Source organism: Talpa occidentalis, unplaced genomic scaffold (assembly GCF_014898055.3).
Source record: "Talpa occidentalis isolate TD23 unplaced genomic scaffold, MPIMG_talOcc4v2.1 talOcc4.16, whole genome shotgun sequence".
NCBI lineage: Eukaryota > Metazoa > Chordata > Mammalia > Eulipotyphla > Talpidae > Talpa > Talpa occidentalis.
This window is the reverse complement of record NW_023601653.1, coordinates 64,145,391-64,217,479: the sequence shown is the minus strand read 5'-3', so window position 1 is coordinate 64,217,479 and position 72,089 is coordinate 64,145,391. Positions and strand designations below refer to the sequence as shown.

The following is a 72,089-nucleotide window of genomic DNA, read 5'->3' as shown; positions in this document are numbered from 1 at the left end:
CAAGTCTAGTTCCTGGACATTTAAATAAACTTCCTGGTTTATCTTAATTAAGTACTAAAAATGTCAACAAGCTGCATACATTTGAAAATTTTTTGAATTTATTTATTTATGTATTCAAGAGCTGGGGTATAGACCAGAAGTGTGGCAGGTGAGAAGGTTCACCAGAGACAAAGCAGAGGGGCAGAGGGTCGGGGGAGCAAAACATGCGCATTTTCTGAAATACACTGCTGAGAGGCACAGAGTCCAGATAGGAGAGGTCTGCTGCAACATGTGCATAGCTCACTGGCCTAGGATGGTACTCAGACCACAGTGGCTGGCCATAGCTTGACAGCTCTGAAACTTTAACTCCTGCACTACCAGGGAGGCCTCAGCATATATAAAATTTAGAAATAATTTTCAAAAAACAAAGGTCTAAAACAGTTTTTAGTGTTTTTGGTATTATTTATCTCTTATGTATTGTTTTCAAATATTTGGTCATTCACCATTTTATTGGTAAACGTTGCATGTAGAGAAATAATGAGCTTATAATTCTTCATTTTTTTTATTAAGGTAATGTTGGTTTACATCATTGTTTGTGTTTTGGGATACTTGGAACGCCCATCCCCCTCTGATTTCCTAGGTTCTATAATCACATTTCAAGGTAAGTTATAATTAAGTCTGGTCTATCCATTCCTCTGTTTTCATTTTCTCTATATTCTTCTCATAAATGACACCATCCATTATTTATCTTTCTCCTTCTGATTTATTTCATATATCATGATCTCTCCAGCTCCATCCATGTTGTCACAAATGGCATGAGTTCATACATTTTGATCACTGAGTAGTACTCTCTATGGAGATATACCACATCTTCATCCACTCATCCATTTTGGGGCATTTAGGTTACTTCCACATTTTGGTTACTTGAAATCATGCTGCTATGAACACAAGAGTGAAAGTTCACCTTCAAATTAGTATTTTGTATTCTTTTTTGTCTGTTACTAGTGCATCCTGTGACCTTGCTGAATTTGCCTACTTTCAGAGATTTGTGTTTTTCTTTCTTTTAGTCACCTAGCATTTTCATTATAATTTCTTTGCAAAAAGAAATATTACTTTAGATATTTTCTCTGCAAATAGAAACACTATCATTCCTTTATTTTCAAAGTATAAACACTTTAAATCCTTTTGCTGTCTTGTTCTGGCCAGGGTTTTCAGGCAGTATTTAAAGGAAGAGTGGGTGAAGCTGGCATCCTGTCTTCTTTCTGAACCTAGAGAAGAAGTTTTCATATTTGAATATTTTGTTTCTAATTGTTTCAGAAATCTCCTTTTCCTTGTATAAGTATATAGATCTCTTTGCTGGTTTCATTCGTCTTCACAGTATATGTAAAAAATTCATTTCTATGTGCTTTCAGTCATTGATTTCATCTCTCTTTGGAACGTATTCAGTAGTTATATATTCAGAGACAGCTATCTATTCCCTCATTCTTTTCTTTCTGTAACTCCAGCTATACTTATGTTAGATATTTGGTGCTCCAGGAAAGCTTTTGGATGGTCTCTTCCATTTTTTCACTTATTATCCTTCTGTCACCTCTAATTTAGGTAACTAACTTGACCTATCCTCATGAGTACCGGTTATTTATTTTTTAGTAGTGTCATTTACTGAAGAGTTCTTTGAAAGACTTCTCGTCTCTGATGTTTCTTTTCTTGTACTTCTGTTGTCAAGTGTAATCTTGCTACATAATGACACTGAAGCCAAAATCCATGCATCTGACCACTTTTGAGAAAAGAATCAGTTTATTACAAGATCACCTGGCAGGAGACTGGAAGCAGGACTCTCAGCCTCACAGAGGTGAGGTGTGGGCAGTATTCATGGGGCTAAGTAACAAAGAAAGTATAAAAACATGCAAGATTTAAGAGTCTGATCAATTGTTTTTTGCTGAATCATGGAATCTGGGTCTATTTCAACAAAACTAAGATCCTCCCACTATTGAACGCTATTTGTTTAACCAGAAGCCAAATTTTGGTTCCTTCTCCCAAGATTATTTTTCTATCCTGGCAATGAGAGGTCACATCTAGGACAACAAACACTCTTCTAGGCCTGTGCCCTGAAACACAACTGTCAAATTATGAAAACTGTATTTTTCCTAATTTAAAATGGGTAGGGGTATTGCTGTATGAATTATTTTTTGTCTAGTTTATTTTGCTAAATATTATGTGTGTGAGAGTAGTCTGCAAAGACATGAACAGACACATTAAATAAAAGGAATACTGTAAAGATAAATCTCACAAATACTAAAGAACCATCTATTGAAATAACGGAAGACACCTTTTTAATTGCTGAAGATTTTATTGCCCAGGGCAAACAGATTGGGAGCACACTGTGGTGGCAACAATGGGAGGAGAAGGAATTCTTGAGTGTTGCTTCTGAGATGAACAGTGTGTGTCATGGAAGGTAGTTATTCAATAGGTACCAAAATTTAAATATACATACATTGGACACAAATACAACACTGTTAGAAGATTTGCCTACAGTAATGTTCTGAAGCAAATGGTGCAGGGATAATTACTATTCATTGTACCATTTTCTATAATTATGGCATTCTAGAACAAACCTAAATATCTCATGAAATGAAGCTGGTTAAATAAATGTTGGTGCATCATTTAGTGCAGTGCTTGCAGTTTCTTATAAAACATGAAGCAGTTTCATATGCACTGATATGAAATAAATAACACGTTGTAATTTCCAATAAGAAAATAAAGATCAGGACCCTTTATGGTTTATGGTTAAGTAGCACTGACTTTAGTGGACAGTGCATATATAGGTATACTTTCCTAGAAAATATCTGGAATAATAGCTGGGAAAATAGTGTTTATATCTGAAAGCAGAATTAGGCAAGTAAGAAATAATTGGGTAATGACAATTTTTTCTCCACATCTTACCACTTTATTTTTGAACAATTGAATGCATTAATTTTTTGCTCATAAATTTAACAAATGATTAAGAAATATAAATAACCAGCTGTAATTCTTCAAACTACACTGCTTTTTTTCAAATTGATCAGTTTTTGAAAATTTTTAAGTACAAAATTAAGTTTGTCACTTATAATTTTACAATCAATAAACTTTTTTTTTTTATCATGTCCAGTGATGCTTCAGAGATCAAATCTTGACCAATCATGCATAGGTAAATGTCCAGGTTTTTAACCCAACAGCTAATAAGAATGAAAATTTCAAGTCTTGATTATAGTCATTCTTTCATTTATAACAGCAAAATAATGTCTTTTCACAAATGTAATATAACTGTCTAGTACAAACAGCATTAACAAGCTTTTTCCCCAGGTATCCACAATTTGCATCAGGAATAGATGAATTCAATTGTTCATATCTGCATCAGAGAACATAATTACTTTAGAAAATCCTTAGTAAGCATAACTTGAATATCAAAATATTAACAGGTATGGGATTAATAACTTCAAAGGACATCAAAAATTTATGCATATATCAATCTCTACAAAAACACAAAGTATAATTACATGTAAAAGTAATGGAAATATTACCAATGAATAAGTGGAAATAAAGAAGTACAAAGTCGGTGTAAGTGAGATGCACTTGGGAATGAGATGTGCACATTTGAAAAATTCCTCTGAAACTTCTGGGAAGTTGTAAAGACAACTAACTCATTATGTGACACATGGCAACTGATACAAAATTATTCCCAGGTCCCCATGGCTCAGAGCACCCTGCACAGGGCTTATGTCCCCAGGGCCAGCATGACTTTGCACATACAAGTTGCTCAGATGTGTGTAACATCTTAGTGCAATCATTCCCACTGAACCTAATGCCTCCACACCAAGGAGCATTAAAAGTCTGTATAATTGAGCAATGAGAATAGGCAACATGGATTATAAGGTTAGGAATAGGTCACAAAATACAGAAGAAAGTGTTACTTAATTTTAATTGTTCATCAGATGACAGGAAGCTGATAGTAAGTGCCCATTTCAAATGACAAATTATCAGTGAAATGACACCAGTGCTTAATTTATACTTAACGATTTCAGTAGCACTTCTGTTTAAGGTTTTCCATTATCTTACATGCTCTTTCATGGTTTTCCTCCATTTTCTTTATCCATTTTTACTCAGTAATGTCTCTGGATTTTCCACTTCTCCCCATTATTTTAATATTATTTAATCATTTTCATTTTAAACGCTCAGGCCTTAGATTTCAAGATGGTCATTTCCAGGCTCAGTAGTAGCAACACTGAGTAGTACACTGAGACTATATGAATTTGCATCCCACACAGACTTCTCATTAGAACTTCATAATTATATACCAAAATGTTCTGAGGCTATCACCATAGACCGCAAGTAGTTTAATAGATTTATCAAACTTATACATAAATCTCAACTTAAGATATCTCTATCAGAGTTAAAAATGAAACCATTCTTACAATTTAAGGACAAAAAAACCTGGAGCCGCCCTGATTTCTTCCCCATATATCTTTAAAATATATTCAAGATCTGGCCAATTTCACCAGCACCAAGTCTGCCAAGCTGCATCAAGTTCCACCTTCCCTCACCTGGATGACTCCAAATAGCCTCCCTGCATCCAAATTTCTATCCCCCCACAAGTCAAACTGAGAAGAATGTCCAGAGTGAGTCCTTAAAAGAGGAAGCTTGCTTTTCTTACTCCTTAGATCAGACCCTCCATTGTAAGAAATAAAATTGTTATAATAACCTCCAATGTCCTCCATGCTCTCACCATTATTGTCTCTGACCTACTTCTCTTGCCCTGGCTCACCTTGCTCCAGCATCCCAGCCCTTTTGCTATTTCCTGTACAACTACTCACAAGCCCCCTAAGGCTCTTACCATTGTTGTTTCTCCTGCTTGCTTGCTGTCCATCTATAGCCACTTGGCTTCCTCATACAAGTATTTGTCCAGAGACTATGTCTAAATCCCTGAACGCCTCATTGAAACATGAAATCTCTCTCTTGCTTCCACACACAAATTGGCTCTCTTGCTGCAGCAAGAAGTAGAGGGCACATCACTCCAGCATTCACCACCTTCTAACATGCTATGGAGTTACTGAAACATTTAGTTTGTCAACATTCCCCTCATCATCACCCCAACCCTGCATCAGGGTATAAAGGACACAAGAGCAGGACAATTGACACCTGCTTTTGCTGCCATAGCCATGAATTCTGTGCCTAGAATAGTGAACAACATATTGTGAGCCCTTAATGAGCTGTATTTGCAACAAGCCATGGTTCTCATACTTTCACGCAATTAAGTTTAGTTATATTGATTATTCTTTTTTCATTTCCTAAACTAACTTCCTGGACACTACCCAACAAATCTATGCTGATAACTAATGAGAGAAGGCTACTAGGAATTATGTGGACTCATGCAAACAATTGCATCAAAGATCTTAGTACCACAGCTGACATTCAAAATACTAAAGATTTATTTAGAAATGGAGTGTTTTTATAGTTTTTAAATAATATCATAAACAATATAAATTTCAATTTAAGTGAGGGCTGGGTTTAAACGCAGTTTTTCTTCATTTTATATTTTTACCTTTCCTCCAACCACACCTGTCAAAACAGCTAGTATCAGTGAATACATTAGACAGATACGCAAAAGCAAAATATTTACAATGTTAGGGAGGATAATGCATTAACAAAAAGGGAAGAAATATCACTCTTGGATCTAATTATTTGGGGCTCTGAGACTAACATGTAGTTGTTTAGTGAAACTGATTTCACAGAATTAAAGATTTCTTGAAGTCCCCAGGAATAGGTTCTTTACTCACTGTCTATGAATCATTTGCTGAGACAAAAAGAGATGGAGGAAATTATAAAGTGAAAACTTACATTCTCCCAGGACTTGTGCCATCCTGCCAATGCCAGAGACCATTAGTTTTGTTTTTGTGTAATCCAACCCAGTGATTGTTTTTTATTTTGGATTGAATTAATCTCTGTGAGAAAATTAGAATCATGAGTATTATTCACAGCATCAATCACAATACTTACAGAGGAAACCTGAAAAATATTGGGCACATTTATCTTCAAATATTTCTACAATAAATGGAGTAGGCATTAATATCTCTAATGTGTTGAGAAAAAAGGGGAAACCCTTGAATGAATGAGTCACCAACACTTTGTATGTGGATAAAATACATCAAAAAAGTAATAACCATGAATGGAAAACAAAATCTCCACTTAAGAGGACAGAAGGGGATGGAGGATCTAAGGAGCAGAGCATGTAGGGGCCTGATGGACTATAGGGCCTTGGTGAGGGAGTGCTGTGTAACATGAAGAGGTCTGAACCTGTACCTCTGAGTCACATTTATTCTTCTATTTCCTTGTAATTTTAATAAAAAAATAATACAATTTAAAAATAGATCCACCTGTTGTGCTCCCCACTCTGTCTCTGGTGAATCCTCTTACCCTCTGCATCTCTGGCCTGCACCCAGCTTTTGTATACATAATATGAAAACAAAAAATAAATCTTTAAAAAAAAAGTCAGTGAATACATAACAAAATTATAAAGAATAAAAGAATTGTTTCTACACTCAAAAAAAGTTAAGTAAATATGACTGCACTACGCTGCAACTTCTTATCAGAATGTACATAAAGGCAGCAAAAAGACACACTCCAGAAATAGAGCTCTCTGAAATATTTTAGTTTTCAGAACAAATAATATATTCCTATAAATCAATATGTAAACAACATAATCCAATAGGAATGAATGAAAAAAAATCAAGAAAGGAAAGAAGCAGCGTGGGAGAGGATGTGGAGAGAAGGGAACACTTAGACACTCCTGATGGGAATGTAAATTGCTGCAGTCATGATAGAAAGCAGCATGGAGATCCCTTAGAAACTGAAAATTTGAAATCCCATCTGATCCAGTCCCCATCTGCGTATTTACCTGTAAGGCACAAAAAAAGCTAATTTGAGGAGATGTATGCACCCCACGTTCATTGTAGCATTATTTACAATAGCCAAGAGTTAGAAACAAACTAAGTGCCCACCAACTGAATGGATGAAGAAGATGTTTTTTATATATTTATATATGTAATTTTATATATCATGTATATATATACACATGTACAATGGAACAGTATTTGGTTATATAAAAAACATATACACACAATGGAATAGTATTCTACTATATAAAAATAGTATTCAGTGTATATATATGTATACATACACACAGTATTCAGTGTATATATATTATATATATATCAGTATATATATATATATATTCAGTGTGTGTATATATATACTGAATACTATTTTTATATAATAGAAGTATATATATAATAGTATATATATAATAGTATATATATAATATATAATAGTATATATATTATATATAATATATAATAGTATATATATAATATTATATATAATATATATTATATATATAATAGAAGTGTATATATATATATATATATACACTTTTGCAGTAACATGAATGGAACTAAGAGTGCTATGCTAAGTGAAGTAAGCTAGTTGGTGAAAAAAAACACTGTGTGTTTTCAATCCTATGTGGTAAATAGAAAAAAACAAATATATGAGCTAAATAAGATAATATGTAAACTTATAGACTATAAACGAATTGGTAATTACCACAAGGGAAGGAGAAAAGGGGTGAGTTATTTGGGATAAAAGGTACAATGGAAGTGAAGTAGAGAATTGGAACTTAATGAAATAACACATATGTGGAATTTCAATTGTGTATAACTGAAACTTGTGTAAGACACATGGAAAAATGGTACACAGAGCCTTTTCTAAGAATGTATACTAACGGATTATTCATAATATGAAAACTATCCAAGTGCCCATTATCTAAACTGAACGAACAAATACAGCCTTGCAAGGAAAAACAGGGACTATAAAAAAAGATAATTTAAAGCAAAATAAAACTCAAGTCACTTAGGAACTGACTGAAAATAAGTGAGGTTTGCACTGATCCAGATACTTTAAGCTATGTCTGGATTTCTAAGATTACATTTTCCTGACTTGCTCATTTGTTATAATGGTAAAGAGTATTTTGGTATATTGTCATTTTATATTACATTTATAAACAAGAAAAGAGTGTTTTAAATTTCTTCAAAAGCAACTACTAGAAATAACAATGCAAGGACAAATATTATAGCTGAAATTCAGTGCCTAAATTGAATCATCACATATAAGTTTGTCTAGAGAGCCTATTACATTGATCTTCTACACCCAGACCTTGAAAGTGATGCCAAATAAGATCAACATTTTCTCTTCTAGAAAAGTTTCCTCAGTCATTTTTAACTATGAGTGAAACAAAATTAATATTCAAAGAACATTCCAACTATATTCACTTTCCTTATTTTTCATTCATTTTTCCTATGTCCTTGAAGGTGAGAGACTCATCTCACTTGAAGTGTGACATCTCCCAAATATCGATGGGGGAAGAATAGAATTGAGTTCAATGAAAAGTTATAGTTCTACTGCTCAGATCACTGAGGACAGTGTTCCTTTTGCCTTGCATTCTTGGACCTTATGGGCTAAACACTGAGTATTCTGGTGTACACAAAAATATGAAGAGTTAACACATATAATAAAAGTTTAAAATCAATCCAAAGTGTCCACAGTAAAGCTATTTCTTTTGGTTTAAAACAGTGACCCTTCTGGGTCTAGGTTATACCTGTGTCCCCTCCTCTGCAGGTAAGTATACACCAGTACAGGTGCTTCATCCAAATCAACCCCATACTATCAGAGGAAAGTCAAACAATTTTCCTAACTCCAGATACGCAATCTTCTCATAAAGCACTTACTCAGGTTGAATAAAAGAAACATACCTGCTCATCCTTGTCATCAATCTTAATGAGGTTAAAACCAAGTTGCTGGCACAACATCTTACTCTCATTCCAAGTTCTCTCTGTAGCTGAAAACAAGTAGCAGCTTTTTTCACAGCAGGACCATGTTCCATTTTGTAAGTCATAGCCTTTCCCTTGAAAACAAAAGTCACCATGACCACCAACCCCAAGAACATCTAGAGACCTGGACTTTCTATGTATTTTGTTGCTTACTTCTAACTAAGTAATACTATTTAGTCATTATTTAGATTATTTCCTTGTGTCCTAATCATCTCTGTTAGGAATAGCTCTTCTCCAAATTCTGTATGTAAGAATACTGTGGAGTTAGAGAATGTCTGACAGACCCAAGGCCATTGGTAAGATAGCACTGAGAAATCTTGACTTTTCCAGTACAAATAGACATCAGTGATATGGAGCAATGCTCCCTCAAGGAAAAAAAATCCATTAAAGTTAATATATGGAATGACGTAATATCTAGTGATCCATACTTGGGAATATTCATTCACAAACATAAACCACTGAACAATTACATTAACATGACACAGGTCTTACTTAGGGAAAGTCTAGCATTTGATTAACTATAAAAAGAAAATGATTTGATGGAAAAAGGTGAATAAAATGAAAACATTTGTTAAAGTCCAATATAAAGTTTCACAATAATATGTTGGAATGGGGCAGAAAGAGGTAATTGCATGAGAAACAAATATGGAAGAGTAAACCTAGGTATTCAGTACATACCTGTATGCATTGGTGAGTCTGAATGGTTATAAACTTCTAAGTAAGAACCATTTCCTTCTTGGTTATTCATATTGGCACACTTATGTAAGTTCTGAAAAACTTCAATCCATATTATAAAATGATGATTATGAATAGCCAACACAGAGAACATTACTATGATCACTGATTCTACATCTACATATCAAAGTAAGTGATGTTGATGTTGACTAAATGAAAAATCAGTAAGAAATGTGGTATTAAAACAATTTCAGGGCATCCCTGGTGGTGCAGGGGTTAAACACATAGTATTAACAAGCTATTCCCAGCCACTACAGTACCAGTTTGATCCCTGGCTAGGGAGCTAACCCACATGGCTCAGCAGACCTCTCCTGTCTCACCTGCTGCTCCCCTTAGCAGTGTATTTCAGTAGATCTGTCCATTCTGTTCCCTACCCTGTCTCTGGTGAATCCTTTCACACACACTTCCCTACCCCTCTGCACCTCTGATCTACACCCCAGTTCTTGTATGCATAAATAAACAAATCTCTAAAAAAAAAGGGAAAAAAATAATTTGAAGTGCTACATAAAAGTAGGGAAATTTTGGGCCTCCCCGGTGGCGCAATGGTTGAGCGCTGGGTTGCGAAGCTGCCCGCAGCCTCTGCAGCGCCGGTTCGATCCCCGGCTGCCGGGCGAGGGTCCCACATGGCGCGCAGACCTCTCCTGCCGCCCACTGCTCCCCTCAGCAGTGTACTTCGTCACTCCTCGTGTTCTACTCTCCGCTCTGGCTCTGGTGAATTCTCTCACCCTCCCGTGCCTCTGACTGTACCCAGTGCTTGTATAAATAAATAATCTTTAAAAAAAAAAAAAAGTAGGGAAATTTTAAATATAAAAACACTAACATTATTTTTATTTACTTTTTAATTGAGGTTATATTGATTTAGAAAGTTGTTTGTGTTTTAGAAGTATAGGATTATTTTTAAAGAGTATAAAACACAAACCAACATTCATAAACCAAAAAGTATAAAATAAAGAAAACATCAAATGGAATTAATGCAACCTACCCTCCAAACAAGGATTCCAAACTTGGTTAAACTTAGTTTTCAGTATTTCACTTATATTTAGCATTTGCATTCAGAGCTCAACAAGGTGATTAGCTCTATCTTTAGTATAAATTTTTAAAGGATTCAGTGAATATATAGGGGGTAGAGCTCATAAAGCTAATAACTCTACTGTGTAGGAATAAAAAGCTTAAAATTCCCAAAAGATATAAGAACCAGAAGTATATACTTAAAGTGTACAAATATATTTTTTAAACCAGTGGAGATTTGTTACACATCTGATTATTTCACATCCAGTTCTGCCACACCCATCATCATTTCACAAAATTCAATGTCTTCTTGAAAAAAATTCTAGCATTTTTGCACAGTATCTCAATGGTCTCAATTATAATATAAAACTACTGTTCCAATTTAACAATCTATTCCAATGTTCATATTCTGCACCAGAATCAAGCCCTTGAGTCCCAACTACTACCATTTTTTGATTAGTCAATTTTTGTCTCTTTTCCTTTTTCCCTCTCCAAGGCCACATAGTAGAGAATTCATTTTGATAGAATCTCAACCATCATAATATAATCTTTATTCACATCTGAAAATAGCCCCATCCAAACACTATAAATAACAAAACCACAGTTTCAGATTAATGCTAATCAACATTGATGATTTTCATGACCATTTTACCACAAATGTTACACAGTATCTTCATGAGTCACAACTTTCACCAAAAGCAAGTCATATCAAATACATAATCTTTTTCAAAATTATTGTTGTAATTTCTTGACTTCCCTATCAAAGATGGCCTTATCCCCCACTTCCCATAGAAATAATCACCATCAAGCATAGGAAACCTTCACTTCTTGCTTCTCCTTATATACCCATGTCATCCACCCACGTCAGAAAAATAATTTGCTTCCCACTGAACAAGTTGAGATGCTCACCCCTAGCCTGGATCTCACCTCTATCACATCGTTAGTATCATTATCTCCTGCTCAGCTATGTCTCCCTTGAACCCTCAGCATTTTCCCTCTAGTGATTCTCTTTTCTTGCATTTGATCATCTCAAGTCACCTTTTCCACAAAAATCCCCATTCTTGCTTTTTTATGTGTTTTATAAAGAGATGTTTCTCTTTTAAGTTTTAGACCTTGGTGGCCAGGAAATGATTATAATTTATTTAAATTTACTTGTACATCATTTCAAAAACAGTTTTCTATGTTCAGTATCCTTGCTTCCTAATTGTCAATAAATTTTAACCAATGCAACCAGGCACTTGCTATACCAACCATCTCATTGAATCTATTTTAGAATATATAATTAGTGTTAGCTCCCTTGATACATTTAATAGACATTCTTTTGGTTATAGTATCACTTGATCTTCCTGTACAATTTAGAAACCTTTACTACTTTGTCTACTCTCATGATGCCATACTATTTGGGTTATCTTCTATTTGTCTAACAGAAACATTATTTATTTTTACACTTTGGTTATACTACTTACATTTTAGAGTTACATACTATTCACAAATTTACACTATAGATTTACAGGTGTTGGTTTATCCTATGGAGCGTCCTCCTGATTCTCTTAGAATATAACCTAGTTGCCCTGGTTTCACTGGGCTCACTAAGATCCAACTTCTGCTTTTACACTGTGTTTTAAAAAAAAAAAGTGCATTAATTGATGAATCCAAATTCATAACTCTTATCTAAGCATCTTTCTTGATTCCCAGACTTTTAGTAATAATGTATATATATGCTGATGATTGTGGCTACTTCCAAAGCTCACTCTGGAGACACAGAATGACATAATCTCTGCTCATTTTCACTAATAGGCAAAAAATACCTCAATCTGTAAAATGAACAACACACAAACTGAAGGAAAGCATAGTCTAATGTTTTTCTTGTGTTCTCTATAGCATTCAGTTGACTATAGTCACCAATGTATATAAGCCTGATAACAAATGGTATCACTGATTTCCTTCTCTTCATCCCCCAACCAAAATCATATCCTAGCAATTCTGCATCTTAAATATTTATTGTTTATGTTCCCTACACTTCCCTACTGCCTCGATGACACTAATTCAGAGAGTCATTGTTACTAACACTAACACTGATTCCTTAAATAATTCCCTAAATATTTACCCTCCAATTATACACACACACACATACACATAAACCACACCATACATATATATATATATATATATATATATATATATATCAGCAAACATTTTGTGCATTGGGGATTTTATACCATTTTTACAGCAATAAAACTAAATGCAAAATAATGAAATCATCATCATCATTCAATTACTAACACCATCATGAATACTAATATTTTATAGAACTTTATAAATATTCACCAGACATGTAAATACTTGCAGTAGCTTATTTTTCATCCTGACTCATTGTTCCTATAAGAAAGGTGTATACCTGATACTTACACAAGTATCCTAAGCCTGAGGATGCCAACAGGAGAAAAAAACACATGATTCCCAAAATTACTGCAATGGTATGCCACGGACATTCTGTACAGAATCAAAATGCAAAGTATATGGTAAGAATTGACCATTGCAAAGCCCTCAGACTTAGAACAAAATAGAAATTTATTCTAGGATCTAAAATTAATATCACTATTTCCTGCAATGATAAATATCATTTAATATTACTTTTAAATAGACCCCTCATATAAAAAAGACTTGGCATATAGTATAGAATATATAGAGGTACAATTATCATGATCATTTTTTAGCTTGACATGTTTATTCCGAAATCAAGAAAACAGAAAAGAAAAACCTCTGTCTCTCCTTTTGCCAGCTGGATGTCTTTGGTCCTTCTGTTTCTTTGACTTGGGAAATTTGAGTTCCATATATATCACTTTCTCTTCACTCATTTCTGAGAGTCACAGCAAAAGACAGAGCAAGAATTTTTGAAATATTTCATAAAACACATTATAATTAGAAATGGAGATACTCATCATGAAGTAAAAGATCTAAATGAATGATAAGCATGATCATCTAAAATACCACATTGTGAAGTAAATTTGTTTAAAGGTAAAATATTTTCCTACTTAACTGGTTATTGTTTAGTTTGTAATTGAATATCTATATGCCTACATGGTAAGAAAACAAATTTCTAATAAAAAAATCCATCTTTACAGAAAAAATATTTATATTGATAAATATTCAAATTTTCCTGCTACACATAACTTTACAGTGAGGGAATTTAAATTTGAGATAATCCATTGCTTACCAAAGGGAAGCACCAATAGAAGAAAAAGAAATACAGAATTACATTGTCTAAAAAATTAATATTCCCCCAAATTTCGGAGGATTAAAACTATTACATTTTGCATAGAATTTTTTTGACTACTCACATTCTGATCCATTTATCTCTTCACCTGTAGAATAAAGCTAATTTCTGGTATAAATTAACACAGATCCCAAGGTCAGCTCTCTCTAGCAAAATTCCAAAACGTTCCCAACTTTCTGCCCAACTTCCCTAGAGCACATTCTACTTGGTCCCTTCCTGCCCAGCAGCTTGACAGCAGGGGCTGGGATCACATACCCACACTGGCTGATCATACCTGTGAGTTTGCTTTAGGGTTTCACAGCTGGAGGACGAGCTCCAGCAGGGACGCAGTGAGGACGTGCAGGCTCTGTTCACCTTGCACCTCTGCTCTAAGATAAGGAGGTGCTGCTTGATGTGTGACTGGCCTCAGAGAGACTGTATCAAAAGGAAGAGCCAATGACCACACCATTCAACATTCCCACGCAGAAAGTTTCCACTGCTGACTGTATCTGATTTACTCTACTCTGAGTCAGTAAGTGAACAGAGAACACAAATGCGAAATGATATGGACAATAAATCAATCCAAACCTGAGCTGTCACACCGTGAATAAATGGCCATCTAAGAAATTCACGAGATAAGAAATGATTGACAAAATATTGTTAAATATTTAAAAATAAATGTGATATCCATATTCTACCTGATGTGTCTTATTGTCTTATACTTTTATCTTTCACTAAAAATGAAAATAAATACACAATTTGTTTATATATATATATATATAATGGGAAAATGGATATATATTGCATACAATATATACATATATAATAGCACAGAATACATAAAGGTATCTAAATGTTGGCCTAAGGACACCCAGATTGTTTTATAGATCACAGTAAATACAAATACACACAATAGTGGGTTTATCTATCATATATATGCATATTTTACTGTGTTGGTTCTCTTTAAAGTGTCTGAAAAAACAGTCTTACTCATTAAATACTAAAAACTAGAGCAGAAAGAAAGACATAAATCTAAAATAATGAAAGTGTTTATATATATTTGGTTTAAAAGCATCAAAGTCAAAATCATTTGTTCTACTTTTGTAGTAAAACTGTCATGGTACGTTTTAAAATTGTATGTTTACTTCATCAGCTGTTCCATGCTCTATTTAAACCTACAAGTAGGCATGTATCAAACAGAAACAAAATCAGTTTTGAGATTGTCTGTCTTTTTCTCCTTGAGGTTTTTTGTTTGGTTTATTCTGTTTCTTTACTAGGATCTAAATGATTGCTTTCAGGGTGTAGTTGTCTGACAAAAATGAAGATAATGATGAACGTATGAAGAAATTCTCAAGACAACAGGTCTTTGTCATGAAGGCAATTTCAGGCTGTGGTCTCCCAGGCCTTAGGTGTGCTGACTCCGCCTGGCTGTGCTTCATCTATCTGTGCCTTGTATGTCAGGTTCCACAATTATTTCAATGAACAGAAATATATTTTATCAATTTTTTTTTCTTGCCACAAAATAGTGTATTTTATTAGCAATGTACAATTAAGCCAGTAAACTGACCTTGACCATGTGCTCTGGAGGGTGAGCAGAGTGACCTCTAAGCCCTCAGAGGGCTGGAGAGTGAAGGGTGGCTATAGTGATTTCTCCTCTTCCTCTGAAGATGCAGTGATTGAAGCCACTGACTGTGGAAGTCCTGACCTTGGTAGCAGGATGGAGAACAACCTCCTTGTGAGTGGAGCCAATTAGGGAGATGAGGCTTTAGGATCAGAATCTGTTAGTTGTTATTTATAAGCAGTTTTATAGATTAGGAACCAAATGGAAAATTGACTTTAAAATTGGCATACATTTATAGTAATTTGTTGCCTCTGCACTTTTTAAAATTTGTCCTGACTTATGTTTATCAATCTTTAATATTAACAAACCAACAAATACATATATACCCCCAATAATTGACAAACCACCAATAAAAAGTAATTATTAGCTATTCTAGCTCCTGGATGTTTTTGTTTTGTTTTTTTAAAGATTTATTTTATTTATATATACAAGAACTGAAATGTAGGCCAGAGGTGAGGGGTTTGGGGAGTAAAAGGATTCACCAGAGACAGAGTGGGGAACAGAACAGGCAGATCTACTGAAATATACTGCTAAGGGGAGCAGCAGGTGAGACAGGAGAGGTTGACTGCACCACATGGGTCAGTTCCCTGGCCAGGGATCAAACTCAGGCCCCAGTGACTGGCAATAGCTTGATAGCTAAGATTTTTTTTTTAAAGATTTATTTATTTATACAAGAACTGGGGTATAGGCCAGAGGTGCGGGAGGGTGAGAGAATTCACCAGAGACAGAATGGGGAGCAGAACAGGCAGATGGACCAAAGACACTGCTGAGAGGAGCAGCGGTAGAGGCAGGAGAGGTCTGCCACAACATGTGGCCAGCCAGGAATCGAACCCACACTGCAGACAGCTTCACAGTGCTGCACTCAACCCGCTGCACCACCAGGGAGGCCCAATAGCTGAGACTTTAACCCCTGTGCCACCAGGCAGGCCCCATGGACATTTAAGTAAATTTCCAGGGCTTATAATTAAAATTATAATAGGTTCTAGAAAATCTAGCAAACTTATACTTTGAAATATTTTAATAACAGTATCTAAGCAGTGAAAAATATCTTTAGATTTTGGGTACAGTACCTCTCCTTTGAATATTTTATCTTAATTTTCTATTTTCTTTTAATTTTCTATTAATAAATGGGGCTATTACTAGTCAGCTGATTTAAAAAAATTTCCTTCAAACTCTTTCCTGTCCTTTAGACACACACATCTTTGCACCTAAAATATCATAGGGCTTTTTATAATGTTTACTACAGATCTTTTCTATTTCATTTCTATATATCCTTTCAGATTAATATACACTAAAATATCATTAATGTTACATTTGTATTACACATAACAGAACACAAAATATTTTGATTGAAAGAATGGTAAGTAGTGGGGCCTCCCTGGTGGTGGCACAAGGGGTTAAGCACCGTACTGTGAAGCAATCTGCAGCTTTTGCAGCATGAGTTTGATCCCCGGCCAGCCAGAGAGCAACCCACATGGCGCAGCAGACCTCTCCTGTCTCCCCCGCTGCTCCCCTCAGCAGTGTATTTCAGTCAGTCGGCCTGTTCTGCTCCCCACTCTGTCTCTGGTGAATCCTCTCACCCCCCGCATCTCTGGCCTGTGCCCCAGCTCTTGTATGCATAAATAAATAAATCTTTAAAAAAAAAAAAGAATGATAAGTAGTGACCAAGATTTAAACCCAAAATAATATAAATCAATAAATACGTGCAATGTGAGACAGGGAGGGTGGAGAAAGAGAAGTTCCGGAAAAAAGATAACAGAACACAGTAGAATGCTAGCAAGGCATAACTTAGCGTGAACTTTTTAATAAAATAAGATTGGTTGTTAATTTTTTATATTGTTTATTATGGATAATTTTCAACTATTTGGTTATTTTTAAATTGCTAAAAACTAAATGAATGAAGCAAAATCATGAGTCCACAGTAGTATGTTATAGTAGACTGTGAGTAACAGGAATAATAGATTTAATTGGGAAATAGGCATTTGTGTGAACAGGAATGAAAGTGATGAAAGGAAATAGTTTGCTTTCTTATTCTAGAATATTTCCATGTGTAATTTTATGTCATTATCTATCATATTCATACATTTACTGCTAAATTATTGTGAGCATTTCTGTGGCAGGTTTGCCTCTAGTAACAAAAGATTTAGGCCATGATTTGCCTTCTCCAGTCACTGAATCTTCTGTCATTTTTCTTAATTTAGCTTCTACAGCAAAGGAAAAGTCTTTACTCAGAAAAGCTGTACAGAAGCAGAGCTACAATAAAAAAACGGGGCATGTTTCCTAAGTTTCCATTTACTTTTTCCCCACATATGTCAAACAAATAATTATGAAATAAGACTCAATTCAGGGCCTCCCCAGTGGTGCAGCGGTTGAGCGCTGGGTTGTGAAGCTGCCCGCAACCTCTGCAGCGCCGGTTGGATCCCCGGCTGCTCCCCGGCCACCGGAGGAGGGTCCCGCATGGCTCTCAGACCTCTCCTGCCGCCCGCTGCTCCCCTCGGCAGTGTACTTCGGTCCTTCTGCCTGCTCTGCAACCTGCTCTGGCTCTGGTGAATTCTCTCACCCTCCCGTGTCTCTGACTGTACCCAGTGCTCGTATAAATAAATAAATAAATAAATAAATAAATAAATAAATAAATAAATAAATCTTTAAAAAAAAAAAAGACTCAATTCAGTGGTTAATGTTCTGAATAGGAAACTTTAGACTCTCCTCTGTTTTGTCATAACTTATACACACACATATACTTTTTTTTTTACTGAAGTAACAATATTGTATATGTTACATATTTTAAAACCATTTTGGTGGAAACAGTAATGGAAAAGGTAACTTTGTAATATTTTCAGCTATCCCAAAATGTAAAAGACTGAATTCAGTATAAGTTGAAGAAATAAGAAGGCCATGGCATCTTTGAAGAGCTCTGTGATAACAATTCTCTTTGGGTTCCTGACAAAGGCCACTTTCATACTTCTGTAACAGGGTGGTCCCCAGAAAAGGGGGAGGTTTCAGGTTCTCTGCCCCACCCAAATGGAGGGTGGAGCTGAGCAGGGAAAGGAAAAGCTGCAGAGGAGACTGAGGAAGGAAGCATGATGGAGAGCCAGAAGAAGACCTGGAGGAGGCACGTGGAGCTGAGAGACATGTGAATGTCTCTTTTCTTTTGGTCGTGGACTGGGTGACACAGATGTGGGTGAGACCCATGGAGAGGAGACAATGGCGGTTTTTATCTTGATGTTGATTTTGCTCTTTTCCTTCCAGGCTTGTCTGGTTGTTTCTGACCCTTTTCTGTGGGTCCCCACTGGAAGATGCTTTAGACTTGTGGCAGGCTTTGGGGCCTTGCTCTGGGCCAATCCCATTTGGATGGAGTTTTACCCACGATGGGACGGGTAACTTTGGGTGCTTGATTTAGAAACTAGATTCTTTGCCTTTCCTGTATTGTTTCCTAATTGTATTAAAGTTCCTTCCCATTAAAGTCTCATATGTTTTGGTTGATGCGGCGGATGGCAGAACCCATTTAGAGCAGGCAGGTTTGCAGGGTTTGGGCTGCCCCTCTCCCTGTCCTGTAACACTTCTATTAGCCAATTTTCTCCTCTATTTCCAAATGCTGAATATTTTTACATTTCAATCTGTGGTCAATGTCAACTTGATATTTGAGTAAATTTGGGAGTAAAATACAAAGCTTAGATTGTTTGATAGTGTGGCTATGTCCCAGGTATCTATCCAAAGAACAAAACAAGCACTAATTCAAATGATACATACATAGATCTAAGAATCATACTTTTCACCAGTTCCTTCAACATGTTAGTTGTAATTATTTGAACTTAACAGTTGGGTCATCCCTTAGTGTGTTCTGAGACAGTGTGTTGTGTTTTTTTCTTGATTGCTTGTGTATAGATCTTATTTTACTTAAGTGTATATCTTCTAGAAATAGAAAGACATAAATAGTATTTTATAAACAAACAAATAAAAATACATCTATGCTCTGCCAAACCTGGGTGCTACTCATGTGGTCCGGCCAGAAACTGAAACATGAACCCTACATTAATGGCACTATAATGTTCCTCAGGCCATGACGATGGGTTACCGAGTGCTTGAGGAAATATTTCCACTCCTTCCCAGGTGTTGTGGGGAGGCCGCAGGCCAGCAAGGCAGGGAGGCCTGGCCGGGGACGGGGACTGAGAGCCTGGCAGCAACCAACCCCCAGCCAGGGTCGAATCTCTGAGCTTTCTCTTCTTCAGTCTCTCTCTGGCGTTCTCTCACACCATCTTGTGATCTCAACTCTCCTGTAGTCACGCCGCTAATCCTCTCAGAGCTGGCTTCACTGCTGCTTTTATTGCACCTCCAGGCTTTGGTGTCCACAGTCATGCATGTGCCCCGCATCCACGCTCCCAAGCGCCTTTCTTCTGCACCAACAGGATCAAGGCGGCAGGTGATAGCCACAGAGGCTAGTGGTGCAAAAAGCCTGATTAATTCACTTACATGCACCAGCATACTGGTAACAGTGTCTGAGGACCACACTAGGGTACTTGTAATTGATAACACAGGAGAGAGTAACTGCTCCAGAATATTATCAATGAACTTGTGGTCCATAACCCTAGACTATCTAATGAGAGTGGGGAATGCAACTGTCCCCCCTCTTTCATGTCCCCAGATTCCTTTCCTTTTTATTTCATGTTCATTTATCACTGAGGAAGCAGTTTTTCTAGTACTGACTCTGCTGTCCTTTAACATGGTACTACTTGCTGATAAAACACAAGTCTGAGAGTCTGGCTTTATTTTTTTTAAAAAAGATTCATTTATATATGCATACAAGAACTGAGGTATAGGCTAGTGGTGTGGGGGTGAGAAGACACATCAGAGACAGAGTGGGAACAGAACAGACCAATCAACTGAAATACACTGCTGAGGGGAGCAGCGGGCTAGTCAGGAGAGGTCTGCTGCACCATGTGGGTAGCTCCCTGGCCAGAGATTGAATTATGCTGCAGTGGCTGCTGATAGCTTCATAGGTTGTGTCTTAACCCTTGTGCCACCAGGGAGGCCCCAGAGTCTGGCTTTCTGAGCATCAGCCATATGAACTGGTTTGTTTGGTAACAAACTATGGGCTTGACCAGAATACAGGGCTTGGAGATAGACCTTTGGGACTGGGAGAAGCTAATAACCAGTTCTAGCTGAAGTAGTTATTAGCTGTACTAGTGCTTTCCTTGGGAACCAGAGTCTGTGTCCTCTCTCCTCACAGATGAGGATCCCCAGCTACATTCACTCTCACTCTGCAAAGGAGCCAAAACATGCTGGCTGGAGCCTACAAATTAACAAAAAACATCCAGGTGTGTCATTTACTGCGAGGTAGCTGGAGTTGATTTGAGATTGAGTGTCCTCTCTTCTGCAGTGGTGGGTAGAAGTCAGAACCACCTGTTGTGGCTGCATATTAATCCCTCCAGAATGACTCTGGGAAAGGGGCCTTTGGAGATGATGCCCTGCTCCCCATGAAATGATTCTAAGGTTTTCTAATATGACCAGAATATTGACTGTTATTAACTAAAAGCTAACAAGACATTTAAATGAATTCATTGTGTAATAACCCCACGATCAGTATTTTGGACAATTAGAAAACAGTGTTCAGAATGATATTTTTATGGTTGACACAAAGGGTTTTATCCCTCTCTTTGCAAACCAGTATTAAAAGAACTTTCCCAGAATCTAGCTAGACAAGAAAGAAAAGACACTTAAACCTAAGCAGATTTTCTTGCCATTATTTGTTAAGGAATGTAAATACCTCCTCAGATATTAGATTTAGCTTTTCGAGGAGTTTTTGTTTCAAATGTTTTTACACTTAGGACCTAGAAAAAAAAGATTGAAAACTGAAAGATCTGTTGATGTTTTCTTTTGTCTGTCTTCCCCCTTTTGTTGTATCTATTCTGGGAGTAAACTATTTTGGATTTTCTAGTAAGCTGTAGACAGTGCTTATTGGTTGGAAAACTTAAATTGCCAACTGTGTTAGAGGAACATTAAAGAGCAAACTCTGAGCCTCTGAAATTCATTGACTGAATTCCACCCTCTCGTATTCTACAGACTCCACACTCAACTCCATGCAGAAGAGCTCAGGTGATGAGAATTACAACTCCCAGCATGCCATAGCCTGAATTCCTGAATGGAGGGCCAGTGGGGACTAGAGGGCAAGTTAAGCAGTCATGCTTAGCATTTAACTGAAAATACATGTGTGCTCTTACTCTTGCTTTTTTGCTTAAACTTGCATCTGGCATTGCTAGAAAGAGAAATTGCTGGAAGGAGAGGCACATGGAGGAGACAGTGAAGAAAAGACAAAGACACTGGAGTAGAGATATTAAAACTATTATCTCTTGGATATTCAGTCTTATTTTTTTTTTTTTTGAGATGTTAGTTTGAAATACAAACAGCAATGAAGATCAATATTACCTCAATTAAAGACTTAATCAGATCTTTTTTTAAAAATTTATTTATGCATACAAGATTGGGGTACAGGCCAGAGGTGCAGGGGCGGTGAGAGGATTCACCAACAAAAGAGTGGGAAGCACCAACAGGCAGATTGACTGAAATACACTGCTGAGGGGAGCAGCGGGTGAGACAGGAGAGGTCTGCTGTGCCATGGGGCAGCTCCCTGGCCAGCCAGGGATCAAACTTGTGCTGCAGAGCCTGCTGATAGCTCCATAGTGCTTTGCTTAACCCCTTGTGCCACCATGGAGGCCCTTAATTAGATCTCTAATTGTCAGTTGGGAATTATTCATAAAATATAAAGTATTATTATAAAGTATTATTTATAAAATATCTATATTTGTTAAGCCTGTGAGAAACTACCATGGAAATAAAAATTCTAAAATATGTATAGCCTTTGATTAATAAAAATACATACATGGGTGGTCTTGGAAGGTGTAATAACAGGAATGGCACAGTGCAGGTTCTCTATAATCCATGCAGATGGGGTAATGGAGGAGTGAGTCCTGGAGCCCTCGGTGGCTTTTCAGGCTTTTATTGGGATTTCACAGGTAGACGGAAGGCAGTGCTACTAGGGGGCCAGGAGGCTGGCAGGCCTCCCAGCCCCCAGCAAATCTTCACTCTTTCTGGACTCTCCGGCGTTCTCTGGTGGTCTCTGCTGCTCTGGTGGTTCTGCTTCTCTCGTTCTCATTCGTTCTGCTTCTGCTGGTGTATCCGTGACGCCGCCCTTATATGCCCAGTCTTACCCCAGGTGAATCCCATCTACATAGGCCCACACCCTACTCCAGGTGCCCGCCATCAGGCATGCATGCAGGACCGCAAGGATCCATCATCTATCCTGATGGCGGGAGGGCAGAAAAGCCTGATAACATTTTCACTTACCATACAGAAGGATTCCTAAGATACCGCATAAGATTATTCACCTTGTAGAAAGAAAAATATTAAGTAAATTGGCACATTTGGGTACATTGACACTTTATGGAAAGATTTGTCACATAAGGAAAAATGTTCAATGTTTTTGGCACATATGTGCAAACACACATACATAAAATATGTCATAAAATTTAAAGTCTAATGTTTTGGTGAAATATTGCTACTGACCAGTTCTTATATTTTAAAAATCTGTATGTCACAAAATTGAGAAAATTTCAATTATGGTTATTTTGAAGTCTTTTTACTTATAAAGTTATTCTGCTTTGTGTAAAGAGAAATTCACAGGAAAAGGACTAATAAGTGTTCTGGAAATACAGGTTTTTCATGGAACTGAGAAAATTACGGAAAATATTTTATTTTAAAATAAGATTTTAAATATTTAAAAAAAATATTGCTTACAGAAGATCAAGATTTGCTGCATGTGCTTATAAAAACATTAATATAATTTTAATGACTTTTGCAACAGGGTACAAAAGGTGAACACTTTAAAAAAAACAGGCATGATCAGTTTCATAAATAGATAATTGAACATTGAAATGACAAAACACATCCTTTTAGTTGGTGAAAATTTTATTGCCAAAATCAGGTTGGTAACACACTGTGAACATAAAATTGGGAGGAGCAGGGGGGCTCTTGAGCATTGCATCTGAGATGAAAAGTGTACAGCTTCATGAAGAGTAATTATTGAATAGATATCAAAATTTAAATATATATATTTGATAAAAATGTAACACCGCAAGAGCTTTACCTTTATTGAAATTCTCTATGATCAGGATAATATAATAATATTACTGTCTGCAGCATTTTCTCTACTTGCAATTGTCTGGGACAAATATAAATATCCTTTGGATTAAATTGGTTAAATAGATGTTGGCATGTCCATTTAGGGTAGGAAAATACTTGCAGTTTTTTATGAAAAATGAGGTAATTCCTTATGCACTGACATGGAACAAATCTTGATTTATCATTGTTCAGAGAAGTTTCGAGAGATCATAATCTTTATAAATCATGAGTAGGTGATAATGTGTGATTGCCCTAATTTTTTACATAATAGGCAATAAAAAATGAAAATATGAATACTGATTAGGGCAATTCTTCAATTATAAATGCTTTTCACAAATGTAATACAACACATTAGTACAAACACCGTTAATGATCAATGTCTTCTTGACGCGTCCACATGCTGCATCAGACGTAGAGGTGGTCTCTTGAAAATTTCTGCTTCAGAGAACATATTCACTTCAGAAAGTCATTATTTAGGCAAATTTTGAACATCATATATTTGAAGTGTATATAGGCAACTATTTTAATGTACATAAAAATCTTGTGACAGATATATTGTCCTAAAATGGCAAACTATAATTATATATAAAATAATAGCAATGTTAGCAATGGACAAGCATAGATAAAATAAATGTAGAAAAGTTGGTGTAGAGGGAGATGCACTCATGGATTTGGCATTCAGCTTTGGAAAATTCCTCTGAGAATTCTGAAACTTCTGAAGGTGTTTAATATAATAAATTCATTATGTGACACAAGGTAACAAGAGATAAAGGTATTTCCAGTTTCCTGTGACTCAGATGACTATGCACAGCGCATGTGTCCCCAGTGCTGCTCATGGGAGGGCATGTTCATCACTGAGCATAATGTCTCCACACCAAACACAGCGATAAAATTTTGTGAAATTGAGCCATGAGTATAGGGAACATGGACTTTAAAATTTAGAACTAGAGGGCCTCCCTGGTGGTGCAGCGGTTGAGCACTGGGTTGCGAAGCTGCCCACAACCTCTGCAGCACGGGTTTGATCCCCGGCTGCTCCCCAGCCACCGGAGGAGGGTCCCACATGGCACGCAGACCTCTCCTGCCGCCCGCTGCTCCCCTCAGCAGTGTACTTTGGTCCTTCTGCCTGCTCTGCTCCCCGCTCTTACTCTGGTAAATTCTCTCATCCTCCTGCGCTTCTGACTGTCCCCAGTGCTTGTATAAATAAATAAATTAATATTTAAAAAAAAATTTAGAACTAGAAAAAATATTACTTAATTTTGTCACCAAATGCTCTGAATCTGAGAGTACTTTTTTCAGATTACAAAAGTAACAGTGAAACAACAGCAACTTTAAAAATATCCTGCTTATTGTTTCACTGTTACTTTTGTAATCTGAAAAAAGTACTCTCAGATTCAGAGCATTTGGTGACAAAATTAAGTAATAATTTTTTTCTAGTTCTAAATTTTTTTTAAAAGATTAATTAACTTAAATAAGGGACCAGGAAAATGAGTAACTATAAGAAAGTGAAAATCAAAATCAACAAAAAACTATGAACCAGAGACACTCTATGGGGGGTGGGAGGTGGGGAGCGGAGGGATTGGGTCAAAGTAAGGGGGTTGCAATCGTATGGGGAATATAAAAATAAAATTTATTTAAAAAAAAATCCTGCTTATTATCTCAGTAAATGTTTAGGGTTTATCATTATCTTTCATTTTCTTCATGGTTTTTTTCTTGAACCCCCTTTGTCAGAAATGTTTCCTGGTTACCCTTCCCTTCCCATTATCTTAACATTATCTTATTCACTTGAGTTTGCAAGGGCTCAGGACTTAGATTTCTTCATGACCATTTCCAGCCTCATAGTAGTAACACTGTCTACACACTGAGATAAGACAGATTTGCGCCCCACACAGACTTCTCATTAGAATTTCATGATCATGTACCAAAATTCCCCAGGGAAATCCAAATTAATAGATAAATGTTTGCTAGATTTATTAATCTTATACTAAATTGAAATCAAGGTATTCTCCATAAGATTTAATGCAACATTCTTACAATTTCTGAACTAAAAACTGGAAACACCCCTGATCATCTTCCGTATACATTTGAAACATTTCAATATAGCATATTTCACCAGAACCAAGTCTGCCAATCTTCATCAAGATTCCTCTTCTCTCCCCTGATGACTACAACTAAGGATCCCTACATTCAAATTTATATTCCCCCCACAAAAACCCACCAAGTTTATCACACCTCCCCCATGTTCACCCCCACCCCTGCATCAGGATGAAGAGCCACAGAGTAGTATGTATGCTCAGTATGTGTACTCACTCTATAGTCCTGAACTATGTGGACACTCAGTATACTGTATTTCAGTAACCCTTGGCTCTCACATTGTCTCCAACTTGATTAGGTATACTATATACATACTTTTTTCTTAATTTTCTAAATAGCAAGAGCTAAAAATTTTTGCTGAAACTAATAAGAGACAACTAACCAAGAATATTGCAGACTTTGCAAAACAATGGCATCAGTGATGTTAATTACTACACTGGATATTCAAAATTACTAAAGGTTTATTTGGAAAAGAATTTTTTGGTTGTTTAATCACATCAAGTAAGCAACTACAAAATAAACTTATAGGGAGAGTTGGGTTTAGACTTTTCCTACTTGTTATATTTTTACCCTTTCTTCCAACCACTCCTGTCAAAACAACTAGAATGAATGAGTATTTTAAGAAAGATGCAAAAGCAAAATATTCACAATGTTGGGAAGTATCATCCATGAAACAACATGTGAAAAAGTAATGCTCTTTAGGTCTGATTATTTGAAGTTCTGAGGTTAGCATTTTGTTGCCAGTATTAAATTGAGATCACGTAGGATTAAAGATGTTCTTGGCATCCCCAAGTATTACCTGCTCTTGACCTATATGACTCATTTACTGATATTGAAAGGGAGGCGGAAAACAAAATAAAAACTTACAGTTTCCCAGAAGGACTTGAGCCATCCTGCCACAACCAGGATTTGTCAGGTTTTTTCTGTAAACCAACCCAGTGATCGTATTTTATTTTTGATTGAATGAATCTCTGTAGGGAAACCAGAATTACTACTGTTATTCATAATACCAATGATAACACATTACCTACAAAAGACACTCATAAAACATTGAGCCTATTTGCCTTCAAACACTCTTACAAAAATTGAAGCATTAATTTCTCTATTGTGCTGAGAAAAAATGAAATGAAAAATCCCTGAATAAATGAATAAGGAACTCTTTGTAAGTGGATAAAAGATATCAAAAAGGGATATAATGTATGTAAAATAAAATCCCCACATACAGTAAGATGTAAGAGAACAGCGGGGTGGAGAGCAAAGTGTGGAGGGCCCCAGTGGACCATGGTGGAGTATTCTTGATGACTTGGTGCCGGTGTGGCGTGGCATCACACACCTGAAGGGTGTTATTCTATGATCCTCTAAATCATTTACAAAGTTCTAAAAAAATGACCTCTTTAAAAATAATTTTTTAAAAATATATAATTTAAAAATAAATCCGTAAGTAAAATATAAAAGGAAAGGAGATAAATAATACAATGGTAGCCGAAAAAAAAGAGGTAAATATGACATCATCAAGCCTAGAAAATCTCTTCATCTGAAAACACTTTTAAGAACATGAGAGGACATCATTCAAATCTAGAGATATCTAGGTAATTTAGTTTTAAGTACAAATAAAATATTCCTATAAATCAATAAGAAAATATTATTCAGGCCTCCCCAGTGGTGCAGCGGTTGAACAATGGGTTGTGAAGCTGCCCGCAGCCTCTGCAGCGCCGGTTGATCCCTGGCCGCCAGGTGAGGGTCCCACATGGCGTGCAGACCTCTCCTGCCGCCCGCTGCTCCCCTCAGCAGTGTACTTCCTCAGTCTGCCTGCTCTGTTCCCCGCTCTGGCTCTGGTGAATTCTCTCACCCTCCTGCGCTTCTGACTATACCCAGTGCTTGTATAAATAAATAGATAAATCTCAAAAAAAAAAAAAAAGAAAGAAAAAGAAAATATTATTCAATAGAAACAAGTGGAAAATATTAAGACTGGAACGAAATCAGCCAAATAATACAGGTGTTTCCCATTGAAGGGAAGCCTAAACACTTGTCCTAATTCAAGACACACATCTCATTAAGCACTTACTCAGGTTGGATAAAGCAAATACCTGCTCCTCCTCATCATCAATCTTAATGAGATTAGAATGAAGTTTCTGGCATTTCTTCTTACTCTCTTTCCATGTTTTCTCTTTAGTTGAAAAATAGTAGCAGCTTCTTCCACAGCAGGACCATTGTCCTTCATGTATGTCACAGCCTTTCTCTTGAAAACAAAAGCCACCATGACCTTCAACCTCAAGGCCACATAGAGACTTGTACTTTCTATGTATTTCATTACTTACTTCAGGAAATAACAGAGAACAGACGCTCTTCCCTGTGCACCAAATATTTACGTGTTAGGAATCGTTCCTCTCCAAAATGTGTAGATAAAAATACTGTGGTGTCAGAGACTGTCTCTGACAGACCCAAAGCCATTATTAAAATAACAGAGAGTGGGCCTCCCTGATGGCACAGGCAGTTGGCGCCACACTGTGAAGTTGTCCGCAGCCTCTGCAGCGTTGGTTTGATCCCGGCTGGCAGTGAGGGTCCCACGTGGCAAGGCAGACCTCTTCTGTCTCGCCTGCTGCTCCCCTCAGCAGTGTATTTCATCAGTCTGCCAGTTCTGTTCCCCACTCTGTCTCTGGTGAATCCTCTCACCCTCCCGCGCATCTGGCCTGTACCCCAGTTCTTGTATAAAAATAAATAAAATCTTAAAAAAATAAATAAAAGTTAAAAATAAAATAACACTGAGGAATCTTAACTTCTCAGATAAAAATAAACTTCAGCAATTTGGAATAGCTTTCCCCAAAAGAAAAAAATCCATCAAATTGAATATATGAGAATGGTTTTAATTGCAAGGAACATATATTGAGAAAAATGTATCTTCAAGTATAAACCACTAAAATAATCAAATCAACCTAAGAGTATAATAGATAGCTTTTACTTTGGTAATTCAAGGCTTCAATTGGCTATAAAAAATGGATTTGATAAGAAAGATGAGCAAAAGTAAAGGTCCTGATGAAGTCCAGCAAAATGAGAAAGGAAGAATTAATTCCATGAAAAAAAATCTGTAAGGTGTCCACTTAAGTATTCAGTACATACCTCTAGTAGGTGGTAAAACTGAGGGAGCTTGAGTTTCTGGTGAGAAAGTACTTTTTTCACTTGTATCTTTCTTATCTTGTATTTCATAGCAAGAAGAAAACTGAAAAACTTCCATTCATATTATAAAATTAAAGATCATAATAGTTTTAATACATCACTTTATTATGATTTCTTACTCTAATTTTAAATAGCACAGTAAATAATGTTGACTAAATACAATTGAGAAAATGTAGGTTAAAAGACTTTGAAGTGTCAAAATGAAAAAGTATATTTAAATATGATGACTTTGTATTATTTTTAAAATATGTAAAACAGTAACCAACATTTATAAAGCACAAATTATATAACCTGTGTGCATGAAAGTAACAAGGCACATCACTATCATAGTTTAAAAGCTATATATGATAATACATATTTTGTGGGGGCTTTTGTATGTTTAAGAATATTTTTATTTTGCCTTCATTTTTAATAAGCAAATGAAGACTCCTAGGAGCATTTTATAGGATACTATACATTTTGTAGGATACTATACATTTTATAGTATCCTATAAAATGCTCTTTGTAGATAGATCAAGCACTTCCAAAATATAAATTCCTATATACAATGAGCACTTTATCTAAAAAGAATATTAAGTAAATTAAGTATGTGTACAGATTTAGGACAAGCTGACATTATATAACCAGCCAAGCACGCAAAACACAATGTAGTGTAAAATGGAGAAAGTGGGTTTGCAAATAAACTTCAAAAACTAAACTAACATTTTATTATCAAATGCAGAAAATATATAATTTGCTAGAATAAATAAGGTTCACTTCACATGAAAAACACACCTCAGAACATGTATAAATGATGGGTGACTCTCACTGAGATTAGTTAACCACAGCAAACACTGACTGAACAGAAGTGCATGTGGTGAAACACTAGGTTGTATGTTTTATCACTCACTTTTGTGACTCTGTGGTAGATAACACGCATGTACCAAATTTGACATTCATTTTCAATTGCTGTTGGCATCATGGGTTTTGAGAAATCTATACAGTATGAAAAAGGTAAAAATACTCAAGAATGAAAAATATTTTAGGAAAAAATGTTTTCATGCATATGTATAATCTCACGGTGTAAATTTCAAGGCAAGATTTTTGTTTCCCATAAAATAGATCATTGTTCTATGAATGGTTTTCCCTGTCTTAATGCATTCCTTTGTCTCCTCCTGCATTGCATCATCTTACTCTAGTCTTCATTTGTTGGTACAAATGATATGCCAGTTAAAATGAAAATCATCTTACATGTAGAAAATGTCTGGATTTTTAAAACCAAAAACTAATAAAATCCTTTCTAAATGAAAAAGAAACTATAACCAGGAAAAAATAAAATATGAACTCATGTGTATGCTCTCTACTATCAAAGTAATGTTTGTGAATGTAGTTTTCAATGTTTTACTTAATATTTGCATTCAGAGCTAAATGTTGCTATGTCTCTGCATTCAGTAAATGATTATCTTGGGCTCAGTGAATTCACACAGGGAGAGTGCAGAGAACTACTTTTGATGTGAAAGAGTTTAAATTTATGAGGCAAATAGCAACTTCTAAAAATTCACCAAAATGTAGACATATGAAGTATGACTCTCTAAGTGTGCGAATATTAAAAAACATACAACTGCCTTCTAATAGTTTCCTATGAGTGCAGGGAATTTAAAAATGCCTAACACAGTCTAAAATATTTTTATAAAGTTGCATACCTAGGTGAACCTACTTCTAGCCACTTCCATTTCAGCAGATACAGTTGTTCATCTAACACTTAAGTTTGTCCTTTTTTCATATTGTTTTCCTACTCAATGAGTTTTTCCTAACCAGAGCCTTCTGAATAACCCCTCCTGACCTTACATCAGGTCAATTCTTACCTCCTTCAGGAATGACTTCAGGATAGTATATTCCCTTCATCTGATATCTCCATGCCATCATCACAACTGCAATAATATTTTATTTTAACCTCTTAAAAAAAATTTTAATGAGCTCATTAAGAAACCTGTTACACTGAGTTATTAAGAACTGACTTTTTTCTTTCTTGATCTTTGGTGCAATGCAAAATTTCTGACGCATGGGAGACACTCAAAATTTTTCATTCCAAGATTTAAACTAATATCTCAAGAAAAAGGTATTGAAAGCATGTGTTGACACAAAAGATTTTTAAATCATAGACTATACATCCAAATGATGAATTAATTTGTTCATATATAAGAAAGAGCAAATATGTCCTTTGTGATTTAGCATGATTGTAGTATATGTGATAAGGTAGACAATATTCAAGTAAAAATTCTTCCAATTATCTGATCATATGAAAAAAGTTATCCAATATAAAAATGAATTTGAATATATATGTAAACCACAACTGTACATATTAGCATTATTTCTGTGCTGTTATGGCTGTTACACTATTTTTTGTGGCATTAAAACCAATCACAAAATAACAAAATCATCATAATCTTCAGTATTACCATGAATACAACCCGACTACTAACATTTTTATAGAATTTGTAGTTTACAAAGATCCAGAAGGGGATCAGCTTAAGTATCTCATTTTTCATCCTGGCTCATTTTTCTCATAAGAAATATGTATCTGATACTCACACAAATATCCTAAGCCCATGGCTTTTAGCAGGACTAAAAAGCATAAAATTCCCAGGTTTACTGCAATAACATATCTTGGAAACACTGCATGAAGTCAAAAACAAAGTATATAGTAAGATTTAGCATACCAAAGCCCTCAGTATTAGAACAAAATGGAAATTATTTCTAAAATCTAAAATTGACTTATATTCTGCTTAGGAAAACAATCTCCTGGTCATTTTTCTCATAAAATACTACAACGAAAATCTACCCTTTAATTTATAAAGAACCAAGTACAAATATAAATGTAGATAGGCACACTTACCAAGGATTTTTTTCTTACTTGACATAACTGAGTTTGCAGAATTCAGGAAAAAAACTTTACCTCCACTTTTGTGAGTTGAGTGTCTTTCATCCTTTTGTTTCTTTGAAGTGCGTGATTTCAGCTCCTTGTGTATCATCCTGTCCTCACTCATTTGAAAGCTGAAGGCAAAAATAGTGCAAGAATTGCTGTTTCATAGGCATAATTAATAACACTGAAAAATGGAAGCCTTCCTCATGACATAATAGAGTGAGAGAACAGAATGATGCCCCTGGAGTCATAAATCCTCTCTTGGAGTGTGAGGAAAAGCAAAAATCACTGGATTCAATAAAGGTGGCTCAAGCGTAACATTAAATAAGTGAAGTTCAACTTGCAATTCTAGTAACTATGCTACACAGAGATGATTATCTTTTCAACTATAGATGAAAAAACAGCCTCAAGAATATAAATACTGTTCTCAAAGTCAGACAGCTAGTAAATAATAGTCTTTATTAGAGGATGTATAAGCAGATAATTAATGCCAATCAATTATATGCATAGTATATTTATTCATTTATATTTATCCAAAAATATGTGCCTTTACCAATAATAAGCTTAAACAACACCTCAAAAAAAAGTACAGTTACCGCTCACCTCTAAAAATATAATCAATAGTAATTAAGGAAAACAGTTTTCCAAAATAATGTTCTTGGCATCTTTGTAGGAAGAAACAATTTTTCTACCCAAAAATATTTGAATATTTGGTCTTTAAAATATCTTAATATTTCACTTATTAATTATGAATTTAAGAAAAGATTTAAACAATCATAAACTAACTATAAAATATGTAAATATATTCCCATTTTTAAACAAATATTCTCTCGAGCATGACAAATCATAAAGTAAATCTAGCAAGAAAGCCAAACATTTTCTTAGTTAACTGATTTTTGCTTACTTATTTTTAAATAAATATCTGTACAAACAACTTGAGTTAAAAAATGGATTCATTTTGATAGAAAAATAATTAGTAAAAAAAAATTTAAACCTTTCTTTCTCCACTTTGAGATTATAGATAAGTTTTATTTATCATTCATTGTTAACCAGTTACATAGCAACAATAGAGGGCAGAAAAAAAAAAGTGTAAATTAATATTGTCTAAAAAAATTAAATATTCCCCAAAACCTAAAGATTAAAAACATCATATTTGACACAGTAAATATTTTCACCCACTCTCATTCTGATCCACTCTTCTCTTCACATATAGAGTAAACATTCAACATATATTAACATGGATGTCAAGGTCAGTTCTTTTGCACAATAATCCAAATCCATTCCAGCTCTCCACACAGCTTCCCTAGAGCATATTCTGCTTGGTCCCTCCCTGCCCAGCAGCCTGACAGCAGGGCTGGGGTCACACACCCTCACGGGCCAATCATACCTGTGTGTTTGCCTTGGGGTTTCATCAGCTAGAAGACCAGCTTGGCCAGGAACACAGCGAGGATGTGCAGGCTCTGCTGGCCTTGCTCCACTGCTCTGAGGTGAGGAGGCCCTTGATGTGTGACTGGGTTAATGACTATGTTAATTACTCTACCCCCACCTCCAGGTCTTGGCATTGTGTGAGCCAGGTTTCTTGTCTTGTGGCGCCTCCTTTCCAGTTTTTCTATGCTTATCCTCCATCATATATATAAATTCAAGTAATGAAAGGGAACTGCTAAGAAAAAGAAATCTTTCCCTGTTAAAGAGTCATAGACCTGGAAATGTAAAGTAAATAAGTTTGCTTCCTTAATAAGCATATCTAAACAAGGTCTGGCAGCCTGCTAGGCTGACTGATCTCCCAGGCCATCCTGGAAGATCTGTATCCTTCCCCTTTTCCTGTGTCAAGAATTTGTATGCTAACTAACCAACTTTATCAATGTAAAGTGGTTGTGTATAAAAGAAAGTCTTTGTCTCTAGACCAAGGCTCAGACCATATGGGACTGCCCCTGTCTGAGACCTCATGCATGAGTAATAAAGCTTTCCTGACCTCACCATTCCTAAAGTACCGCTTGTTCTTCCCCTGCCTGGGTAAAAGGCTAGAATTTACTTCTGCAACAGTAAAAGCCCAATTATCTCATATTTGTGGTAAAAAAGATAAATGTCAAAATATATATAGACTAGATTTTAAACAAACACATTAACTGATGTTGTTTTTGGAGTCAGTGGGTTTGGAGAGTGGGTCCTTGGGTTCATTCTAGGAAAGGTTTCACCAGAGCTCCCCTTTCAGCAGCACACAGCTAGTTTCCTATGCGACTTTCTCCATGACACAATATCCAGAGGGGCAAGTTTATTATAAAAGGGAGAGAAGAATAAAGGACACTTGCATAAGCCAAGGGGACTGAAAGGACTGCCCTGAAAGAGGCAGGTTTGCTAAGAGAGAGACCTGCATGATCCTGGGGAGGCAGCCTGGAGGAGAGCTGCCTCTGCTGAGGTCAGCACAGGTCAATGGCAGGCAGGAAGCTGCTGCCCTGCAGAGGGAGAGAGTGGGTGAAAAGAAGCACCTGCATAGGCACAGGTGTGCAAAAGGACTACTGCCCCGTGCCAGTGCAGAGACTGTACTAATACAGTCTTCCTCTCTTTGGGAGGGACTCACTCCTTCATGGAGTGATGGGTTTGTTGTTGATTTTTAGTAACTACATAGAATTTGAGAGGGGCCAGATTTCTACAATGGCCCTTGATCTCCATATATTTACCTTCAGGTCTGAGCTCCTGACACTCCCTACAGCAGTCAGATACCTTGTGGTCTTGTGCTTTGTGATCTAGGCACTGACTTCTAAGGATCTTAGTTCCTATAGCTGGGTTAATGGCTATGGTAATTCCTCTACCCCCACCTCCAGTTCTTGGTATTGTGTGAGTCAGGTTTCTGGTCTTATGGCTCCTCCTTTCCAGTTTTTCTGTCCTTATCCTCCATCATTAACAATATCCAAATTGCTTGATAGATTAAAATACATATATATACAGTATTGTATACAGACATAAAATATATATATACAATATAGTAATACAAATTGCAATAAATATAAATATGTACAATTACAAGAAGAGGTTTCTAGTTTGGTCTGCACTCTCTTTAAATTGTCTGAAAAAACACTTTCTCCTTAATAAAATTAAGACATAAAGAGAATTCAGCACTTATGAAGCATCAAAGTCAACTTATCTTTTCTACTTGTTAGAAGTAATTATCAAAGCAATTTTTAAAAATTATTGGTTTAGGGCCCCCACAGTGGCGCAGTGGTTGAGTGCTGGGTTGCCAAGCTGCCCGCAGCCTCTGCAGTGCCGGTTACATTCCCGGCCAATGGAGGAGGGTCCCACATGGAGGGTCCCACATGGCCTGCAGACCTCTGCTGGCGCCTGCTGCTCCCCTCAGCAGTGTACTTCGTCCTTCTGCCTGCTCTGCTCCCTGCTCTGGCTCTGGTGAATTCTCTCACCCTCCCGTGCTTCTAACTGTACCCAGTGCTTGTATAAATAAATAAATAAATCTTTAAAAAAAAAAATTATTGGTTTAACTCATTGAGAGCTCTATGCCTGTTTAACCCCATAAATAGATGTTACCAAGAGGAGGGGAAAATTGTTTGTTTTTTATATATCAGTCACATTGATCTGTCCTCCTAACAGCCTCCAGTGGTTTGATGTTTTAAAATTCTTCTCATAAATGTGTAGTGATAACAATTGAAATTCACCTCTATGGCAGTTATGATAGAGGACAAGAATAGAAAAACTGAAAAGGAGGTGTGCACAAGACCAGAAACCTGGCTCTCAAAATCCCAAGAGATGGAGGTGGGGGTGGGAGAATAGCATAACCATTGACCCAGCTATAGAAATCAAGACCCTTAGGTGTCAAAGCCTAAATCACAAAGCATAAAAACCAAGCAGGTATCAGACTGCTGTAGGGAGTGTCTATGTTATAGGACAGGGAGAGGGGCAGCCCAAAACCCCACAAACCTGCCTATTCTAAATGGGTTCTGCCATCCGCCGCATCAACACAAAACATAGGAGACTTTAATGGGAAGGAACTTTAATAAAACTAGGAAACAATACAGGTAAGGCAAAGAGTCTAGTTTCTAAATGAAGCACCTAAAGTTACCCATCCCCTCGTGGGTAAAAGTCCATCCATATAGGATTGGCCCAGAGCAAGGCCCCAAAGCCTGCCACAAGTCTAAAGCATCTTCCAGTGGGGACCCACAGAAAAGGGTCACAAACAACTGGACAAGCCCGGAAGGAAAAGAGCAAAATCAACATCAAGATAAAAGCTGCCATGGTCACCTCCCCACGGGTCTCACCCACATCTGTGTCACCCAGTCCACGACCAAAAGACAAGCGCAGTTTCTTCACGTGTCTCTAGGCTCCATGCACCTCCTCCAGGTCTCCTGGCTCCATCCTGCTTCCTTCCTCAGTCTCTTCTGCAGCTTCTTCTCTCCTGCTCAGCTCCACCCTTCCTTGGGTGGGGCAGGAAGCTGGAACCTCCCCCTTTCCTGGGGACCACCCTGTTACAATCCCCCCTTTTAATTTTTATTCCACCATATCTATGGTGGCAGAGATCTCATGGTGCAATCTTAGGAGACAGTCTTTTTTTCAGGGTTACAATGTGTGTAAGAGAAGCAACAATTAGTGAGCAGCATTGTCCATGAATGTCCAGTATGACAGTTTCATTATGTAAAAATAATCCATTATCCAAGCCAAAAGAAAAAAAATCTGGAGAACTGGCTAAAACAAGATAGCAAATATATCAAAATCACAGGGAAAAAATGTTAAAATGGTTCAACTGATGTAAAAAAAAATCACAAATTTTCTCAACCTTGATCCCAAACTTTTAACAGCAAAGCAAAAGTTTGCAAACTAAATCTACTTTTAAACCATTTTTCCTATTTTTGCATAAAATCACAGGGCAGAAAATAACTAACAGCAATTTTTAGCTGGCTTTGTTGAAATACTCCATACAGGATCAGAGCGAACCGGTGGCATCCAGTCGATGTATGCTTCAGGTATAAAGTTGGTCTCAGACTCCACCTGGGCTTTCCTCTTCTCGAGGGTACCAGGGCATTTTCGTTGGCCGGGTTGTCCAGTCCTGCCAATGGAGGCAAGCTTCCTCACCTTCTTTGGAGGTCTCTGGAACCCTACAAACAAGGCAAACAGGTTCTCCTCTTCTTGGTTCAGCTCTTTTTCAACTTTCTGGAAGAACTCCACACAAAGCCACACAATCAAACTCACGTCCAATTTTTTTGTTAAAACAGACAAAATCCCTATGGAAGTTATGCAAAAACAGACTCTGAAATAAGTAGCAAAAATTACTACCACTATTTGTATGCTGTGTTGGTATCAAGGGGAGAGAAAATGTGACAAGTTAGTTTTGCTGGAAAAAAAATTACAACCTTTCTGCAGATCCTGGTTACTCAAAACAAAACAAAACAAAACAAAAACTTCGTGGATTCAGGACAGAATGCATAAAAAAATTTCCAGTATTATGTCAAAGAAACCTTAGTAAATGTCAGGTGTATTTCCAGGTCTATTCAGTCCTTTGTAGGAAAGTTTTTTTACTCTCAACAGTTCCATCAATAGGAATCTGTTGAGACCTTTTCTCCCTATATTTCCAGAAACAATTTCTGTAGGTGTGAAACAATTGAATTATACAATATTACAAGGTGACAAACACCATTGACAATTTACATACATACCAGATACTGAGAGGTTTTTTTTCATACACATTTTAGAAAACTACTGTTAACATTTGTACATACCAAAGTTTTACCATTTTCCCAAGTGACAATGCTTCCCTTCCAGTGTTACTTCATTAGGTAAAAGCCAAATAGAACAAATTCATCTAATGCCTTCCCAGGAGGAAAAGGAGAAACTTCGTGGAGTGTCTCAGGAGCTCTACTGAGGTTCCACAAAATTTCCTTGCATCAGTCAAATGACAGGCTACCAAATTTGTACTTGAATTTAGATTTCTGGGAAGCTTTGCCATAAATATCAGAAAATTAACAGAAACAACAATATTCAATCTCTATGAAGGCACCGGCTTAGTTCTGTAGCACAATGTTGACAATCAAACCATAACTTTTTTTTTTTTTTCCTTTTCAACGTCTATGGGCACCATGTATATCAATTCGTCGGATCACTGGAGGTCAAGACAGTTAGACACAAGGACATACAGACATACAACGTATAGACAAAGACAGTTTTTTTTTTTTGTTATGCCACGTAGAATATGTTATGTAACTGCAGTTTTACTCCATAGGCTCAGAAAAAAAATGTCAAAGTCCAAAAAAAAATGTGGAGTGTTGCTGGCAGAAAAATTTCCAGTTGTCATCCTGCAAACCTAAGACTTTGGAAATAGGAAGGAAAAGTTTTATTAATCACAAGAGTTACATGACCTTGTTTATCACATTAGGGTTTTAAGTGTTGAAGACTTTTTGTTAGAAGTCAATCCTGGGGTATTCTGTACAGCAGCTGAAAGAGCAAAAGTAAACCTTTAAGCAAAAGGAGTCATCTCTTGTTAGCCACCAAGCAGGCACTCCTTGGGTTTCCTGGAATAGAACCTGAAAAAGCAAAATCAAATTATCAGTAATTAACTTTCAATTAAAAGGAGTCATCTCCTTACTTCTGTTAGCCACTCTGGGACAGAAGCTGAAAGAGCAGATTAAACATCTAAGCACAGATTACACCTTCCCCACACTAGGGAGGGACAACAACAACACAGGTATGAAAACCTGGTACAGTTACATGATGCACCCTAAAGAGTGCTTTCCATAACAGACCTTCCTCAGTAGGAAGCAGAAACTTAGAATCTTGTCTTACACCAGCAATTGAACAAATCCAGTATTCAAAATGGCAAACATGCCCAAAACAAATTGTGTAGACAAAATTCACAGCAGCAAATCCTTTCAGACTCAGACAAAATCTTGTTAATTTTTCTGATCCAGACTTTGCAAAAATTCAAGTTATCTCCAAGAATCCATCAAGGATACCAGCGATTACCAGTTACTGCTTAAGGCTACTCTTTCCTTAACACCCAGGCATACATTTGCTAATTAAAACACCACCGCTCCACAGTTGGCTTGCAAAACCGGTCAGACACAGGGCAGGAAGTAGTCAAAGACAAAGCAACATACCACTGAAGAACCATTATTGCCTTTAGAAATGCTAATGAGACAGCAGAGATTGCAAAAAGAAAGAAAAAAAAAGTTCCAAGTGGCCTCAGACGCCATCTTTGATCTGGCCACATGGTCCAATGTACTGCCTAATCTTTTGAGTAAAACTGGCACAGAACAATTTCCACAAAATCAAAATCTCTTAGCAAGTCACTACAAACAAATTACACACAAACACACAGAATCTTCACAAAGCCCAAGCCAGTTTTTCAACAGTAAATCGACATATGAAACAAACACACCGGAGAAACCAAAAATCACATTTGCGCTTATGGTAGCCAGTGCCATAGGGAAGCCCAATTTCCCCATGGGGCTGACTAACCACGGATGGCTCTGTCCTAAATCACGTTGGACGCCAAATCTGTTATAGGACAGGGAGAGGGTCAGCCCAAACCCCGCAAACCTGCCTATTCTAAATGGGTTCTGCCATCCGCCGCATCAGCACAAAACATATAAGACTTTAATGGGAAGGAACTTTAATAAAACTAGGAAACAATACAGGTAAGGTAAAGAGTCTAGTTTCTAAATGAAGCACCCAAAGTTACCCGTCCCTCGGGTAAAAGTCCATCCATATGGGATTGGCCCAGAGCAAGGCCCCAAAGCCTGCCACAAGTCTAAAGCATCTTCCAGTGGGGACCCACAGAAAAGGGTCACAAACAACTGGACAAGCCCGGAAGGAAAAGAGCAAAATCAACATCAAGATAAAAGCTGCCATGGTCACCTCCCCACGGGTCTCACCCACATCTGTGTCACCCAGTCCACGACCAAAAGACAAGCGCAGTTTCTTCACGTGTCTCTAGGCTCCATGCACCTCCTCCAGGTCTCCTGGCTCCATCCTGCTTCCTTCCTCAGTCTCTTCTGCAGCTTCTTCTCTCCCTGCTCAGCTCCACCCTTCCTTGGGTGGGGCAGGGAAGCTGGAACCTCCCCCTTTCCTGGGGACCACCCTGTTACATCTAGAGCACAGGCCCAAGGGTAAAGATATGGAGATTGTGCCTACTGTGGAATCTCCAGTCCTTTTCAGGACTCTGCATAGTTATCCAAAATCAGCAACTAACCCAAGACTCACAAGGAGTGAGGCCCTCCCAGACAGAAGACCATATCAGTGCAATCTCTGCACAGGCTGGGGTAGCAATTCCTCTGCCCAATATGACTATTCAGGTGCTTCTTTTCACCAAATCTCTCCCTGTGCAGAGCAGCAGCTTCCTTCCTGCCTGTGACTTGCACCATGTCAGGGCTTCTTTTCACAGATCTCCCTCAGTGGAGACAGCTCTCCTCAAGGCCACCCTCCTGCAACAATGCAGGCCTCTCTCAGCAGACATATCCCTTTTGGGGCAGCTCTTCCTGCCTGCTTGTGTCTATGCAAGGGCCCTTTATTCTTCTGTCTCTTTCTCTAATAAACTGCTCTTTCAATATAGCCAATGTCTCCGTCTCATGGAGAAGCTCACCTGGGAAACTTGCCGCATGCTGCTGAAACAGGAGCTCTGGTGAAACCTTTCCCAGAGTGAACCCAAGGACCCCGCACTCCAAACCCACTGACTCCAAAAACGACATCACTCATATCATTTGAAGTCTGTCTAAAAGCATGTTCCATAGTTTGAGATTCCTTTCCCATCACTCCCAAAGCAAAACTTCCTTATCCCCTCTAAATAATAGTATTGTAACAGGGTGGTCCCCGGGAAAGGGGGAGATTCCAGGTTCCCTGCCCTACTCAAAAGGAGGGTGGAGCTGAGCAGGGAGAGAAGAAGCTGCAGAGGAGACTGAGGAAGGAAGGAAGCAAGATGGAGAGCCAGAAGGAGACCTGGAGGAGGCACATGGAGTTGAGAGACATGTGAAGAATCTGCATTTGCCTTTTGGTCATGGATGGGGTGACACAGATGTGGGTCAGATCCATGGGGAGGTGACAATGGAGGTTTTTGTCTTGATTTTGATTTTTCTCTTTTCCTCCCAGACTTGTCTGGTGGTTTGTGATCCTTTTCTGTAGGTCCCCACTGGAACATGCTTTAGACTTGTGGCAGACTCTGGGCCCTTGCTCTGGGCCAATCCTGCTTGGGTGGACTTTTATCCATGAGGGGACAGGTAATTTTGGGTGCTTGATTTAGAAACTATATTCTTTGCCTTTCTTGTGTTGTTTACTAATTGTATTAAAGTACCTTTCCATTAAAGTCTCATACGTTTTATGATGATGCAGCAGATGACAGAACCTATTTAAAGCAGGCAGGTTTGCAGGGTCTGGGGTGCCTCTCTCCCTGCCCTGTAACAGTAGCACAGGTGAAATTCTTTGGCTTTTCATTTTTACTATTGGATTTTTCAGTTTCAAGAATCAAATTTATATTCTCAGAAAGTGTTTTCTCACATGAAATCAATGAAGAGAATATTCTAGAAAGTATCCATGCTTTGTCTTAAAAATAAATAGTGTAGGGTTGGTGCAGGGGGCCTGGTGAGGGCCCCAGGCTGTGGGCACAAGGAGGGCCCTTGAAACTGCAGAGAAGAATTCCACCTTTGCCTCAGCTCTTGGAACCAGAGGCCTCTACCCGATACAAACAGGACCTGATAGCAATCAACCAGAAACCGCCAAAAAGTAACAACTTCGGTTCCACATACCCAGTTTCCAGCCTAAACATTCCTCAACCTATAAAAGGACATTTCTCCCCCACAACCTGAGCGACTTCTCTGACCCCTGCGGGGGTTGGTGAACCTCACCCAGGAGTGCAATAAATTCCCTACCTGTGAGAAATTTAGCCTGGCTCTCCTTCCCTTTACCACACCAATCCTTTCAAATAGTAGCTCTAAACTGCTGTTTAGAGAATTGTGTAATTAGTATTAATTAGGACTAGCTATCAAAGTACATTTAAGAACTCTTAGTGTTATAGGGCAGCCCCGATACAAAACGGGGTGCCTGACTGTGGGTCCTCACGCGCGCGCTTAAAAGGACTTATCAATGCTCTACTGCAGGCACACACGAAAGGTTAATAAAAGGTTTATTTACAAGGGAAGGGCAAATGAGGAAATGTACAGCTCAGGGAGAAAAGTGGGAGGCAAAGTTTTAAATGCATCCTACCCGATCCACCAACCTGGAATCCCAAATGGCACTCTGAGAGCTGGCCGCAAGCCAGGAGCCGTGAAGCCAGGAGGCAAGCGAGAGAGCGAGCGCCCCAAGGCCCACGTGTTTGGTTTTTATACCCAACCTGGCTGCTTAACTCCACCCTCAGGTCCCAGCCACCTTCCTTTTGGTGGTGACGGGATTTATCTTTCCCAATGTCTTGATGGCTTTGGTCTGGAGTGGGGGTGGAGTCCACAAAGCCTGTATGGAATTAGCTCAGGACATCCTTTTCCCCCTAACATTAGTAAGACACTTCATTGGTAAAATATATAAAATTATGAACTTCCCAGTGAGTATCACAGTCAGGGAACAGATTATACCAATGGAGGAAAAGAATAGAAAACTTGGAAAGGAAGTACCCCAAGACCAGAAACCTGGCTCATGCAATGCCAGGAAGTGCAGGTGGGGGTAGGAGTGATTAAGAGAGTCCTTAGCAGTCTACAGAAAGGAAAATCCTTAGGCCCCTAGGGACAGACCCAAGCAAGTACCAGACTGCTGTTAGAGTGTCTGGAGGAGCAGAACCCAGAGGTGAGGATATGAAAATTGAGGGCCTTTGTAGAATCTCTGGCCCTTTTCAAATTCTAAGTAGTTATTCAAAATCAACAAAAACAAACCACTCCACAAAGGAGTGAGCCCCTCACAAAGAGAAGAGGATGTTGGGAATTTCTGCACTGACAAGGGGCAGCAATCCTTATGCCCACCCATTCCTCTGCAGGGCAGCAACCTACCCACCTGCCCAATACCTATGGCTATGGCAGGGCTTCTTTTCACTGACCCCCTCAGCAGAGGCAGCTCTTCTTAAAGCTGCCTGCCTACGACCATGCAGGCCTCTCTTTTAGCAAACCTGTCCCTTTGGGGTGGCAGTCCCTTCTGTCCACTTGTGTCTATGCACGTGCCCTTTATTCTTCTCTCCCTTTTTTAATAAATCTGCCCTTTTTGATACAACTAAGACGGATAAAGTAACAAATGACCAGTCTTTTAGCTAGGCATTAACAAGTTTGTCTTTTCCCCATTTCTTGCAATTTCCCCTTATTTAACATTGATAAGATTAACAGTTTGTCTTTCCCCCATTTGTTGCAGTTTCCCCATTGTTTTATAGGTTTATTTTTATGACCTGGTTTCCCAGATTGAAGAAAAACAAGCTGGCCTCCATGCTGACCTCTTCCCCTTCCTGACCTGGCCTCCTAAATTGAAGAAAAACAAGCTGGCCTCCGTGCTTACCCCTTCCCCTTCCCCTTTGCAGATGCTTGCCCATCTTCCCCTTTTTTCCCTTTTGTATAAATACCCCTGCACGCTGCCAAAGACAGGACGATTGTCTTTCATACAGAGTCTGCTGCCCTCATTTGTCGACAAATTAAACCAATTTCCTTTTCTTCAGACTGTTTCCTTTTATTGACTGAGGGAAACTGAGACTGGCATTGGGTAACAAGACCTCTGTCTCACGAAGAAACCCACCTTGGATACTCATTGGTGCTACTGAAAGGGGAGCGCTGGTAAAACTTTTTGCAGAGGTAACCCGAGGACCCCACTCTCCAAATCCAACACATGTCCAAAAGCAGCTTCAATACTTTTAATGAGTCTGCAGACATTAAAAGGAAAATAAGGAATATTTATAAACATATAAATGTTCACATGTTGAATAAATTTTACAACTTCAGTGAAATGGGAAAAATCTTCAAAAGGAACACACTTTCAAAGCTTTTTCAAAATAAAGGGGGATCATGTGAATAAGCCCTGTGTCTGTTTGTAACAGGGTGGTCCCCAGGAAAGGGGAAGGTTCCAGGTTTCCTGGAACAGAACCTGAAAGAGCAAAATCAAAATACCAGCAACTAACATTCAATTAAAAGGAGTCATTCCCTTACTTCTGTTAGCCACTCTGGGACAGAAGCTGAAAGAGCAGATTCAACATCAAAGCACAGATTACACCTCCCCCACACTAGGGAGGGACAACAACAACACAGGTATGAAAACCTGGTACAGTTACATGATGCACCCTAAAGAGTGCTTTTCACAACAGACCTTCCTCAGTAGGAAGCAGAAACCTAGAATCTTGTCTTACACCAGCAATTAAATCCAATGTTCAAATGACAAACATGCCCAAAACAAATTGTGTAGACAAAATTCACAGCAGCAAATCCTTTCAGACTCAGGCAAAATCTTCTTAATTTTTCTGATCTAGACTTTGCAAAAATTCAAGCTATCTCCAAGAATCCATCAAGGCTATCAGCAATTACCACTTATTGCTTAAGGCTGCTCTTTCTTTAACACCCAGGCATATATTTGCTAATTTAAACACCACTGCCCCACAGTTGGCTTGCAAAACCCCTCAGGTAGAGGTCAGGAAGTAGTCAAAGTCAAAGTAAAATCAAAGGAACCTATCACTGAACAATCATTATTGCCTTTAGAAATGCTAATGAGACAGCAGAGTCTTACAGGAGCCTGCCAAGTGGCCTCAGACACTATCTTTGATCTGGCCACATGGTCCAACTTACTACCTAATCTTTCGAGTAAAACTGTTTTACACAACAATTTGCACAAAATTAAATGTCTTAGCAAGTCACTACAAACAAATTACACACGGACACACAGAACTTCACAAAGCCCAAGCTAGTTTTTCAATAGCAAATCTACATATGAAACAAACACACTAGCGAAACCAAAAATCACATTTGCGCTTATGGTAGCAAGTGCCATAGGGAAGCCCAAGTTCCCCATGGGGCTGACTAACCACGGATGGCTCTGTCCTAAATCACATTGGTCACCAAATCTGTTACAGGGCAGGGAGAGGGGCACTCCAGACCCCGCAAACTTGCCTGCTCTAAACGAGTTCTGCCATCCGCCGCATCGCATCAACACAAAACATAGGAGACTTCAATGGGAAGGAACTTAATATAATTAGGAAACACTACAGAAAAGACAAAGAATATAGTTTCTGAATCAAGCACCCAAAGGTACCCGTCCCCTCGTAGGTAAAAGTCCATCCAAATGGGACTGATCCAGAGCGAGGCCCCAAAGCCTGCCACAAGTCTAAGGCATCTTCCAGTGGGGACCCACAGAAAAGGGTCAGAAACAACCAGACAAGTCTGGAGGGAAAAGAGCAAAATCAACATCAAGACAAAAACCATCATTGTCACTTCCCCACGGGTCTCTCACCCACATCTCTTTCAACCAGTCCATGACCAAAAAGCAAGCGTAGTTTCTTCATGTGTCTCTCTGCTCCATGTGCCTCCTCCAGGGCTCCTTCTGGTTTCCATCCTGCTTCCTTCCTTGGTCACTTCTGCAGCTTCTCTCTGCTCAGCTCCACCCTCCCTTGGGTGGGGCAGGAAACCTGGAACCTTCCCCTTTCCTGGAGAACACCCTGTTACATATTCAAGAAATTGATATTGTAGTTAAGTCACCCCCTACATGCAAAAAAAAAAAAAAAAAAAATTATGGACCAGATGATTTCACGGGAGAATTCTACTAAACATTAGAGAAAAAAAATTACTGATTTTGCACAAAATTTCCATAATATTATAAAAAAAGAAAATGCTTCGGAACTTTTTCCGAGTCCAGCATACTCAGTATTGTGATAATGTTATAGGACAGGGAGAGGGTCAGCCCAAACCCTGCAAACCTGCCTATTCTAAATGGGTTCTGCCATCCGCCGCATCAGCACAAAACATATAAGACTTTAATGGGAAGGAACTTTAATAAAACTAGGAAACAATACAGGAAAGGCAAAGAGTCTAGTTTATAAATGAAGCACCCAAAGTTACCCGTCCCCTCGTGGGTAAAAGTCCATCCATATGGGATTGGCCCAGAGCAAAGCCCCAAAGCCTGCCACAAGTCTAAAGCATCTTTCAGTGGGGACCCACAGCAAAGGGTCAGAAATAACCAGACAAGCCCGGAAGGAAAAGAGCAAAATCAACATCCAGATAAAAGCTGCCATGGTCACCTCCCCACGGGTCTCACCCACATCTGTGTCACCCAGTCCACGACCAAAAGACAAGCGCAGTTTCTTCACATGTCTCTAGGCTCCATGCGCCTCCTCCAGGTCTCCTGGCTCCATCCTGCTTCCTTCCTTCCTCAGTCTCTTCTGCAGCTTCTCCTCTTCCTGCTCAGCTCCACCCTTCCTTGGGTGGGGCAGGGAACCTGGAACCTCCCCCTTTCCTGGGGACCACCCTGTTACAATAACACCAGAAAACACTATTTTTTGAAACTCTGTACTCCACATACTCACAAGAACAGCTACTGTTTAAAAATGGGAAATAATACCTGTTGCAAAGGAAATGGAAAAATTGGAACCCCTGAGCGCTGATGGAGGGAATGCATAAAGGCGCAACCATTTAAGCTCCACAGAAATGCCCTGAAACTCTCTGTGCCCTGGGGGAGACCCTTATCTGCTGTAGCCACAGGGCTGAGAGTGCTGAAATTCACAAGCACAGTCTTACCCTCCTTCTGGTTGAATCACAACACATTGGACCTCTCAACCTCCCAGGGTTTCTCCTGTTCAAGCCAGGGCTGCAATCAGGGAAGGGATATGACTGGAGGATATAACTTGGATGAGGATGAATAGGAAAACCTGATGAAGCTGGAGACATGGGGCCATCAATTCTGATGAGTCCTTATTACTGGGGGCTTCCTCACCCCCAGCAGCAGTGGCCCCTCCACCTGCAGTGGGAGCTGTTTCTCCACCCCCACAGTCAGCAGCCTCTCCATCCCTGCCAGGGAGGATCAACTCTGCATGCCTGAGTGTACTGAGATGGATTCCCTGAGATACCAACCATGCAAGACAATTCTCAGGGTACACACAGGACCTGTCTTTGCTTGCAGACCTATAACTGGATTCTAGTCCCAGTGTGACTTCTGGCAAGATGAGCTGCACTCCAAAGGAATACTCCAGTTTCCTAATGTATAAACACAGAAATCCAGAGATAATGCAAGGGAGTTAAAAGGAAATAGAAGGGAATGTTTATTTATAAACTTTTGAACACAAGAGGATGAGATAATGGTGGAAGGCATGTGAATGGCTGAAACTGAATATACTGAAATGGGCAGACAGAGCAGGTATTCTGCACATAATCTTGCAGCTCAGGATGTTTGAAAGTTTTTTTTTTTAAAGATATATTTTTTATGCATACAAGAACTGGGGTACAGGCCAGAGATGTGGGGGGTGAGAGGATTCACCAGAGACAGAGTAGGGAGCAGAACAGGCGGATCTACTGAAATACTCTGCTGAGGGGAGCAGCTGGTGAGACAGGAGAAGTCTGCTGCACCATGTGAGTCAGCTCCCTGGTGAGAGATCAAACTCATGCTGCAGTGGCTGCAGATAGCTTCACAGTGCTTCATCTTAACCCCATGCACCACCAGGGAGGCCCGTTATGAAAGTCTTGAACAATTTTTCAGCTGGTTGGTTGGTTGGTTGATTGGTGAAAACCTGAAAGGCCTACTAGGAGCAAATTAGAATTGGCAGACCTGCCATGATTTACTGTAGAGGATTGAAAAGATTGAAATCTTCAGTGGATTTAAGACATACTAGCCACATAGGGAGGGAACAGAAAACACACCTCTCACCACAATTGGGAGAAATAAATTTGTGAGGGGAGTCCCAGCACATTAAAGAGCTCTGTGATAACCTTTCTACTTGGATCCACACCATGTCCTTTTCAATTTATTTACCAAAGACTTACCCTACTATTAATTTATATAATTTTTAATAATTTTAGTCTTACATTTAATGTATAGAAAATGTAAAAGTACATTTGAGTCAATTTTTATACAATGTGTGAAGTTTGTATTGACATAGTTGTGCCCACAGCTGTCTCATGGAATTGTTACAGGGAAACCCCGATGTAAAATGGATTGCCTGTGGGTCCTCACCCACGTGCCGTGAAGCCAAGAAAGAGCTACCCAAGGCCTACATGTCTGGTTTTATACCAAACCTGGCTGTTTAACTCCACCCTCAGGTCCCAGCCACCTTCCCTTTGGTGGTGATGGGATTTGTCATTTCCAGTGTCTTGATGGCTTTGGTCTGGAGTGGGGGTGGAGTCCACAAAGCCTGTATGGAATTAGCTCAGGACATCCTTTCTCCCTAACAGCTTCACCACCATTTGGTGAAAAGAATATTCTTCCTTCATTGAATTGGTTTTCTGCTCCGGTCAAAAATCAGTTGAGTGTTCTCAGTGAGCCTGTTTCTGGGTTTGCATTTCTATTCCAGTCTGAACTATTTCTTCCACCAGTACTGATTGCTTGAATGGTCTATACCTTTATTTCATTATTTTTTTCTTTTTGCTTCTTCAATTTAGTTAACCAATCTTATCTCTCTATGTATACTGATTATTTTCTTCAACACCGTTAAGTTTACTGATGAGTTCATTGAAGGAATTTCTCATTTTTGATGCTATATTTTTATCTCTACCATTTCTGTTGCTGAACTGGGCCTACTACCAAATGGCAGAAAACTGATGCAGCAGCAACAAGATAGGTATCTCTTCCTGTCCCACCAGGTACGCATTCCCACCTCGTGCATTTAACAAGGCTGTCTTTGTGCATCTTAAGGAAAAGGAAGAATATTACTAAGAAAATAATAAGTAAGTCAAACATCAGGGATTAACAAAGCAAGCTGGTGCGCACCCTAAATGTCCATATGCCTGCATCAAAAGGACATGCCAACCCTTCCTTTCTGCAGTCTCCCCTTTGCAGACCCTTGCCCACTTTTCCTTTTTTTTTTTTTTGCTCTTCTTCGTCCCAAACGTTTTATTGCTACCCTTATTCTAGGCATTGCCGCTCTGATTTCCTTAGTTACCTCTTTAGCTGCTTCCTCTGTTGCTTTAATTCAGGAAGCTAAGACAGCTTCTTTTGTAAATGACCTTACCAAAAACGTGTCCATGGCGCTCGCAATACAGCGGGACATTGATTATAAGTTAGAAAGAAAGTTAAATGCTCTGGAAAAAATTGTTATTGCTATTGGCAATGAGGTTCAACTTCTCAATCTGTTATAGGACAGGGAGAGGGGCAGCCCAAACCCCGCAAACCTGCCTATTCTAAATGGGTTCTGCCATCTACCGCATCAACACAAAACATATGAGACTTTAATGGGAAGAAACTTTAATAAAACTAGGAAACAATACAGGTAAGGCAAAGAGTCTAGTTTCTAAATGAAGCACCCAAAGTTACCCATCCCCTCGTGGGTAAAAGTCCATCCATATGGGATTGGCCCAGAACAAGGCCCCAAAGCCTGCTACAAGTCTAAAGCATCTTCCAGTGGGGACCCACAGAAAAGGGTCACAAACAACTGGACAAGCCCGGAAGGAAAAGAGCAAAATCAACATCAAGATAAAAGCTGCCATTGTCACCTCCCCACGGGTCTCACCCACATCTGTGTCACCCAGTCCACGACCAAAAGACAAGCGCAGTTTCTTCACGTGTCTCTAGGCTCCATGCGCCTCCTCCAGGTCTCCTGGCTCCATCCTGCTTCCTTCCTCAGTCTCTTCTGCACCTTCTCCTCTTCCTGCTCAGCTCCACCCTTCCTTGGGTGGGGCAGGGAACCTGGAACCTCCCCCTTTCCTGGGGACCACCCTGTTACAAAACAACAACTGTCTACTCGTTGCCATGTTCAGTTTTGTTTCATTTGTGTTACGCCTTTACATTATAACTCTTCATTACATTGGAATCTTACCAAACATCACCTATTGGGCATCTGGCAAGACAATGACCTTTCTCATGACCTTTCGTCTCTCCAAGCTGAAATTTCTGCTATCAGTAAGTCTCATCTGCACACTTCACTGTCTTCCTTTGCTCATTCTCTAGCTTCCACTCTCCAATCTTTGACTCCTACTCACTGGTATTGTAACAGGGTGGTCCCCAGGAAAGGGGGAGGTTCCCTGCCCCACCCAAGGGAGGGTGGAGCTGAGCAGGAAGAGGAGAAGGTGCAGAAGAGACTGAGGAAGGAAGCAGGATGGAGCCAGGAGACCTGGAGGAGGCACATGGAGCCTAGAGACACGTGAAGAAACTGCGCTTGTCTTTTGGTCGTGGACTGGGTGACACAGATGTGGGTGAGACCCGTGGGGAGGTGACAATGGCAGCTTTTATCTTGATGTTGATTTTGCTCTTTTCCTTCCGGGCTTGTCTGGTTGTTTGTGACCCTTTTCTGTGGGTCCCCACTGGAAGATGCTTTAGACTTGTGGCAGGCTTTGGGGCCTTGTTCTGGGCCAATCCCATATGGATGGACTTTTACCCACGAGGGGATGGGTAACTTTGGGTGCTTCATTGAGAAACTAGACTCTTTGCCTTACCTGTATTGTTTCCTAGTTTAATTAAAGTTCCTTCCCATTAAAGTCTCATATGTTTTGTGTTGATGCGGCGGATGGCAGAACCCATTTAGAATAGGCAGGTTTGCGGGGTTTTGGGCTGCCCCTCTCCCTGTCCTATAACAGTATCATCTCTCCTTTATTGTTCTTTCCCTACTTGTCCTGCTCCTTTGTTTACTCCTTCCCCTCTGTGCCCGCTTACTTCACAGGTCCATTCATCGTCTTCAAGGACATATGTACGCCTTCCAGCTCCGTTCTAAAAACAAAGGGGGGGACCTGCTGCACCTCCCCCTGCAGTGACCTTTAGGGTTAACCGGCCCTAGGTCCAGCTGGGCAACCAGCGCACAGGGGGAGAACAGCAAAACCCTACATACCTGCTGCACCTCCCCCGCAGTGACCTTTAGGAATGGCTTTCGCCATGGTCCCTAGGTCCGGCTGGGCAACCAGCGCGCAGGGGGAGAACAGCATAACACCCTGAAGCAGAGGAAGTGCAGCAGAAGTTCCCTGAAAAGGCAGAAGCTTATCAATAGATAACGACCACCAGGAACCACTACAAGACAAACTTTAATCCCTTATCTGTCTTTCTAAACTTCCTTCTTTCTTCTATAATGGTCATTGTTTGTTATGTAGATCACCTCCCTGATGGTGATAGACTGAGCCCATGAGCAAGCTAATTTCTTTGATATTCATTCCTGTGCTTTTGGTAAACATATATATATACTGGTCACAAACTTAAAGAAAATTACACTCAGATTTTCACTCTTGAAGTGTGTCTGTTTGTCATTTCTTTCACCGACGCCCTGACCACCCTGCACGCTTCTCTCAACCCTGAGGTGGCCTCATCGTCTACTGCTGTGCTGGTCCACGGCAAAGAAAATAAGTAAGTCAAACATCAGGGATTAACAAAGCAAGCTGGTGCGCACCCGAAATGTCCATATGCCTGCATCAAAAGGACATGCCAACCCTTCCTTTCTGCAGTCTCCCCTTTGCAGACCCTTGCCCACTTTTCCTTTTTTTTTTTAATCACTTGTATAAATACCCCTGCACTCTGCCAAAGAACACCTTGGTGGTCTTTTAGATGTGAGTTGGCTGCCCTCCTCAGTTTGCTGGAAAATTAAACTACTTTCCTTCTCTTCAAACTTTGTTTCCCCCCCCTTTTTTTTTTGGCTGGGGGAACTGAGGCCAGTGTTCTGTATCAAAACCATGCAACTACCTTTATAGTGGATGGTTTCACTTACAGCAGGAATATAGGGGAACCAAATAAGACATCAGTGTAAAAAAATAATAGCAGTACAAAACACAACAAAGCAAAACAGACAATTATAAATCAGAGACATCCTGCAGGGGAGGAGGAGGGAGAGGGATCAGAGGGAGGGAGGGAGGAGCACAGGGGACTGAGGTGATGGTGCACGGGTGTATTGGTGAAGGAAACTCTATGGGGACTACACCTGAGGGGGTTGGGGGAAGCAAATATTGTTTAAAAATGAACAAAGATGTAAAAAAATTAATTAATAATAAAAAAGAACTAGTTGTTGCAAGGCCACATGGCAGAAGAATGGAGGCAAGGGTCTCAAGTCAATCTCCTCCATTATAGAACTTTGGGAAGTATTATGGGCTTGAGGGTCAAAGAGGAAAAATGCAAGGAGGTATAGTCTGATTACTCTCTTCTGAATCTTGCTGAAAATCAAATTTGAGTCCAGAACTGCAGCAAACCTGAGCATCCCTTCACTTCTAAATGTTAGTTATTTAACCATGAATGAGGTACCATAATTCTATCTTCCCTGGCTGTGTTTCATCCCAACAATGAAAGGTCACCTCAGGGACACGGAATGCTCTTCTGGGTCTGTGCTCCAAAACACAATGGTCAACTTATTAAAAATAAGGGCTTTCTATTTCCCTTATTTGAAATGGGTAGGGGTATCGATGCCTCATTGTTTCTTCTCTCCAGTCTACCAGCTATTCTTGCAAAAAAAGAAGAAACAAGAAAAGGCCACTACGATCATTTCCATTTAATTATCTGTATATTTTCCAGCTCTCATATTCATTATCTGCCTTTTCCACCAGTTTCATTAATGTGTTTGTCATAGTATTTAAACTTTCTCTAATAGTCCCAACAGGAGGGTCGTCTCTGAGTGTGCTCTGTGGACATTTTGTTTCTTCACAATGAAGTAGATGTTATTTACTTGGTTGATGTGAGGAAAATAGTGAAAATATTTCCATTCGGATCAAACTCGTCTCACCTCCATTTATTGACAGAACATGGAAACTCGGTTTCATTTGTCTGATTTCAAAGTTCCATAAATGCATGGGGATTGACAATATAAAGATTGCCAGGATCATATTCAACAACAAACAATATGACATACATCTTAATAATTTATGGGAAAGGGTTGATTGGAGAACTGTTCTGGAAAGAATAGACTCTGGGCAATGCTGCTAGAACATCTGGGTAGTCACATGCAAAAAAAAAAAAAAAAAAAACAAAACCCTGAAGAGAACTGGATCCATACATTGCACCAAATACAAAATTAAATCTAAAAGAACATACACCTAAATGTAAATGCTAACATTAAAAAACTTCTAGAGTAAGATATATAGATACATTTGTGACATTAGAATAGGCACTGATTTCTTTACATGACAAAAGCAAAAACACAATCCACAAAAGACTAAATGGGTACATAAGACTTAATCAAAATTAAAAACAACCCTTCAAATCACTGTTGAGAGTTTGAAAATACAACTCAAAGAAAGGGAGAGCACCTTTGGGAAATACATACTTGAAAAAAATAGACATGTATCAAGTAGAATAATTTGCAAAATTTAATAATCAAACAACCAACATTCAATTTAAAAAAACAACTGCAAACATTTGGATAGATATTTACAAAAACATGACATTTAATATGTTAATTCATTGGAGAAACACAAGTTAAAATACAACATAAATGGCATCTTTTAGTAAACAGCTTTTATGGAGGGATAGTATTCATATAGAGACCTGCACAGACATTCATGTAGTGCTTATTTAATTTGCAAAATGAACTACCTTACATGGGTTAAAATCATTTCTAAAAATTTGTTCATATCCTGACCAACTAGTTCCTGAGAATAAGACCTTATTTTGCAGGTGTATTCAGGTTAAAATAAGGTTCCTTTTGGGAGCTGGTTTCATTGGTAACAATTCTGGGGGTTCATCCAGCATCATACTTTTGTATCATGTAAAGCTATACACCTAAAACACAGACACTATTGTACATCAGATTTGCTCTATAAACAAATAAGAACAAGCCCCTCCAAATATGATCTGACAAATTATGCTCCTGCAAACTTTCTGATTTTGAACTACTTCCCTCCAGAACTGTGGGGGGAAAATGATGTTTTAAAATATGTGGGTTGTGGTGTAAACTTCAAGGTGGTTGGGGGAAGTGGTAAGAACAAAAAGGGAAGGAAGCACAGTAGACTAGAGTGGTGGACTCTGGGTGATTTGGTGGTGGGTACACTCAAGTGATAATAACTGATGGGGGTATTCCAATATTACCTCAATTAAAAGCAAATGATGAAAAAATTTTAAAGAAAAATACAAAAAAAAATCAGATAGACTTCTTTTCACAAATGTATTGAAAATTTTTAGTACAAACAGCATTAACGATACTTGTTTTCTTGAGGTATCCACACTGTGCTTCCGCTGTAGCTGTGGTCAGTTCAAATTTTCTGCATCAGAGAATATACTTACTTTAGAAAGTCATATTAAGGATAATTGGAACACCATAAATTTAATTTGTACGCGTGGAATTACTTCAATGAACATGAAATCTTGTGGCAGATGTAAATATGTTAAATTATAAAGTGCAATAACATTTAAAAATAATGGAAACACTGCCAGTGCACTGCCAGAGCAAAGGTAGAAGTAGAAAAATTGGTGTGAGATGCACTCCGGGATGAGGCATGTATATTACAGAAATTTCTCTGAGACTTCTGGAAAGAAGTTAAATTTAATAAATTAATTATGTGATAGAAGATAACCAGATGTAAAAAATATTTCTGGTTTCCTGTGACTCAGATGACCATGTGCAGGGCAGGTATCTCCATGGCCAGCCTGACTCTGAGCATAGAAGCTGCTCTTATGTGCTTAAATCAGAGGGCACATTCACCCACTGAGCCTAATATCGCCACACCAAACACAGTATTAATATTTTGTGAAATCAGGCCTCCCAGGTGGCACAGCAGGTTGAGCGCAGAGCTGTGAAGCTGTCTGCGGCCTCTGCAGCCCGGGTTCAATTCCCCCCCAGCCAGGGAGAAACCCACATGGTGTGGCAGGCCTCTCCTGCCTCGCCTGCTGCTCCCCATAGTAGTGTTTTCATTCTGTCACCCTGTTCTGCTCCCCGCTCTGTCTCTGGTGAATTCTCTCACTCCCCACAACTCTGGCCTGCACCCCAGATAATTGCATACAATTATCTTCTATGCAAAATAAATAAGTAAATCTTAAAAAAATAATAATATTTTGTGAAATTGAGCAATGAGTATAGGAACATGAATCTTAAAGTTTAGGACTCAGCTACAATATACATAAGAAAATGATACTTAAATTTTTTGCTTAAATTTTTTATTTGAAATTTGTTAGCGGGCTCAGGTCTTAGACTTCCTAATGCCCACTTCCAGTCTCAGAATTTAGCACTGTTTATACACTGAGATGACCCAAATTTGATCCCACACAACCTCTTATTGGAACTTCTTAAACATGTACCAAAATGCCCAGGAGACATCCCCCCGCCCACCATACATAACAAGATGTTTAAAAGATTTGTCAAACGCATACCTAAAACTGAATTCAAACTATCCTCCTTCAGTGCAATGTAACACCATTTTCCAGTTTATGGATGAAAAACCTGGAGTCATTCTGATTTCTCTCTCATGTATCATTGAAATACATGTAGATTCTGGTCATTTTCCCCAGCACCAACACTGCCAGTCCTCACTAAGTCACCATGTTCTGCCATTGAATGACTCCAAGAAACCTCCCTGCATCCCAATGTTTATCCCACCCCAGTGTAGCCACAAAGTTAAGCTTAACACAGTGTCCATAGTGAGTCTCTAAAACAGGGAGCCTGCGTTTCTTATTCCTCAGCTCAAACCCTCCATTGTAAGAAATAAAAATTGTTATACTAACCTCTGCTATCCTGCACTCCCTTACTCTGTTACCTCTCTGAGCTCATCTCCCTCCCTGGCTCACTTTGCCACAGCACCACAGGCCCTCTTGCTATTTCTGTGGCAGCTAAAGAGACTGCTCCCATCACAATGCTCCTCATTCTTCCCCAACATCACTCCCTCTCTGCATCAGGCTGTAAGCCACAAGAGAAGGACACTTAGCATCTCCATTTGCTGCCATGGCTGTGAAGTCTGTGCCTAGAATCATAGGCACCAATAAACTATTTTCAATCACCATGGCTCTCTTCTTGTACTACATTTACTAGGTCTAATATACACATAAATTTGTTCTTCATTTTCTAAATAGCTTCCACATCAACCAATAAATCTTTGCTGATTCACTAATGAGATAAGACCACCTGGAGTTTAGTAGACTTGTATAAAACAGTGGCATAAATAATATTAATGATATTAATTATGACTTGAGTACATTCAAGTATGTTACTAAAGATTTATTTGGAATATACTTGCTTTTTTAATTCCTATATCAAATCAAGCAAGCAACTAAAAATTTCATTAAAGGGAGCAGTAGGTATAGATGTAACATTTCTTATTATATTTTTATACTTTTCCTCCAACACCTGTAACTAATATTGTAACTAATATTGATGAATATATTTAAAAATATCTAAAAGAAAAATATTTTCAATAGGAGGACCATCCATTAAAGAAAATGAGAAAAAATATTGCTCTTTAGACCTGATTATTTGGGGCTCTGAAGTAAACATTTGGTTGCCTGTCATAAAACTGATATCAATATCATTAAATATGCCCTTGATCCCCAAGATGCTATTTGTTCTTGAATTACAATCTATGGATCATTTGTTGAGATAGAAAGTGAAGGGGTAAGTATAAAATGAAAACTTACAGTGTCCAAGAAGGAGTTGAGTCATCCTGCCACAGCCAGGGTTGATTAGCTCCTTTTTTCTGTAATCCAACCCAATAACTGTTTTTTATTTTTGATTGAATGAATCTCTGTGGGAAAATTAGAATTCAAGCATCATTCACAGTGTCAATCATAATTGACAATCACTTTATAATCATAAGTGTCAATCATAAGTGTCAATCACTTTATCTATAGTGGCAACTGGCAAAGCTTTAGCCACAAATATCTTCAACTATTACTACATTTCTTATGTGTTGAGAAAATTTGGAAATGGAAATTCCTGAATAAATGAATGAATTTCATAAACAAATGAGTGAATGAAAGAATAATGAATCATCAACTTTTTGTGAAAAAATAAAAGTTATCAGAAAAGGGATATGATGAACTTAAAGCAAAATCTCAATAAGATAGAGGAGGATTGTGTGTTTCACAGAAAAGTGTGAGGGAACCGAAGGGACTCTGGGAGTCTTGTTACTAGTTGGGGTGGGTTAATATTCATCTGAAGAGACATGAACTTATACCCCTCAGTCATGTGTATTGTTCAATGTCAGTGTTACCTTAATGGCAAATGAAACTATTTTAAAAAGAATGAACAAATAAATAAAACATTAAAATATATAAAAAAATAATATCTAAAAAAAACCTAGCTAAATGTGACTGCACTGACCCTAGAATTTCATTTCATCAGAATAAAACTTGAAGAATGTGAAAAGACATGCTTCAAATCTGGAGCTATAGCACAATTTTATTTAAGAACAAATACAATATTCCTATAGATCAATAAGTTAACAATATTTTCCACTAGAAAAAAGTAAAAAAAAAAATGCTAAGTGTCACAGAATATTGTGATTCAATGCATTGGCATTTTAGTAATACAAGAATTACATAAATAAGAAAACAGTGTTTTAAAAATACTTCACAGGACACTAATAGAAGATATATTATTAAGGCTAAGTATTATAACTGAAACTCAGTGCCTAAATTAAGTCACTATATGGAAGGAAATCCACAAATATGTTAATTTGACTTTATAATCCCCAAATTTACAATGTGGCTAAGTAAGATGTAGATGTTCTCTTCTAGAAAATAGAAGTTCCCTCTGTCATTTTTAATTTATGACTAAAATACAATGCATGTTCAAAGAATCATTACATTTATATTCACTTTCCTTCTTTTCCACTCACTTCTTCCTTGTTCATGAAAAGTGAAAGACTAATCTCATTCAGAAGTACAATATTTCCTCAATATTGAAAGTGGAAAAAGACAAGTGAGAACAATAAGAAGTTGACTTTTATCGAAAAGATCATTAAGGGCAGTGCTTCTTTCCTATTGTATTATCCCTGACAGGCTAAATATTGAGTAGTCTGATGTACTAAAAAATGTGAAGGGCCTCCCCTGGTGGCACAGCGGTTGAGTGTTGGGCTGCGAAGCTCCCTGCAGCCTCTGCAGCACCGGTTCGATCCCCAGCCACCGGCAAGGGTTCCACATGGCACAGAACTCTCCTGCCACCCGCTGCTTCCCTCAGCAGTGTATTTCGCCAGTCTGCGTGTTCTGTTCTGTGCTCTGGCTCTGGTGAATTCTCTCACCCTCCCGCGCTTCTGACTGTACCCAGTGCTTGTATAAATAAATAAATAATTTTTTTAAAAAAAATGAAGATTTAACACATATAATAGAAAAAAAAAAACAAAACCCTGATATCACTCAAGACTCTTACAAAAGCTATTTCTCGAGGCTTAAAATAGTGGCTATGTTAGGTCTCAGTTACAGCTGTGTCCTCTTTCTGCAGGTAAGTCTGCATCAGATTGGTTGATTCATCCAAATCAACCCAATAATATTAGAGGGAGGGAAGCCTAAACAACGGTTCTAACTGAAGACACACACTACTCATAAATCACTTACTCAGGCTGAATAAAGCAAACGTACCTGCTCCTCTTCGTCATCAATCTTAATGAGATTATAGCCAAGTTGCTGGCACGACTTCTTACTCTCATGCCAAGTTTTCTCTTCAGTTGAAAACCAGTAGCAGCTTTTTCCACAGCAAGACCATTGTCCTTGATGTATGTCACAGCCTTTTATTTTCTCTTGAAAATAAAAATCACCATGACCCTCAATTCCAAGGCCATCTAGAGACCTGTACAACCTGCACTTTCACATATTTCATTGCTTATTTCAGAATAAATACCAGAAAAGAGATGATATCCCTGTGCCCCAAACATCAAAGTGTTAGGAAAAGCTCTCCTCCTAATTCTGGAGGTAAAATACTGTGGAGCCAGAGAATTTGTCTCTTACAGACCCAAGGCCATTGTTAAGAGACACACAGAAATCTTTCAAGTACAAATAAATAGTCTTCAGCAATACAGAACAGCTCTTCCTCAAGCAAAACAAAACAAAACAAAAAAATCTATCAAGTGAATATACATGTGAATAATAAAATTCCAAGGGATCTGTACATGGAATAGTCATTCAAGAGCATAAATCTCAAATCAATGTAACAATACAGTAGAGATTTACTACTTTGTGAAATGAATTATTTGATAAACTATAAAAGAGAAAGGGATTTGAGGAAACAACATGAGCAAGACGAAAGTTCCCATCAAACTCAAAAACAAAGTTTCAAATTGCATATTGAAATTGAATAGATAGGGATAATGTCAAGAAAAAGAAATCTCCGAGTTTATGTTTTCTTCCGAGCTTATGTATTCAATATTTACCGGTATAAATAGGTAAATTCGAATGAGTGTGATCTTCTGTTGAGGAAGTATCATTTCTTTCTGGAAGTATCATTTCATTCACAGTTTTACACTCACAAAAGATCTGCAAAACTTCAATCCATATTATAAAAATAAATGAATAGCATTAATAGATTAAAATTATTATGATCACTTACTCTAATTCCATATAACCAAGTAAATGATGTTGACTAAATGTAAAAACAATCAGAGGAAATGTGAGATTAAAATAATTTGAAGTGTCACACATGATTCCTTCATTCCTTCAATTCAAATCATATCCTAGCAATTCTGCATCTTAAATATTGATCACGGATGCCCCTTACCCTCCATTTATTTCTTTGATAACACTAATTTAGAGTCATTGTCACTAACCCTGCTTCTTTAAATAATTCCCCAAATATTTTTACCTCCACTATTCTCCAGTCTGTATACAGATATATAAACCCCACTGTGCCTATCTGTATTTAGATATGCTTTAGAGTTGTTAGATGATTTTTGTGGCAATAAAACTAAATACAAAATTATAAAATCATCATCACTCCCTATTTAATTAACACCATTATAATTACTGATATTTCTATAAAATTTTATACTTTATAAAGGTCTCACAGATGTGCTGTATGTATACATATATGTACACACATATATATATATATCATTTTCATCTTACCTCATTTATCTCCTAAGAAATGTGTACCTGATACTCACACAAATATCCTAAGCCTGTTGTCCTCAGCAGGAGTAAAAAGCATAAAATTCCCATATTTACTGTGATGATGTGCCTTGGAAATACTGTATAAAAGTCAAAAGCAAAATATACAGTAAGCATTCAGCAGAACAAAGCCTTCAGAATTAGAACAACATGCAAATTTATTTAAGAATCTAAAATTCATTTAAATATTTCCTGTTTTCCTGATCAGTTTTCTCATGAAATATTACAATTAAAATCTAACCCTCAGTTTATAAAGAACCAAGCACACAATATAAATCAGGAAAAAACTTTACCTCCACTTTGGTGAGTTGAGTCTCTTTCATACTTTTGTTCCTTTGAAGTGGGTGATGTCTGTTCCCTGTGTATCATCCTGTCCTCACTCATTTTGAGGGCTGACGGCAAAAAATAGTACAAGAACTTTTACTGCTTCATAGGCACAAATAAGAACATTAAGAGATGAAAGCCTTCCTGATAAAATCATAGAGCTAGAAGAATGATGTCTGAAGAAAATGAGGTAAAGTAACCATATTGAGACTATTAGAAAAAAAATGATTTTTTGAAAATTTCTCTCTGCAATGCTTTATAACACAGGTCCTACACAATGAAATAATCATCCATTATAGTTTATAGGCATAGTATATTAATATTTCACTTTTTTTAGATATTTAAATTCATTACCATAATTCTTAAATTGATATATTTCACACACACCTAAAAATTTAGATTCATATCTTCTTTGAAAAATTATATTTTATCACTTAGTGTTGGTTTTAAATCCAAATGGTAACTACATTGACACTGAATAAAATAACCCTTTTTAGGAAGGATCATGATGAATTTAAAAGAGTCAGTCACTGAGTCATAAGTCCTCTCTGGGATTGTGAGGAAAAGCAAAAATCACTGGAGTCAATGAAAGGAGCTCAAAACTGACATTAAATAAGTAAAGCTTAATTTGCAATTCTAACAACTCTGCTACATCGTGAGAGTTTTCACAAGTTATAGATGAAAAAAGAGCCAAGAATATGACTAATATTCTCAAGGTCAGACAGGTAGTAAATAGTAGTCTTTATTGCAGCATGTGTAGAATTGACATACATTAATAGATGATATATCAGTAAATAACTCCAATATGTTATATACATATTTATTTATATTTATCCAAAAATATACCTATACCAGCCTTACTTTAACACTTCCACAAGAAAGTACAGAGCTATCCTTCTCCTCTAGAAATGTAATCAGTATGTAGGAATTAAGGAGAAAACATTTTTCTAAAGTAATTTTTTGGTATTTTTGTAGAAAGAATCATCTAAATGCTGTCCCCAAAATACTTGAATTGTGTGTGCTTACAATATATTAATAGTACACTATTGAATTACTTATGAATTTAAGGAAAGTTATTTGAGCAATCATAAAATAATTACAAAATATATATTCACATTTGATTTTCAACAAATATTCTCTCTACCACAATCACAAGTTACAAGGTAAATCTAGCTAGGAAGTCAAACATTTTCTTTGTTTCTTGGTTTTCATTTATTTATTTGTAATTGAATAGCTGTAAAGCAACAAATCAACTTGTAAATAGAAAAATGGATTCATTTTGATAGAAAAATAATTATTAAAAAAATTCAAATTTTTCTTTCTATACTTTTAAGATGATTGTATATAAGCTTGAGTTATTATTTATTGCTAATCAGGAAGCAACGATCAAGATCAGAAATTAGAAATTCAAACTATTATTGTCTAAAAAAGATTAAAGAGTCCCCAAAATCTGAAGATTGAAAATATCATATTGACAGAGTAAATATTTTCACTCACTCTCACACTTCACATATAGAATATTTGATCCACTCTTCACATATAGAACAAACCTTCAATAAATATTAACATGAATGTCAAGTTCAGTTCTTTCACGCAATAATCCAAATCTATTCCAGCTCTCCACACAGCTTCCTTAGAGCATATTCTACTTGGTCCCTCCCTGCCCAGCAGCCTGACATCAGGGCTGGGGTCACACACCCACACTGACCGATCATACCTGTGTGTTTGCCTTGGGATTTCACCAGCTAGAGGATGAGGTAGGACAGGAACACAGCAACTCTCTGCTGGCCTTGCAACTCTTCTCTGAGATGAGGCTGCCCTTGATGTGTGACTGGCCTCAGAGAGACTGTGTCAGAAGTAAGAGAACCCATGACTATATAACACTCAACATTCCCTCACAGAGTTTCTACTGCTGACTCGTTATCAGCTCATTTTGTCCCTGTGTCAAATAACAGTATAGAGAACTGAAGGAATGAGATTTTTCAAACTGAGTATAGTATAGAGAAATGAAGTGCTAATTTTTAAAATAGATAAATTCAAACTAGAGCTTTTGCAGGTGGGAAGAAAAAGACCATCCCAGAATCTCAGGATAGCAGAAAATTAACAACTATTTTTTTTTTAAAATTATAAACATATAAGAGAAATGTCCATATTCTACCTGTCATAATGTATATTTTTTATAAAATGCATGTAAAAGCCCAACTATATCATATATGTAGTAAAAATAGATAAATTTCAAATTGTATATAAATGCACTCGATTTTAAATAAACACCTTAAACATATCCAAATTACTTGAAAGATTACAGTAAAAGTAAATATATACAGTATTCTATACAGACACAAAATGTAAACATTTACAACAATACATGCAAATTGCAATAACTATAAATATATGCAATTACAAAGGAGAGATTCCAGTTTGTTCTTACATTTTCTTTAAAATGTCTGAAGATACACTTTCTCCTTAAAAAATAAATACATAAACAAAAAGAATGCAGTCCTTATAAAACATCAAAGTCAAATTCATGTTTTCTACTAGTTAGAATCAATTATCAGAACTGTTTTTAAAATTTTTGGTTTAACTCGGTTAGTAACCCTATGCCTATTTAACCCCACAGTAGATAGTACACAGGAAAAATAAAAGTTTTTTTTTTTTTTTTCATATCAAACACATTGACCTCTGCACCTAGCAGCTGCCAGTGCTCTAATGGTTTGAATTCTTCCTAGAAATGTGTAGTGATGGAAATTGAAATCCACCCCTATGGCAGTTACACCATTGAAAGTTTGCTTAAAAGCACTTTTTCTTAGTTTGAGATTCCTTCACAAAGCAAAACTTCTTTATCCCTTCTAAATAATTATAACACAGGTGAGATTCTCTGGCTTTTTCTCCTGTAGGTTTACCATTAGATTTTTGGTTTCTTTGCAAGAATCTAATTTATCCTCTTAGAGAGAGGTTTTCTCTCAAACATGAAAATAATGAAGTGAACATTCTCAAATGTCACCATGCTCCATATTAAAAGCAACAAGTAGTTCTAAGCTACTGTTCAGAGAATTATGTAATTATTTTAACTAGGCCTAGCCATCAAAGTAAATTTAAGAGTTCATGGAGGGTTAACTTGATACACACAGTACAAACAAACTGCAACAACTAAATACATGCAGTTACAAAGGAGAGACTTGATGTTATTCTTGTACTCTCTTTAAAATGTCTGAAGAAACACTTTTGATAAGATAAGATACTATATGTGTATCTTATAAGATGATAAGATATATAAAATAAGATACGTAAAAAGATCAACCTCTAACAGGTAGTCACAATCAAGAAGGAGATAATGAAAGAGGACTCTAGGGGTGCTATAGCCACCCAAGAACAGTGTCCAAGAGGCAACAGTCACTGACTGTGGGTTTTCACCCCTGCACACAATTGCAAGATCACTCAGGCTCAGGGAACAACAATAATGGAGTTTATTTAACAAACAGGGAAAACAAAGAGTTACTGAGGCCACAATGGCCAGCTATCACCCTAGAATGTGTTCACAGTGTTCAGAAGTCCCAAACAAAAGGCTGTTTTTCCAAGATGGTGCCATCTTCCAAAAAAGGGCCTGGAGCACATGGCAGCTGGAGGCAGTGGCCATGATCCAACTCACAGTGGCAGGTGGCACTACAAATGGGGCCACCAATGTGACACTGTAGCAGCCTGCAGCAACATCTGGAGGTCCAGATAAACCACACCTGACTTTGGACCAAACAACAGAGGGAGCAGCACAGGAAGGGGAGCTGTTGGCCCACACCAACAACAAACAGCTCTGTGTGACACTAGAACAGGCCTTTGGTGCTCCTTTCAGGTGGCAGCAGCAACAAAAGAAAAGGAAGGTGCTGTTGGGAGCCTGTAGCCCTAAAGGGAGCTGGACCAGGTTTCTGGAGAATTCCTGTTTACTCTGCATACAGAGTTCCAGGATGTTAGAAGTTCTGCAGACAGAACTTCTTCCAGAATTGACTCCTGTTTTCTGTTTTCTGGCTTGTGCGCATGTTTCCTACTAACCAGGAAAACTTGTTTTCAGCAGTAATTTATTAATCTGTATAAGCAAAAACACAATGGGTGCTATTTTCTTGTTCCTTCGCTCATATCGTCAATAAAAGCTTGGGCTGGGAGAGTGAAAGGCAGAGCTGCTCTTGATGGCACTCTCCCAAGCCTCCCCCCAACTTAGACTCCAAGTCTTTCTTAATGGCAGAGAACTTCATCTGCAGTCCCGACCGATGCAAGGTGCGGCTCCTGGTCACTGAAAAACAAACTTCTTTTTGAGGCAGGTAGAGAGTCACTGGAGTCAGTATGCAGGTGTCTTGGAGTGTGTGGGGAGTCTGGGTGGGATCCCTGGATCCCTCTTGAACTAAATGATAGCCTATTCTATGGTAAATGTAAAATTACATTTGAGTTAATATTTGAAGTTAACATTGATTTTTCACATTTGTGCCCATAGATCTCTAATGGCTCCACCACCATTTGGTGAAAAGGACATTCTTCCTTTATTGAATTGTTTTTTGCTTTCATCAAAGACTGGTTGGGTATTCTCAAGTGAGCCTGTTTCTGAGTTGTCATTTCTATTTCAGTCTTGACTGTTTCTGCCCCTATACCAGTACTGATTGTTTGATTGAGGCTTGATTACTGTAGTTCCAGAGTAAGTTTTAAAATCAGATAGAGTAAGTGTCCCATTCTATCCTTGTTTTTCTGATTGTTTTGGTGATTCTAACTGCTTTGTCTTTCCGTATTGATTTTATTTTTTTAATTTTTTTGAAGATTTATTTATTTATTTTTACAAGCACAGGGTACAGTCAGAAGTAGGGGAGGGTAAGAGAATTCACAAGAGTCAGAGCGGAGAGCAGAGCAGGCAGACTCTCGAAGTACACTGCTGATGGGAGCAGCGGGCGGCAGGAGAGGTCTGCGCACCATATGGGACCCTTGCTGGCGGCTGGGGATCAAACTGGCACTACAGAGGCTGTGGGGAGCTTCGCAGCCCAGTGCTCAACCACTGTGCCACCAGGGGAGGCCCTCCATACTGATTTTAAAGTAAGTTGTGTTTATCTACAAAAATATTGGGGCATCATCCTAGGAATTGTTTTAAATCTACAGATTAATAAAGGGAGAACGGGCTTGCTCACTCTTTTTTTTTTTTAAGATTTATTTATTTATTTATTTATGCATACAAGAGCTGGGGTACATGCCAGAGGTGCAGGGGTTGAGAGGATTCACCAGAGACAGAGCAGAAACAGAACAGGCAGACTGACTGAAATATACTCTGAGGGGAGCAGCGGCTGAGACAGGAGAGGTCTGCTGCACCATGTGGTTTGCTCCCTGGTAAGCTAGGGATCAAACTCATGCTGCAGAGGTACAGATTTCTTCATAATGCTGTACTCAACTCCATGTGCCACCAGGGTGGCCCTAGGGCTTGCTCACTTTGTTGAAGCTTTAAATCAATGAACATGGTATTTACACTTACTTAAATCCTCTGGTTTATTTCATTATCTCCTGTACGTTTTAAGACATAATTGCTGAATCTGCTTTTTATGGTTTAACTATGTGTTCCCTTTTTGATGACTTCAGTGTTGTCTTTTTAAAATTTCTTTCCATATGCTTATGGTCAGATAAAAGAAATGATTCCATTCATTTTTGTGTGTTACTATTATATCTTAAAAACCTGCTGAACTATCTTACTTCTAGAGATGTATTTTTTCTTTATTTTAGCTATTGACATTTTTTTGTTGTTGAAAATAGAAACACTATCATCTCTCTCAAACTGCACACATTTCAGTCCTTTTCCCATCTTGTTCCTTTGATAAGATCTTCAGATGTAATTTGACATGAGTGGCAAAGTTGAAATATTCTTGTTCATTATGTTAAAGGAGTTTTCAATATTTGAATATTGCAGTTTTAAAACTTCAAAAAATAAATTTCATTGTGTAGGTTTAAAATTTTTCTTTCTCAAGTCTATCCTTTTGTTCTTTCAAGAAAAGCAGAAACTGGGAAAGACCACTGCACTTGAAAAAGGGCTCTAGTGGTGGTACAACAATCCTAGGACAGTGCCCTGTAGAGTCAGAGTCAGAGCCTGTGAGTTTTAACCCATATGCACAATTGCAAGACCACTCACACTCAGGAAGCAACAATAATGGGGTGAGTCACTGAGGTGACAAGTGGTCAACTATCTCAACCTAGATGGTGTCCACAGTGGTCAGAAGTCACAAACAAAAGGCCACTCATCCAAGATGGCACTGTCCTGCCAAAGAGAGCCTGGAGCACCTGGCAACTGGAGGTGGCCCACCAGGATCCAAGTCACGTTGGCAGCCTGAGGCATTCACAGGTGGGGCTGCTGAGATGCTGCAGCAGCCAGCAGCAATAGTATGAAGGTCAGAATAGAGAGCACTGGACACTGGACCAAACAGCAAAGCTGACAACAGCGCCAAGGTGGTGCTGGAGGATTTGATAAACAGCTCTTCATGAGCCACATGTTGGCCCACACCAACAACAAACAGCTCAGTGGGACACCACCAGGCCCTGGGCCTTTGGTGCTCTTTGCTTCTTTTTGTTTCCAAAGGCCAGTACATAGTGCCAGTGTCTGGGAGTCTGCATCCTGTCATCTTTGAGTTGGGGGAGTCTGGGCAGGATCCCAAGATGACTCTGGACTCCCTCTGAATATCCTCTTCTAGGGTCCACCACCCTCAATGATACCTCCTGACTCAATCATTTAACCTGGCTGCTGCCCGAGGGAGGGGCTGCCCATAGGCTATACCTTCTGGCTCAGACAGGTAAGGGCAGCCATGTTTTCTAATGGTTCCAGCTGCTTAGCATCAGCGGGAAAAAATGCCAATCTTGTCCTGCAGTCTATGCTGTGAGCCTGATTTCACAACCACCATGGTTTCACTGGCATTTAATTATCTTTATATTTTCCAGTTCTCACTTTCACTATCTGCCTTTTCTACCAGTGTCATTAACATGTGAGTTGTAGTGTCTACACTTTCTCTAACAGTTCCAGTTGTGGGGTCATCTCTGAGTGGGTTCTGTGGACATTTTGTTTCTTCACAATGAGGTAGATTTAATCTACTGGGTTGATGTGACACAAATAGTTAGTGATATATTTTCCATTTGGATCAACATTTCTACTCCTTCATTTAATGACAGTCATGGCAACTCAGTTTTGTTTTTTTTTTTTTGTCTGATTTCAAAGTTCCACAAATGCCTGGGGATAGACAATATAGAAATTGCCAGGATCAAGTTCAACAACAAACTGTATGATATATATTCAAATGATTTATGTAAAAGTGTTGATTGGAGCACAGTGCAGGAAAGAAGAATAGACTATGAGCAATGCTGCTAGAACACCTGGGTAGCCACATGCAAAAAACTGAAGAGAACTTGATCTGTACATCGTACCAAATACAAAATTAATTAAAAAATGAACACACAGCAAAATGTAAAACATACAAAATTTCTACAGTTAGCTATATGAATACCTTTGTGACATTAGAATAGGTACCAATTCTTTACATGACAAAAAGTACAATTCATAGAATACTAACTAGATATGTTGACAGTATTAAAATCAATTCTTCAAGGTACTGTTAACAGTTTACAAATACAACTGATAGGGAAAACAGCTTTGCAAAGTATATATTTGAAAAAAAGACATTTTTCCAGCAGAATAAATTACAAAATAAAGTAATCAAAAACAAATATTCATTAAAAAAATCTTCAAACATTTAGATAGATATTTTACAAAAAAAAATTATGTGCACATGACAAATTAGGACAAAAAAAAAGATGTTCAATATGTTTAGTCATTGCAGATGTACAAGTTAAAAATCACAACATAAATGGCATCTCTCAGTAAACAACCTTTATGGAGTGATAACACAACATACAGAACCCTGCATAAACATTCATGTAGTACTTGTTTAATTCACAAAATGAACGTACCTGTAATGGGTTAAAATTATCTCTTAAAAACATGTTCATGTCCTGAGCACTCTTCCTCACCCTCACCAGTCATTTAATTGCCAAAGTGATAGCACTTCACTGCCAGAAGTCTCAACTCCACACTATTTGTTAGCAGCCCCCACTCAGGGGTAGAGCCTAGAAATCTCTGTCATCCACCACAGAGTCAGCTATGAGCCCCACATTGTCCTGGATGTGATTCCTTGTTGCTAATTCCCAGGAAATAAATATGACACCCACGAGAGTCAATCTCTTGATTACTAAACACACAATGCCAACACCTGAGGAATGTCCCTTGGACATTGTCTCCAGGAAGAACTATCACCATGGGAACTATCATTCATTGACACTATTATTTCATTTGGGAATAGATCCCCATTGCAGCAAGATTTATCCTAATTTTTAAGATCAGAGATTATATTTACCTGCTTTTGAACTTTGTACATCAATATTTTATAGGGTGAAGTATTTTGTATCTGGTTTCATTTGCCCAAAATGATGTGTGTGATAGTAATCTACAAAGAAGTGAACTGACAATTATGTAAAAGAAATAACATAAAGACATCAACAGTCTCACAAATAATAGGAAGCTGTACATTGAAATGACACAAAACAGCCCTTTTAATTGGTGAAAATTTTATTGCCAAAGTCAAACAACACACTGTGGTGGTAAGGATGAGAAGTGCAGGAGCACTGAGGGTTGCATCTGTGATGAACAGTTTGCAGCCTCAGGGAGGGTAAGTATTAAATAGGTATTAACATTTAATATGCATACAATTAATATAAATATAACATAGATACAGATTTATCTACAGTTATGCTCTAAAGCAAATGGTACAGTATTAAAAACTATTCACTCCAGCATTTTATTATAGTTATAAAATTTGGAGACAAAGCCAAATAGCCATTAAAGTAAAACTGGTTTAATAAATGTTGGTGCATTCCTTTTAGTTCAATACTTGCAGCTTATTATGAAAAGTGAGGCAGATTCTTATGCACTGATGTGAAACAAAATTCAATGTGTATTTTTCAATTAAAAAAATAAAGAAACAAGAATATGGCTTATGGATAAAAATACTTTGGTTTAGCAGATAGTGTATATATGGTTGTAATTTCTTACAAAAAGTCTGGAACAATAGCTAGGAAAATAGTTGATGTTTACTTCTAAGAAAGGAACTAAGCAAATAAAGAATAAGAAGTTTATGGAGAATTTATTCTTCACATCCTACTCTTATATTGAACTAATTAATGTGTTAATTACTTGGTAATACATTTAATTAAATGATTAAGAAAATGAATCTGGGCCTCCCATCTGGCACAAAGGGTTAGGATGAAGCCTATGGGGCTGTCCACAGCCACTGCAGCACAAGTTAGATCCCCCACCAGGGAGCTACTCACATGATGCAGCAGACCTCTCCTGACTCTCCTGCTCCCCTCATCAGTGTGTTTCAGTCAATCTACCTGTTCTGTTCCCTACTTTGTCTCTGGTGAATCCTCTCGCCCTCTGCACCACTGGCCTGTAACCCAGTTCTGGTATGCATAAATAAATAACTCTTTTTTAAAAATTTCTCTTTTTCTCATTGTTCTAGACATTTGAAATGTTGGAGGGCTCCCCTGGTGGCGCAGCGGTTGAGCACTGGGGTGAGAAGCTGCCCACAGCCTCTGCAGGGCAGGTTTGTTCCTCGGCCGCTGGCGAGGGTCCCACAAAAAAAAAAAAAAAAAAAGGTTGGAATCTTGGTAAACCATAAATAAGTGACTAATGTGAGCAAATACTTGTTTTACACTGAATAGTTACTAAAAAATAAAAATATAAAGATTTTAATTATAGCAATTTATTTAAATATAAAATCAGGTATCTTGGGCTGGGGGTGGCAGGTGCAGGAGTAAGAACAAAGAGGTAAGGATACAGGTAGGGGAACACTGGGTGGTGGCTTGGTGGTGGGTGCTCTATGGTGGCAATAACTGATAGGGTGTCACAATATTACCTCAATTAAATATAAATAATTTTTTAAAAATAAAGATACAGATAAAAAAATCAAGTAGACATCTTTTCACAAATATATAGAGAATTTTTAGTACAAACAGCATTAATGATACTTGTTTTCTTGAGGTATCCACACCGCGCATCATCAGTAGCTGTAGTCGGTTCAAATTTTCTGCATCAGAGAACATACTTACTTTAGAAGTCATATTGAGGAAAACTGGAACAATATAAATTTAAAATTTATGTGTGGAATTATTTCCATGAACATAAAATCTTGTGACAGATGTAAATCTGGAAAACTATAAAGTGTAATTACATTTAAACTGATGGAAATGTTGCAGTGCACCAAGAGAACAAAGGGAGAAGTAGACAAGTTGGTGTGAGATGCACTCAGGAATGAGATGTGCACATTTCAGAAATTTCTCTGGGAATTCCAGGCAGTAGTATAATAAATTCCAGGCAGTAGTATAATAAATTCATTATGTGACACAGGTAACGAGACATACAAATAATTCCAATATCCGGTGACTCAGATGACCATGCACTGGGCAAGTGACTCCAGCACTAGCTGCCTCTGGGCATAGAAGCTGCTCATATGTGTTTAAATGAGAGGGCACGTTCACACAATGACTCAATGTCTCCACTCCAAGCAGAGTATTAATATTTTGTAAAATTGAGCAATGAGTACAGGAGTGTGGATTTTATGATTAGGACTAGGCTACAATAGAGAAGAAAATGACACTTAATTTTTTTGCTTAATTATTTATGTGGTATTACAATTATCTTATCACCAAATATTGATGAATTAAACTGATAGTAAGCATTCATTGCAAATTACAGACTTTATCAGTAAAACATCACCAACCATTTAAATTCTGCTTATGATTTCAGTAGCACTTCTGTTTTTGAATTTCCACTATCTTCTTTACCTTAATAATTCCCTCCTATATTTAAGCAATCATCTCAACAATGTTTCCTGGTTATTCTTGTCTCCCCATTATCGTAACTTTATCTTATTCATTGGAGTTACCAAGGGCACAGGTTTAGATTTCCCAATGCCCACTTCCAACCTCATAGTAGTAGCTGTCTATATACTGAGATGAGCCAAATTTGATCCCACACAAACCTCTCATTGGAACTTCTTAATCATGTACCAAAATGCTGACAAGACATCTCCATACATAGCAAGATGTTTAAGAGATTTATCAAGCACATACCTAAAACTGAATGCAACATAATCCTCTATCAAAGCAATTCAACAACATTTTCCAATTTATGGATGAAAAACCTGGAATCATGCTAATTTATCTTTCATATATTGTTGAAATACATGTACATTCTGGTCATTTTCCCAGCACCAATCCTACAAATCCTCATCAAGTTACCATGTTCTGTTACCTGAATGACTCCAAGTACCTTCTGCATCCCAATATCTATCCCCCGACTACATATACCCACAAAGTTCAACTTAACAGTGTCCATAGTGAGTCTCTAAAAGAGGAAGCCTGCATTTCTCACTCCTCAGTTCCAAACCTCCATTGTAAGAAATCAAAGTTCTTATGATAACTTCTGTTCTTTTACACGCTCTCACCTCTGTAACCTCTCTGAGCTTATCTTGACACCCTCCACCTCCATTCCAACTCACTTTGCTCCAAAATCACAGCCGCTTTTGCTGGTTCCTGTAGCAGCTACACACATCCACTCAGGCTTCCAACACAGGCAGTTTGTCCTTCTATATTAATGTCCATCTAATAACTACATGATTTTCTCATTCTAATTACTATGCAAGCATCACTATCTCAAGGAGATGTCTTAGCCACCTCCTTTAAAACAGTGAAATATCTTTCTCTTACCTCCACACACAAAAGTTACTTCTG

General features: G+C 38.0%; 1 protein-coding gene across 2 annotated transcripts; it reads right to left on the bottom strand.

Annotated features, from left to right (window-relative positions):
• Nucleotides 1-23,967: 23,967 nt before the first annotated feature.
• Nucleotides 23,968-31,984, bottom strand: LOC119248338 (C-type lectin domain family 7 member A-like). Of its 2 annotated transcripts, none has more exons than XM_054696808.1 (7): nucleotides 31,890-31,984; nucleotides 31,526-31,609; nucleotides 30,799-30,864; nucleotides 28,898-29,005; nucleotides 27,868-28,019; nucleotides 26,648-26,751; nucleotides 23,968-24,127 (listed from the first exon to the last, which is right to left on the bottom strand). In XM_054696808.1, the coding sequence occupies exons 1-7, from the start codon at nucleotides 31,978-31,980 to the stop codon at nucleotides 24,007-24,009; spliced, it is 726 nt and encodes a 241-aa protein (XP_054552783.1). In that variant the 5' UTR covers nucleotides 31,981-31,984; the 3' UTR covers nucleotides 23,968-24,006. The 2 variants fall into 2 exon arrangements, with proteins under 2 accessions (XP_054552783.1, XP_054552784.1); XM_054696809.1 differs by having other exon boundaries at nucleotides 23,968-24,124.
• Nucleotides 31,985-72,089: the final 40,105 nt, after the last annotated feature.

Coding starts and splice junctions, on each gene's coding strand:
- LOC119248338 (XM_054696808.1), bottom strand. CDS start 31,980: ATGAGTGAGGACAGGATGATACACAAGGAGCTGAAATCACGCACTTCA. Junction 31,610..31,889: donor CTCAACTCACAAAAGTGGAG/GTAAAGTTTTTT, acceptor GACTTCATGCAG/TGTTTCCAAGATATGTTATT. Junction 29,006..30,798: donor TGAAGTCATTCCTGAAGGAG/GTAAGAATTGAC, acceptor TATGAATGGAAG/TTTTTCAGTTTTCTTCTTGC.